At 39.7% G+C, this 72,089-nt stretch overlaps 1 protein-coding gene across 2 annotated transcripts; it reads left to right on the top strand.

Annotated features, from left to right (window-relative positions):
- Nucleotides 1-829: 829 nt before the first annotated feature.
- SDHAF3 (succinate dehydrogenase complex assembly factor 3) lies at nucleotides 830-29,963 on the top strand. Of its 2 annotated transcripts, none has more exons than XM_058831858.1 (2): nucleotides 830-1,030; nucleotides 29,590-29,963. In XM_058831858.1, exons 1-2 carry the CDS (start codon nucleotides 869-871, stop codon nucleotides 29,788-29,790), a joined length of 363 nt encoding a protein of 120 aa, XP_058687841.1. In that variant the 5' UTR covers nucleotides 830-868; the 3' UTR covers nucleotides 29,791-29,963. The 2 variants fall into 2 exon arrangements, with proteins under 2 accessions (XP_058687841.1, XP_058687843.1); XM_058831860.1 differs by lacking the exon at nucleotides 830-1,030 and adding an exon at nucleotides 1,180-1,314.
- Nucleotides 29,964-72,089: the final 42,126 nt, after the last annotated feature.

Genomic DNA, 72,089 nt, shown 5'->3' on the forward strand with positions numbered 1-72,089 from the left:
TGAAGTGCTTAGGACAATAAATAAACATAAAGAAATATCAGACAGTAAAATAGCCTCTACTTTGCTCCTTACTCTGTTGCTCTCATATAATAACTTGGGCCTTCAATGAGGCAGTACATTTTTATGTAATTTCCTAGTATTTAAGTAAAGCTTAATGCTCTCCAGCCCTGTGGAAATATTTCCTTTTTGTTTTGAATCATGAGTAATTTCACTGGCTGGAAGGAGCTTAACACTCACCCCTAATGAGGCAGGACTTTTGCCACTGCTGCCACTGCCCGACTGCTTTTTCCATAATATCTGTGACTGTTGACATTTGAAGGTTTTTCCACATGGGCGAGCTGGATGTGATATTAAGCTGCTGAAAAAGCTTTATGGAGAGCTAGGGAGCTGGAGTTTGAGCTGTAAGTAGGAGGTGGGAGAAAGCAGGAGCTCGGTAGTGACAACGTGGTGGCAACAGAGTCCCAAGCAGCCCCACGGAGGCACTAAGTTTCTCGCTACGACTAATCTCAGTGAAAATGCAAGTAAATTAAATTTAAGCGTACGAAACTTGGCCTTAGTGGCCTAATTATTGTGCCACATTCTACTCTGGTATAAAGTGCACATTTCGTTCTTCTGGTGGTGAACCTGGAGGCAAAAATGAACTGTCTTCTTTGTCCATCTAGATATCTGCCACCCGCACCCGTCTTTGTGAAACAGCATCCTCCATGCATTTTTACAAGCGCTATTTGCAACCGCACGGCTCGGTACGGCTGTAATCGCTCCCGGCCGCCCGGGGCGCCGGGCGCTGTGTGGGCCCGGGGAGCCGGGCGCTGTGTGGGCCGGCGGAGCAGGCGCGGCCCGGCCCTCGGCCCGGCCCACGGCCGCCGCCATGGCGGGCGGAGCGCGGCGCCTGTACCGCCGCCTCCTGCAGCTGCACCGCGCGCTGCCGCCCGCCCTGCGCGCCCTGGGCGACCGCTACGTCAAGGAGGAGTTCCGGAGGCACAAGGCGGCCGGGCCCGCCGAGTCCCAGCGCTTCCTGCGGGAATGGGAGGCAAGTGCCCGGCGTGGGGGGCGGCGGGGCCCGGCGGGGCGCGGGGCGGGCCCCGCAAGGTCAGGGACGCCGGGCGGTCGCAGCTGTTCGGAGGTTGGCCTCGGAGATCTCAGAGGGGCTTTTCCAGCCCAGCTGATTCTCTCTCCTCGGGCATGCTCCCGTGAGGGCGAGTTCCTTACAAGAGCTGCAGAATGCCTTGTAACTCCATGTCTCTAGGCAGGTTATCTTTTACGGTTCTCATTGCCGTGCATCGGATGTGTGTGATCATACTTATGCACGCCCAGGTATATGTAACAGAGTGACATCAGTTATATAATTAGCTATGTATAAATATATAAATAAAAATATACGCACCATTATCTGTATGATCTATAATAATGCATTATATAAGTCTGTATAAATATTTATAACTACATACATAACTAATTGTATAATTATAATTAACAAAGTACATCGGTGTAAATAGCTTCCCGGTGAACTTGCATTTCATTTTTGAGTAATGTTTTTATAGTGTGGCCTAAGGAAACAAGTCTTAATGTGAACATTGCTTCTCTGCTTTACACCCCTTCGCCTGAACTTTGATGCTTGAACTTTGGTGCTTGATTTTACCAAGGAGAGAAAAACAGATCATTCCCAAGTGATGAGGCTGTAACAAGTTTCACAAGCAGCAGAGCAGGGAGACCCATAAGGTGCTTTCCCCACATGCCTGCACCCCAGTAGATACCAGCATATTAATAGGTCCCAAGAAGTCCACAGGGCAGAAGAAAAGAGTTTCTCTTCACACAAGAGAAACTTCAGTTAAAGCATAAACACAGCTGCAAGAGACAGATGTATAGACAATCTTCCCATAATTTTTCATGCTCCTTGGTACCAAGCCATACTGGGTTGGTAGTACTTTGGAATCTCAAAACTGTTTTCCTTTCTGTGGAAGGAAATTCTGCTCTGCTTTGCAGTGGAAGTTGGTTAGCAAAGGTAGCATCCGTTGCCTCCCAGTTTAACAGTGGAAGGGTGATGTGGGAGAAGTGCCCCATCCCTTCTACCTGCAGTAGCTGAGATCTTGTGGGTTAAAGTAACTTGGGCTGGGGCATCAGGAATAAGCAGGAGGAAGACTGCCTGGTATTCTCTACAGAGGAAAGAAATAAGTGTATTTTAATTGCCTCTTGTGCCATCTGATAGATCCTCGAATCAGAGAAATTTGTACCTACCTCTCAAATGCCTGATGCTATTGTGATTCTCAATTGCCTTTTACTTGGTACTGCTGAAATGTTTCCGCATCACTGCTTTCAATTTTAACGTGAGCTGAAGAGACAAGTTACAGGTTACTATTTTCAGTGCTAAAATCTTCCTTAAAATAGTTTCAGAAAAGGAAGGAAATATTTACATTGAAATGTTTACATTGAAATATCTTTAGCCATTTTTAAAGTGAAGTAAACAAATAGTGAAAATATTTCTCAGTTTTGAAACATTTTAAGAGTAGATTACAGGGAAAATGGTGACAAAAATTAGACTACAAGTAACAGAAGTTTAATTTTGAAACCTGACATTTAGTGCTATTAGCTATGATATGTTCATGGAAAGGAAACTAATTTAATAACTGTTTTGAGTGTGTGAGTATAAAGAACTTTGCAAATATGTCTGTCTTCTAACAAGATGCTAGGAGATATTAGCACATAGTTAGCATGTCTCCTCTCATCTTTAATTTTTGTTTTGTTCTGGGGTCTTTTTCTCACCCAAATAATAGTCTATTTCAAGTGTGATATTTAAATCAGACTTTCACATTTTTGGTCTGTGAGACTTGCTTTGCATCTTATGTTATCCTGTGGTTCCCAGTCCCAGGAAGACTTGAACTAGGTAATTTAGGATAGTGGACTGGGGACAAACTGGGATTAGGTAACTCAGGGCTCTAATTACATGCTAATTAATTTATGTCGGAGTCAGTCCTCTGTCTCGGTTTTGGCTAAGACAGAGTTAATTTTCTTTGTAGTAGCTTGTTCAGTGCTGTGTTTTGGATATAGTATGGGAATAATGTTGGCAATGCACTGTTTTAGCTGTTCCTAAATGTGCTTACTCTAAATCAAGTTTTTTTTAGATGCCCTTGCTGTGCCAGTGAGGGGATGCACAAGAAGGTGGGAGGGAGGATGGCCAGGACAGCTGACCCAAACTGGCCGAGCAGATGTTCCATACCATACAACCTGTAGAATGTTCAGTATATAAACTGGGGGAAGTTGGCCATGGGGGGTTGATCACTGCTCAGGCATCGGCAGGGCATCAGTCAGCAGGTGGTGAGCAGTTGGATTGTTTCTGTTGTGTTTTATTCTTTGCACTCTTCCTGGGCAGCAGGACACTGTTTTGACCAGAGATAGGCTGGAAGCTCCAGGACAGTTCTTGCAGGATATAACCAACATAGCTGTGAAGTGCCTGGTTCTTGCCTAAGAGTCGCACAGTTAGCCACGAGTGAAGCCAAGATACTGCTGCTGCATCATGTACATGAACCATAACTGTACCTCTTGCCTCTAATTTTATTAAACAAAACAAAAAACAATAAAACCAAACAAAAAATAAACCTAAACAAATCACTAAACATTGATACAAACTGGTTGTTTAAATTTCCTGTTAAGTTTCTTTTTTTTGGAAAATGTGTACTTACAGCTCTGATAATGGTATTTTGGCATATTGCATTTCTAGCATTTTTCTTCCCAATTTTCTTTTTCGTTAGGCTAAGCATATACCTTGCTATATGCACTTTAATGTTGTCAATATTCAGCTTACATCTGGAAATGTTCTTTCTTCATGCCTTCTGTTGCATTAAGGGTATCTGGTACAGAGTGGCATGATGTCTCATGTTACAGAAAATTAGTATTCTTAATTTATGTTAAAGTAATATATCTTGATGTATATTCATCAGAGGGTAAAGATTATGGATATGATGATTGCAGTGATGTTTCTTGACTTTGAATGAGGATTTCAATATGAAGTGTAATCTTAATAAGTCATCTGAAATGCTTTTTGCATGAAAATTTCCAAGGATGTCTTATTTTAACATGAAACTACTTAACTATTGCTAAAACTCTTCAGGCCCTCTTTGGGTAGTCAGGCCTTCTGGGTGTGCTTGAATATACTACTAGTTCATAGCCTGTGGTGTGCTTTCTTGTCCTCCAATTTGATTCATATTAGCTAAATGCTTAGAAAACAGGCCTGGCATTTCAATCACATTATGGTTGCCTCAAATGATGGCCCTGCTTCCCTTGCTATTTAAATTATGTTGATTCAGGGGAGCTAGGGGTATTAATTCGAGCTTGTAGCCAGGTGGGAGTCAGCCTCTTGTCTCAGGCAGCTAGGGACAGGGTGAGATAACATAGCCTCGGGTTGTGCCATGGGGAGGTTCAGGTTGGAGGTCAGAAGGAATTTCTTCACAAAAATGGTTGTCAAGAGCAGACTGCCCAGGGAGGTGGTGGAGTCACTATCCCTAGAGGTGTTCAGGAGATGACTGGACTTAGTGCCATGTTTTGGTTTACAAGCTGCGTTTGATCAAAGGTTGGACTCCATGAATTTAGAAATCTTTTTCAGTCTGAATGATTCTGTGATTGTGTCTCACAAATGGAACAAATTGCCTTTATTTTTTGTGAAACATGGTGGAAAATCTGTAGGGAGGTTTCTAAGATCAGCTTTAAAAATAAAGAGGGGAAAAAAGTAGTAAAAAGCTCTGAAATTATATTGCTGTAGTAGGTGAGTGGTTCATGTTGTTTTCCTGTAAAGGAGATGAGAAGGGATCTCATCTTGTTCAGAATGCACAGGAATTGAGGGATTTGATGTTAGAGCCAACCATGTAGATGACTAATGAAGTTTTGTAGGAAACCTAAGCTGACCTATTTACATTTATAAAATAGGGAATCTATCAATTGAATATTCTTGGAAGAGTTTTTAAGTGGGTACAACCAATAATAGACTGCAAGTCCATATATGTTTATATAAAAGTAGAATATAGATATTGTGGTTTTCCTATCATTGGTATTGGATTGCTACTTTGTGTCTGGAAACCTGCTGGGAAATATTAAAGGGAGATACAAAGCAAGTAAGCTTTGTTGTTCAGGAATTATGCTTGTTCAGGTAGATTCAAATTAAACATATGAATTATTAATATATGTTCCTATCTATTTTCTAAATATTTAATATTTTAATTAAAATAATTGGTACTCGTTTACAGGAGACTACTGATATAATTAGATTGATACTGATTATTACCTTGGAATGCTATTGAATTAATGTTGACAGGTATGATAAGTCAATTAGTTCAGCAGTCTCCTAAATCATGGTAGCTGATGAGAATGCTTACATAAGATAAGTAATATTAAGATAGTATTGATTACTTCCATTTTAGATTGCAGTAGGTACAATATTCAGTTAAATAATTTCAATAACAATTTGTTTCACATTTTAGCTTTAATTTTGAAAATGACCATTTTGCACTTTGCTTTTTTAAAAAGCCCAATCCTCTAGATGAGCGAGCCTGGACTGTCTTTATGACAAGCAGAATCATTCTGCAGAATTATACAACATTTTCTCAATCTAATAAATTTAATAAATTGCCTGTGAAATTCTTTGGCCACTCTTGACCCTGAAAACCTTTTTACAAGCTTTCAAATGAACTGTCACAGCCTCTCAGGAATGACTAAATTGTTGAATCAGTGTATTTGATGCAATACAAATAATTGTCATCCATCAAATATATTTTCAGTTGCCTGCGTCACTTGCAGTATTTACTTTGCTGGGATGATTGTGGGATGCTGTCATATCTCAGAGTATATAGTTGTTCTGATATGTCTTTTTCTGCTCACTTACAGAACTTTTTCGCTTCTTAATTTTCTGGGCGAGTATGATTTTCCCTCCCCTTCTTGATTTATTTTTAAACTACTGGCACTTGAAAATATGTTGAAATGTTGAATGGAGAATTTGAAGAGCAAATAGTCAAAGAGGGTGGAAGAGGAAATTGTGGCCGGTACTGGAGTCTGACTAAAATGGGAATGGGATGTGTGGGTTGCCTTTGGTGCTGTCTTTCAGCAAATAATGTAGGTAGTATAAGTATAAAATGGCTGCTGGCATTCTGAGTTCTGCTCTCAGTTTCAGTGAAGTACATTATATAAGAGATGTTTACTTTTCCTGACAAAGAAATATAATTTTTTGGAAGTAAAATATGTCTTTAGGTTTTTTGCCATTTTATTACTTTTATTAAAGTCGTGAAATAGGATTTTAGAGTAGTATTTCATTTTAACATTCCTGTATACGTTGGAATTTGCTTTTAGTGATTTTTATGGCTATCTGGATGAAAACCTCCTTATTAAGAGTAAATTCCTACTGAGCCCCATGTTTTTATCCCCCACTTAGGGTGTTCACTAGTTGTTAATTTGTAAGAGCTAAATTTGAGTCAGTTTCCTCTATTTTCTTTTATATTTCTCAAAAGGTAGGAAGGAATTTTGCGCTTTCCTGAGAGCCAGGGAGTTGTGGCTGGTAAACTGAAGAGCATGTGGGATTTGGGCATGAATGGCCGCAGGAAATCAGGCTGCTGCTCTGTCCTGGCATTCCTGGTGGCCTGCTTGGTTGTAGGATTTGAAGTCTACCTCTGATGAAGTTTTGCCTGGGTATACCCATGATTTGTGAGGGTTCTGAATTAGTATTTATGTGCAATTGCAAAGGTTGACCTTTTGTTGTGAATCCCTGTTGTGAAGTTTCATGCAAATGACATATTTTTCATATTATGCCATCACTTCCATCCTTCAGTGCTCTTTCAGATTTGGATTTAAAAGCAGGAGCTGGTGTCTGCTTCTCTTCCCTAGAGAATCCAGGTAGTCTGGGAGCTTTCCGAGGTGGTGAGACTTTGGATAGCCTGGTGGATACCCACTGCCTTGTGCATGATGCACACCTGTTGCAGGAAGGGGAATTTGTTGCTTCTCACCTGGAAAGCAGTATCATACTCTTTCAGGTTCACCTGGCAGCTGTTGAGGCCAGTGATTTCTTGCTGGTTTTTTTTTTTTAAAATTTTTTTGTTCTCTGTACATGCTGGTTTTAGACCTTTACTGTATTTTTAAAATTTAAAATTTTATAAATTGTGGCATCAGTATTCTCAATGCTCTTGTCATGTTACCATGCCAATTATCTGTATGCTATCATATCTATGATTGCATGTAGTTAGTCAGATGGTTGTTTTGATAACTGCTGATCTGCTAGTTGAAGTTTTTATTTTGAAATTTATTTTATTTTATTTTATTTTGAACTGTTTTGACACAGCAGGAAATGATATCCAGGTCCTAGGGGTGACATCCAACAGTAATGTCAGTCACTTGCATGTGCCAGTCACCTGAGGTACATTGCAAGTATAAATACATGATGTGCAAATAGGTTTATAAATTGCAGATGGTTTTGTAGCATGCTTTGGGTATTTAAAATGTGGCATGAATGGAATCCCTGAACTGAAATTTCTTGGCAGAGTATAGGAATTTTTTTAGCTGTAGTTTAGATTGAAAAGTTTAAGTTGCTGTAGAAGTGGGATGCATCTCTAATGAGTGTTAACAGTTGATTCCTTACATTGAATAGCATTGGAAGGGCATGTTTCTCAGGGTTAATGCTCTCAGGGTTGAAGATACTGTACAAGTTCTGTGGATGTCTGCTCCACGAGCAGAGACCTGTACCTTCCTAATGAGTACAGGTGCAGTACTCAGGTACCTTCCTAATGAGTACAGGTCAGCCAGTGTGAGAATAGATCTCTAAATAAGAAAATAGCCAGGCACAGTAGAAGCAGAACCAGTAATGGAGCATTTACAGAATTGTCAGTTTAAAAGGTAATTCAGGCTTCCATCTAGTGGTGGTATAAAATTCTGTCCAAGCCATATGAGACAGGATGTGCGTAGCCATGTTCCTAGCATTCCATCGTACTTGTGCATGTGGTGTGTGTGTGAAACTTAGGGAATCAAAAGCCTTTTTTATGTATAAATTATATCTGTAATAGCACACAAATTTCAGGGCCTCCAGATTTTTTTAAGTTAAAGCTGCAATGACCAGCAATCTGTTATTTTGTGCATTCAGATATCCAAATACTCTTTGAATGTAAGTTTATTTTATTTGCTGTGAATTAGTCTGATTCTTATTTTTCAGTATTCCTTGGCAGCCATTTCAAAATGTTTAACTTGACACAGGTTACTGAAAGCTAATGGGTGTCTTAAAAGGTTTTCTCCAAGTTGTATGTGCTCAAGTATGAGTGTTGTTAGATTTCTTGCTTTCTCTTACATGTAGACAAAACAGAAAAACAGGAAAAGGAACAGATGTGTATTCTGATTCTTTTGCCCTGGTTATTACATTTTGCATTATTTTGCCCTATTGCATTACATTTTGCTCTCGTGTTATAGCCCTGTTTTTAGTATTTAAAGTATTTTGCAGTAGAAAACCTTACCAGGTTAGGTTTTCAGATGAAAGTTAACAGCGACTGAAAGATGGACCAAGAAGTGTGATGCTGCAAGGACATTTATTGACAAAAGGCACAGATATTTATGTTGTTTTAGCTTCTGCATAACAATTTCCAATTGTTCTGTCTACGTGCAATTTAGTACAGACCAGTCCATAATGTATATTTTTTCTTTTACACAGTTACCACTGCAGGCTGTTCTGTTCTTTGGAAGGGGGACACAGTTTCTGCAGTTCCTTCTTTATGTATCTTTCTCAGTTTCTGCAGATCTTTCTCACAGCTTTTTCTCACAGTTCTTGCTTTACAATCTTCAGGAATTCAAGTGTATTCATGTTTTTTAACTCATTCTGCTCTGCAGCACAAGGTATCGAGGTCTGAACATTGCTGCATTTTAAGACAATGTAGTGGGTCAAACGAACAAACAGAGTATGAATTGCAGTTGCAAAGTTATATGGATTTCTGCTTGTTTGTATTTTATTGACACCTTCCTTCTAGCATTTGTTTGGTACTTGTGTGAATATTGTCAGCATGTAGTGTTTTGTAAGCATGGTAGGTTTTACCGCCTTGTCAGTGCATTTCCACTATCAACACTGTAAACACTGCCAACTTTCTACAAGTGCTGTCAAGTACCATATTTTGTAATTACTGCAATAACGAGTGCTGTAATTGCATGTACTGTATAGATGTGCCTTTCTGTCCTGTGTAGACAGAAAATTGATATTTTCTGTAAGTTAAAATGGCATCTGGAGCACATTGGAATAATTGTTTAGAAATATGGGGGTTTTTTGGTGTTTTTTTGTTTTTCTTCTTTCACTGTAATGTCAGGTTGCACAAATAGAGTTATGCATAATGGAGGATTTTAAAGCTCCAGATTTTTTATGTGTAGAGCTATACTTAGGACATACTGATGTGTACCCACTGAAGAATGAAAAGGGTTTTTTACACAGCTTGCTGATATTAAAGTAATTTAATTGTATATTGGTTTTTGCAAGAAGTTGAACCTTAAATGTTGACCTCATAATCTTGGTATTAGTGGCATCTTTATCAGCATTCATGTTGCTTTAACTGTCTTTTGTAATGCCAAGAGCTTTGGCTGTTTTGAGGCTGAAGCTGACTGTACTTAGAACCGTATGTCTTTTAAGTGATACCCTGCTTTTTGTGCAGCTCACTCCTGGGAATCCATTGAGCAGAAAAATTCTGCTAAAATATATTTTATTTCTGTGTCTCAAAGCTGCTAATTTCCAACTGTATTTTTGAAGGATATAATTTAGAAAATATATTTAATCATAGTGTCTGATAAAATGCTTGAACTTATAGCTTTTAAAGGTCATTTCCAGAAGTAGTGTATAGGTATTTCTGATGAATAAGTTAGAAGTCCTACTAGAAGCAGAGTTACTGGGTGTTGGATTTTAGGCTTATTGGTAAGTGGGAGGGTTGAGTCTGTTAATGTGCTGTTTTTTACTGTTTCAGAGATATTAGTGAGAGACAGAGCAGTCTAAGATGAAAGAGAGCATGATGCACTTTTTTCCTCACTTTAGTAACTAGGTAAATCTGTAAAATACCTTCTAAATTGACCTTGCTCCCATATTTCAAGACTGGCTGACAACAGACATGAGGTAGATGCATCTTCCCTTTCTCTGTGGGAATTACTGAATGATGTAAACTTGACAAACTAGTTTTATGCAACTTTATAGTACTTTTTTCCTTCTTGCTGTACTGTTCTATTCTGTAATTTAGAGGAAGTGAGCATTAGGTCACTGCAACATTCTTTTTTACTTTTCTTTTTTTTTTCCTTCCTGAACCAGAAGAAATGTGGTGGAAGGGTTTAAGTCCCCATAACCATTGCTTCTTTGGGGAGGTCATGGCTGAAGGTAATGGGTGGAGTTGGAAGTACTGATATTTGTGTGGAATAAGCCAGAGCAACTGGTTTATTTTTTTGTGGGCCATCAAATACCATTTACTTATAATCAGTTTCTTGCTTCTTACGATTGCATAGTGAAAGCATGTGGTCTTTGCAGTAGAATTTGGATTGAAGGCCTGTATTGAGGTAAGAATTCATATTACATTAGCAATCCTTGAAACTTAGTCACCTTCTGACTGAAGTCTGTAATGCCCTTATGTGTATTTTCATGGCTGATTTTTGACCTGTGAATGAAAAGTATTGTTCATAAGTTTGCAGTTTTTAAAGCGTACACATGATGGCAGCAAATACTTAGCTAGAGAAGCCTTGTTCGTATGCTGAGAAAAAAAAAAGCTGTTGAATTTTTTAATACAAACTAAAATTTGTAGAGATTCAATTATTGTTAAATTATTTATTGAAATATATATTGAGAATTGTTAACTTCCTGCTGCAGATTTTGAGAAGGCTTTTCAATTAGAAAACTTTACTGGACTTTCCACCTGGGTTAGTCATAATATTGTCATAATGTGCTTTCTGGTTTGGATTTACAATGGTAAACAATACTCTTGGGCACAGGGTGTGACTCTTGTGGATGATGCTAAGCAGGGCCAGGAGTTGTTCTGATCCTTGTGGGTCCCTTCCAACTTGGCATATTCTGCAATTATAAAATTCAGATCAGCCGTGGTAGTCTCCAGGAGTGTATGCCCAGAGCAGATGGGGCCTCAGTATGTCGATACAAAACTCTTTTAAAAAATTTTATGTATTTATTTTTTTCATAATGGATCTATTGAGTTTTAAAACAATTGTATTCTTGGAAGTGTATAGTAATAGTCTAAATGCAAATGTTTTTTTTCACCAAATGAAAAGCCTCATTGTTAGTAATGTCACATTTTAGATGCTGTTACAAAATGTGTATTGCAGAGCACTGTTTAGAGTAGGAAGTTTTCTTTAAAAATGAAAATATAGTATAAAATATTCCTGATTTTATTTATGGATGCCAGTGAAACTTTTAAACTGGATCGCTTTCTCGTTTTTCTGCCCCTTTCAAAATGAGTATGGTATATGTCAGTCGTCCACCATGATATTTTAAGCCAAAATTTTACAGCTTGCCACAGTTCCAATAGTAAAACCTTGTGGAAGGTGTAGGTCAGCTTTTGGCTGTGGTACAAGCAGGCTGCTCTAAAATTATGGATATTTTGGTTCATGTTCAATTATTTGTTCTGTCTATGTACTTTTTTTGCAGTAGTTCAAACTTGATTTTATGCTTAGAATTAATTTTAAGGTATTCAACAAATCATGATATTCACTTGTTTTCTGGGCCTCTTAAATTCAGTTTATTGTTCACAGTGAAGTACCCTGGTGAGCTATTTAACATCCATTACAGTGAGTCATTTTAAGAATTTATTTAAGACATCCGCGATGTGGAGGGTTTTAATTAAATAGCAAACATGTCTTTTGTTCTTCAGTTCAGCTGCTGACTGAGAAGTGAAAAGAAATCTCATTGGTAGCACTAGCAATGTTGTTCTGGTTCACGGGCAATTCAGTAACAGAAAGGAGTTACACTGTTGAGAAAAACATCATCATCCTATCAATCAAGAAGGAAGTGAGCTTTTCTTTGTGAATAATGTGAATTCTGATTTGTCTTTTAAATTTTTTAAATTATTTGTTCTATTGGTGAATCTGATTTTTGTGGAGTACTTGTCTGCCAGCAGATGCCACTCCTCAGCAGCAGACTAGTTTCCCAGACTTAACCAAATAGAAGAAAATAGTTGTGGTAGACCCTTGTTTTTAGAAATGATGGCAGTTTGCCTAGGATTGCCTAGGATTGTCTTTGTTTTCCTCAATAAGAACAACCTATGCTATAAACAATTAAATATTTATATTTTACAATGGAGATGTTTAAAGGTTTGTTTCCTGCTGATGCATTAAACTCCAGGGCTGCAAAAATGGTAGCGGGTGGGGTAAGATGCCTTTGTTCTTCAAAGTATTTTAGTTGAACAGAGGATGACCCAGAAATCCTATAGGACTCGGGGAGCTTCATTACAGAAGGTGTAAAGGTGTCTCTGTTGGAATTGCTGAAAAGATGTAATGAGAAAGACTTGGGAGCTGAAGTCTCAATGGCTTGCAGTAGGCCCAGTCCTTGTAAAACCTTGAAGTATATGGAAAAACAGATGGCCCAGTTTTAAGTGTAAGAAGGAACTAAGAAGCTGTGCAGTGAAAATAGACAAGGAAATCCTGGTAAGAATATTCTGTTTGTCATTTCTAAATTTTGAATATACATTCTCCTGTGATTATGTGTCCCAGGACATGAATAATGACATACTGCTATCTCTAAACTTCAACAGCCATCTTTTTAACAGCTGGTGTTTTGGATATGGGCAAGGCCTGTCTTGGCCTCTGTAGGCATCTGCAATAGAAGACTATTTTGATAATTGGTAAATATGGCCTCAACCCCTTCCATCTGTCTGCCAGTAACAGAAATACTCCTGATTTAGCTAACAAGTTTTTGATTTTTCACACAGAACCACCTGTGTGTGTTGTTTCATTCTAAAGGGTTTAGTTTTATATTCCTGGTGAGAGAAGATCTGTTATAAATACATACATACACATATTACGCCTCCTCAGCTTCAAAAATAATGCAGACTGGTGGGAAACCTGTCAAGATCTGGGGATGCCATTTGAGCCCTGGAGAATTAACTGTGAAAAAAAGCCATCAGTGCCAGTTTTATTGCATTCCTGCATGCTTCCTGGGAAAGTTCTCCTTCAACTTGTAGTTTGTGTTCTATAGTTTGGGTTTCATCAGCTCTTCCTTGGAAATTGTATATTATGCATTTTGTTTTATTCCCATCACTCTCAGGAAAAAGTATTTCTGACTTCATCTGACATTACAACAAACTTTTTTCTCCTAAGGATGTCTTTTGGAGCATTAATTAGTGTCCGTGTTCCAGTGTTAACAAACTTAAGTGTTTCATAGACCTATTTTTCTAGATTTTAATTATTTCCAACCTTTTGGAATTGTTTTTTTTTTTTTTCTGTATTCATGTATCTATAGCTGTGCAGTTTACATGCATGGTGTATTTCAGGGCTTTGGCACCATCTGCTTCATTGAGTATTTAATGGCTTTGAAGCAAAGCATATTGAAATCACAGGGTGATTTCAGTGGCTTCTGAAATTGCAAGTGTGGTGGACAGTGTCCTCTGCACAGTAGCTCTGGGTGAAGTTGAAATTCCTTTCAACTCTTTTACTGAAGTATGAAGTAAAGCTGTTCATGTATCAGAGTGTTTGGTTAAGAGAAAAGAGTTGTAATTTTGTAGTTGGAGAATTTAAACATTTCTTGTTTGCATGCAAGCAAACCTTTGTATTAATTCTGCTTGACAACATTCCAAATGTACTCTGCCATGCAGAGCCTTAGGAGCCTTCACAGCAGTGGGGTTTTGGAAAGAGTTATCTCAATACAAAAACTACACACCACAGAGGAGATACTAGGAAAAAGCAAGCAGTATATAAGGTAAGATTTTGGCTTGGGAATAGGAATACACTTCTTGCAGAGTGTGCTGGGGACTGTTTGGCTACAGCATTGCGGAGCTAAAGGTGGGTCAGTACTGCTGAACTGATGTGCTTAGGCTGCTTTGCAACTGGCAGTGGAACAGCCCATTTCCATGCTGTTAAACTTTTGCTCCAGAGCAGGGTGGCCACATCCAAACTGCCTGCTGGGAACAGTCGCTGGTCTGTGCCAGCTCACTGGCTGAACTTGGAAGTTGTTTCACGTAAAGATGGTTATCCTTGATTAAAACCTGTGCCAGGGACTGTGGCATCAAGCTCCCAGGGTGGGTGGTTGAGTACTGGTACCTTCTCAAAGCACTCCCTGGCATTGCTCTAAGTTGTTGCTGCAGACTGTCAGACTGCTCTGACGCCTCTGCTGTCAAGTGCAGGTGCTGCTTTTGTTCTGAGTTCTCTCTGTCACATATTAACAGATTCTCAACAACTGTTGGATGTATCTACCTTTCTCCAAATCAAGAGCTGTCATATCTGAAATCCATGTGGAGATTGTGCTGTCTGAGAAACAAGCTCTGAGCTCTCTGGTGCTGTTCTGCTGCTGGTCTGGTGAAACAAGAGGAGACTCCCTAGGCCATAATGAAATTGCATGTCAAAGCTGGGCACTGTGTCTGCACAGTAGCATTTTGTGAATGTTCAGCTCTGGGCAGGTGGAAAGTATTTTCCTGGAACGAAAAGAAAGTGAAAAAAGCCACCTTTGCTGTCTTTCTAACCAAGAGGGATTGCCAGTAATGTGTCTCATTATTTTGCATCCTAGATCTGTAAAATATTATTTGAATACTAACATTTTAAAAGAAATTAGTTTCTGATTCAATTAGGAGAGAGCATTCACTGCTATTTCAGAGGCCTCTGGAGAACATAGTCCAGCTGCTGTTCGTAGTTGTGCTTTGTGTTGATAAGACAAGTAAGCATGCACTTTTTCATTATTCCTTTTTACTGGCCTGCTTCTGAAATACAATGGGCCAGGGTTCTACTTTCTTGGCCACAGAGATGAGACTTTGGGAAGATTGTTTTGTGTGGTGCCTCTGAGAGGGTGTTTATGGGTGAAGGAAAAGCTGCTTGAAGAAGCCCTGTTTGCTTGTTTGGGTGATGATGGGTATAGAGGAACTCCTGAGATCCCTGGAAAAAATAGAGCTACTGTCATCTTACACAATACCTCAAGGGCAAGCAGGCAGGAAAGAAACCTTCAGGAAATGCCCATTTGTATATTAGAGCATTTCTAATTATTCTTTGTTGTCAATGAGCCTAAATTGGTGAACTGTTAAGATGTGCTGTTTATAAATTTTGATCAGATTTTGAGTGCTGTTGCATAGTGTATGCATTGTTTCCAGTGAAAAGGAGTTTTTGTTCTTCTTTTCACTTGCATTTTGTACAAGTAAAGCTTTAGTGACTTTAGTATAGTGGCGAAAATTATAAATAAGGTATGTTTCTTTTCTGACAAACAGCTGCTTATAAAGTTTTGTGTTGGTTATGAAAGAATAGGGTGGAAACTACCTTGTCTGTGTGTTAGTAAAAGCTTGTATACTAAAAGAGTTTGAATAAATCAGCTGATTGTTGAATACTGTCAATATTCTATTACTGATCTTTTGAGTATGTAAACTTGTCTTAGTGAACTTTGTAGTTTTAGTTATTTTTAAACAATTGCCTTGGGGAAAGAAGAGAACTGTTTGATATTGTATATTTTCAGTGCTGAAACATTTGAAAAAAATTTGAAATCTGATAGTCCTCAAAACAAAATGTCAGAATTTAACAATAACCTGAGATTTGTATTTTAAAAATTTTTAACTTGGGGGTAGTCATTAAAATATAACTTGGACTAATCCTGGGTTTTTAATGAATGGAGTAATAAAGCAGAGGTAGCCTGGAAGACCTTGGCTAGAAGGGCCATTTTAAGATCAGTTTGGTTGTGGCCTCATCCAGTCCTTTACACAAACCCTTTTGGATTTTGCTGGTAGAGGACATGTGGATGATGCGTAGAAAAGATTTTACTTAAAGTGTACCTTTCAATTGTTAGCTGAGAAGGTTCCCAAAGTTTCTTAGTTCAAGTTTATTCAAGCAAAACTAACTACAATTCTAAAAGTCCGTTGTAACCTGTCGTATTCACAGATGGTTGGCACTGCAGGACAAGTGCTGACTCAGCACTCTGAAGGTACATCATCACTGGCACTGTTGATATCCTTTGTGGCACATTTAATCACTTGGTTTCAATCCAAGAGTAATGTAACCTGAAAAATTTCAAATCGCACTGTTGGGTTTTGCCTACTAATTAGTTAAGTTTATATAGAAAAGTAATTGTGTAGGTGTGATGTTAGCAGTGTGTTTATGCTTCAACAATATGTTTAGTGTTCTTTAGTTTATGTGTTTTTATACAGAGACACAAGTCAGCCATATAAATTGCATATGTCATGGCAACGAGGATTAACATGCTAGACAGTGTGGAATGTAACTGTGATGGAGCAACTTTCATGGTAATTAACAAGAGCTTGGAAACCTGTATTATATTGATGTGAATGCTGTCTACATCATTATTAATTTTTATTGTATTGTTTTTGATGGATTGTTTGTGGACTTACTTGCACAAATACACACTTCTAATGTGTAGTAACAACTATAAGAATAAAGTGTATGAGTTTGTGCATCTTTTTCTTTTGGAAATCAATGACATGGTATCTAAAATACTTAGTTCCAGTCTTTCATGGCATTAGATTGATATCTAACAGTTTCACTTGAATTTATTTAGAGTAGCAGAAAGCATGCAGCAATGTGCAGTGGATTTAATTACAGTGTGAATGAGTGCTTTGAATTTGTTTTTATTTGGCTTTTTCTTTTCTTTCTTCACCTTCAGATGTTCAGTTCTGTTGTGTGAGATGAAATTCTCATGATCCCTTGTACTATTTAGCATACCCCACTTGTGATTAAAGCTTTTGGTACAGTGGTGCACCTATCACTGAGTACTTTACCAAGTTTCTTGCCAAAGGTTTCCTTTTTCCTGAGTAATGGAACTTTTTTGTTTTCGCTTGTGATTAGGTAGCTTGTAGGAGCATTGTTGAGGGAAGATAGATTCTGAAAAACATTTCAAATAGGTATGATAATTTTGACAGCAGCTGTAGCAGAACTTTCCTAGGGAAATTCTCTACCTACCCGATGAAATAAAGCATTACCAAGTTAGGTTCTGCACCAGGAATATGTTTTACAAAGTTGTTATTTGTAAATTTACTGCTGTAGTGGATATAGCAGAGTTCAGTGAAGATGAGGACATCTGCTTTATTTTTCTCATAAATATAGTAGAATACAAATGATCCCGTCATTTTTCCCCAATGCTGTATAGTCTTGTTTCAGTGTTTTCGTCTCTTGAGACATTAAAAATTCATGTTAAAACATTATGCTTTGACACAGAGATGTTGTATTTTGTTCCAGTTTTCTAGGGCAACAGCCACTAGTCAAGGCTAGTCCTTCACCACAGCAGCAGGTGGACTTCAGGCTGACTTTACTGTAGTGCACATGCCTGTGGGTCAGAGATCCATGGGGAGCTTTCAGTGTCTAGCCCATAGGGACATTTCACAAGCAGCCCAAAAGTGGGTTTGGAAAGAAGTGTTTATTCTGGATTTTCCCTGTCTTCTATGATAGAAATTATACACGTGCTGGGATGGCAGAGGAACCCTGGCAACTCAATGCCTTCCTGTGCATGGCCAGTGCTTGGAGCTGTGACCTGATGCAATGTGTGCTGTGCTCACCTGCTGCATCTCATGATGCAGGTGAAGGGGAGGGCTTTCCCCTACATCACTAAACAGATGTAGTGGGACTGGTCTAGGCTCCCCTCTCAGATGGTGCCTTCACAAATTACCTTTTTTCAAAGATACACGAAACATTCTGCAGAACAGCAAATCATGCTAATAGTCATCCCCCCCTTTAAGACTGAAATAAACCCCTGCTCACAAAGACCTCATGAATTGCCATTCACTGTGATCCATTAGGTTCTGCTCTGCTTGTGGGCAGATGTACACAAGACTTTCTTTTCCATATTTGTATTGGCTAGCAAGCAAAATCCATTAAGACATATAAACAACTAAAAAATAATTCAAGTTTTTATTGCTCAAATTGCATTGCATTGTTTTAAATGAGTCCAGAGTAATTTTAAAGCCGTGCAAATATAAGCTGAGATAATTCCTTAGTGTTGAAAAGTCTTGAAACACAAATGAAACCTCTTGAATAGCTTTAGTATTCGCTGACTGGTAGGAGCCGTATTTATTGCATCATCAATGAATGGCAGGCAGAGATTTTTCTAAATTTACTATATAGTCCATTTAAATCTCATCCTGATCATATATAGTAGAGAAAGAACTTGGTTCTTAATTCAGTATAAGCAAACAGTGCAGTGGTTTGACATTGATGCTAATGATAAGGAGTATCATTGTATTAGTGTGCCGAGAGCAGTTGAGCAGATGTGGGTGCGCCATGCCAAAATGATTAAATGGTACCACTTAGAGGACAGGTAGTTTATCATGGCAGTTTTGGACATAAAAATAGAATGTGATACTTCCATTAATGCTATCTTTGCCACAGGCAGGCTGCTTCTGCTCTAAATGTTAATGCTTTCTTTACCTCTAAGTGAAGACTGGCACATGGCTGTGGAAGCACCTGTGAGGGTGCCAGAGCACAGAGCTGAGCTCGCCTGACCAATCTTAATGTAGTGCATCCCCATTTCTGAAGGGTTGCCCTGGTATTTTCATGGCTCTGGTATTTTCACATGCTTTTTAAAGTACGGAGGTAAATTAACTTCTATTCCAGGTCAACCCATACCTGTTTGCCTGGGACTAGACAGCCTGGTTTTGCACAGAGAAAAATGAGAGGTTCTAAGTGGGTGAGAATTTTTAGGAATATGTAGGCAGTCTGGATTTTTGTGGTGAAATTTTAGAGCTTTGTTAATGGAGTTGTAACTTAAAAGTGAAGTACATACAGCTCTAAGCTATTTGACAGACTTGATTTCCATACCTTTATTTTTCCCCTATCCCGTTTTCCCTGTCATTTGCTAATTGAAAGCAAGCCCCCTTTAATAGCTGGAAAAATTCTGGCAATAGCAGGAAAAAAAAAAAAGAAAAAAATTAGAACAAGGTATAGGTGAGATGCTTTTAAAGTATTTGTTGTATAGCAATTACAGGAGAACGTGTTGAGGCTTGAGTTTGATATGTATTTGATCTCCTCAAGAACAGTACAGAATATGTGATGGATTTTTTTCAGAAGTACTTTCAGATTAACTGTCTCTTCAGTACTTTATTGAATTTCAAAACTTGTTTAGCAGATGACTGAATTTTCCTTTTTCATATTCTGCTTAATCCCTCCAGTCTTCTGTGACAGCGTGGCTGTCACTTGCTGTATTGTGGCAGACGCTATAAAAATCCTTTTAAATGTCAGAGCTGTTGGATAAACCGATAGTGACTTGCAGATGATTACAGAAGTTTTTTGATTTCTCAGATTGGAGGGTTCTTATGTAGTCAATAAAGATTCATGCTCCCTTTTAGCAGCTCTTGACACATTTGCTTTCTTCAGTTAACTTCTGTGGCTAGTTCTGAAGTAGTTCAGAAGTTATATAAAAATCTGCAAGTTAAAAACCCTTGGTAAGATACATAGATTTGTAGACTAGAGTTTTTTACCTTAAGAAACTGGTGAAAGAGTAAGCTCAGGTTTGGAATGGGAACTTTTAGTTTCTCTGAGCATCTTTGCAGTTACACCAGAGGACTCTGGCTATATATGTTAAGGAACTTTATGTTGTAATTTTGAGAGCAATAAAACTAAAGATGAAGGAAATGCTGTGATTTAGTCTATTGCTTGGAGGATATGGAAGACTTTTTGAACAATATAAGTTATTAATTTCATTTGACAGACGTATAGGTGTATGTGTATACAAAGCATTTGTCTGGTCTAAAACTTGAATGCCATTTAACAAACTTGGTTGCAGTGACAAGAACTTTAAAAATTTGCACTGGGTCTAGCACAGATAGTAATAAGCTAACTTTTTTTGTCTTTCATTAAGTTAATTGCAGTAGCAAACTTTCTTTCCATAGAGTGAATTTACAAATATTAATCAGTGTGTTGTTTATTGTCATAAGGAAAATACTTGTTACATCAATTTGCATTTATTTTCATAGAGATGTCCTACTGCTGCTATTTAAAAGTAAGAAGGACTGAATTGCAACCAAGTGATTGTGGCCAAACATACTGATTTATTTTTACAGACCAGGACCTTCAGAAATTCCAGACTAAATGTCATACTTAGATAAATAATACCCTTATAAGAATTCACCTGTGTTTCCCACTGGCAGTATTTTTTTAATTTTTTAAATCCTGAGGCTGCCTGTGTGTAGGCTTTCTTTTATTGATGGTCAGTCTCCTAAGTAATGCTCTGTGAAGAGCACACCTCAAAATGTTTGTGTCTTGTTGAAGAAGCCAGTAGATAAACTTCCATGACTCCTTGTTTGTCGTTTTAAATGCCTCCACAAGCGCTGAGGTGGGGCGTGTCTCTGTCCCCTGTTACTGGAGGGACCATGGTAACACTGGCCAAAGAAATCAGCCTCTGATTCAGTGTTTTCTCATGCCAAATTTGCTTTGCTGAATTAGTATCCCACGTATTGTATTGGAACAGATAACTTTGGCTATGTTCATTTAAAACTGGGGAAGTTTCTGTCTGTTTGTCCCTAGGGGTATATGCGACTTCTACGCTAATACCCTTCTTGTATGTTTACTAAATATTGCCCATGACTTTTGACTTAATTCATTCAAACACGTATTTCTTCTACAAGTCCATTAAAGTAAAAAGTTCAGTGTACCCTCAGCAGAAGGGTTATTTGTGGTGTCATGGAAATCAATACAAGATGCCTATTAGTGGATTAATTTTTCATTTATACTTGAGGTTTTCTTCGTTGTTGTATTAGTTTAAGGTTTTGTTTCTAATGAGCATGTAGCAATGCATGCAATGGAAAAATAAAAAAAACAAATCTCTTTTGGATATATATGTACACTTTAAATGCATCATTAGGTATAAATTGAGTAGAAGAACATGTATGGAAGTCTTTGAAATGTTATCATCTGGGATATATAATCTTTTGCATGTTCTTAGTATCTAGCGGTCTGGCAACTAATGTGGTTGTCTTGGAAACTGGCTTTATTTTCCTTTTGTGAATATCTGGATGTGAAATCATCATCTTCCTTGAAAATCTAGAAGTAATACTTCTGAAAGAAATAACTGCAGATTTGAGATGCTTGTCCTCTGTTTAAAGAAGTCTGTAAGTGATGTTTGCATTGTGAGCTTTAATTATAGTTGTGTGCTTATGTTGCTAAAACAGTCTTTAGTGGGTTTTTTTAGGTAAAATGCCTGTACTTAGTGTTGATATTTGTCTGGGAATTATCTGCAGTGAAACACTTTGCCAAGATTTCCTAGCTTAATGTTTAAATAGAAATATTACAGTGTAACTGATGCTTTAGAAGTGAAATTCCTAAAACCAAACTGATACTATGACTTCCAGTCTTTTCCCTTGCCTTGTTTTAAATTAACAGCATGCAATAAATCCTTGGGTATTCTGTGAGATTATAGCATAATATTTACCAGATAAAACATTGCTTTTTTATTAGCCAGAGAGCTGCCATGCATGACATAAAATGTCAAAGTAAAATGGAAACTGAGTCAAGAAATAACCATATTTCAAATTGCTGGGTTTTTATTGGGATTTGTATGAGAAGATGAAATAATGTTCTTGAAATTTAATTTTTCTGGTCCGTAGCTTATTTGTCCATATTTGTCAGCAGTCTGATAGTTTGGTATTAGCAACAATGTATTTTCATCCTGCTTTTTACAGATTAAGATCTGGACTGAATAATTGTCCACATTTTGTTCTTAAATTTTTGAGTTTAATAAGTTTTCTAGTGGAGGTGTTAATATATTTATCTTCCAAGTAATTTTCTGTCCAATAACAATTTAAAAGGCTTTTAAATGCGGGTATGTACATGAAAGAATATTTTTTTAAGTCTCTCACTGTTTTTTTAGTGAAACTCACACTTTGAATGATACAACCAAGGATAGAGAACCGTGGCAAGATCTTGTTTAGCCATTGGAACCCAATTGCACCACCATTTCTTTTGTTCTACCTTCCATGTCTTCCTCCTGCTTCATTTCTTGTGCTGCACCCACATTTCAGATTGATCTCTCTTTCCAGAACTTAATTGGCCATTTTATTTTTGCTTAAATGTCCACGTATGTTCCAAATTTTTTAACTTCCTTATTCCTTAGAAAAAGATCAGGCTTTCTGTGTAAGGATTAAGATGAAGCTTATTGACCTAAGTGGAGAGAAACTTAAAGACTTAGACTATGGTTGTTACCAGATGATGCAAAAAGCTTTATTGACCTGTATTTTGGCCCCAGTGTACAATAGTGGTGTAAGTATTCTGCACCCAGAAAGAAAGAAATAATCACAGTGTGTTTTTCCACAAATGACAGTAGTCACTCTAATTGTACTCTAATGGTGCTGTGTTCCATTTTGGATGCAATAGCATTTACATATGTTTACCTTGATGGCCAGGCCATAAACTTCCCACTTTCACCTCAAATTAGGATCTCATAAATCTTACATGAAAAAAGGATATTAAAATAACATGTTATTTAAGCTACAAACAAAGCTGAGTTAGTCCTTGAGCTTTTTTCACATTCCTCTAAATAAATGTCATTTCTTTGAGTTTAACAATATTAGTTAACTGTGTTCAGAAAAAGCAGTCCATTTTATACCTTCCTGATCAAATAATAATTCTTCATGCTGATTACTAAGTATTACATAATTATATTCCCTGGCTCCATTTCAGCTGAACAATTTTTCATTCTTTGCTCCCAAATTGCAAACAAGCAAGCAGCTGAAAAAAACCCAAAACTCCAAACCCCTTATGGTAAAAATTCTATATTCTATACTGTGCATCATTGTGTTAATCTGATCAGTTCCCTGAAATTGGTTGATAGTCACATACTAATATCCTTCTTGAATATCCTGGGAAAACCTGATATTGTTCAAGTTCTCAAGGCTTTTCTTTTCAGATTAACTGTTAGTAAACTTCGATGTTTTCTTGTTCCTATTCTTTATGATGCATCTATTTTGTCCTGGAGAAATCTGTTTTACCTCTGTGCATTGTAATTGGAAATGGTGACATGCTCTTTCATCCCCAGAAATGAAATTATGTGTAATTCAAAGTTAGTTCTAAAGATAAAGAGGAAGTACAGTTTTTTTCTCTCATGTGTTTCACTTTTGGATGTTGCCACATCTGATATCAGCAGCATTAGAAAAAGATAAAACAAGCTCCAGGGGAGGGATTGTAGAGTCATTCAAAGAGAAATGGTATTTTTGTTGCCTTTGTAATTAAAAAAGTACAAAACAAAATAACTAATGAACATTTTTCTTTTACCATAAGCAAGGAAGTTGATTAAGATAGCTGTTGTCTACAGCTAGAGACACAGATGTATGTAGTAGCTTTCTCAGTGAAGAGACCCACATCTCTGGAGGACAGTGTATCCAGTCATCACATCATGTTTAAGACAGAAGTTTTTCTCTCCAATGGCCAGCACAAAGACAAGCTACATCTCTAGCTTCACTTAGGCACGTGATACTTAGGTGTAGGCAGTCCCACTGCAAGTGTATGACTTGGCTTGAAATGATCTCTGCAAATTTTTCCATCTAATAATGGACTGAAATACAAAATAGCTTATCCAAGCTGCACTTCACACAACTTGTTTTAGAGCTTCTCATGAATTACAATAGCTATTTCTTTCTTGTATATGCTTGGTATGTAGTTACTCATATGGTGTCTGCTGAGGTGATTCAAATGCTGCACGAGAAATTTGCTTTTTCACCTTCTTGCAAGACTTGCAGTGGAGCTGGACATCTTTATTCCCTAGAGGTCCTCTGCTGTGCTAGGTACCTCAGAGTGAAGGTCTTAATTCTTCATTCTGTTGCCCTTTTCCCAGCAATTACTGTTTTAATTATTCACATAAGAAGCTCTTCTAATGCTGCCATAGGTCATTACTTGGTATCATTCAAATACCATTTGATAAGTATTTTCAAAAGCAGGGTGAGGGCTTATGCAGAACTCTTTGTAGTATATTGGTTTTCTTTTTTTACATGTTAATGTAAATGTTAATGTTTTGCTTTACAAAACCAAAAGCGATTTGAAATTAAAATTTGAAATTGATAAAAGATTGCTCCTGTTAGAGGATGTGGGACTTTACAGAGGTGTTTATTCACATCAGTTTATTAAGTTGGCAGTAATTGTATTTTATGCAATTTTAAAAATGTTTAGGGCTATTTTTAATAGCCTTATCTGGTGAAATATAGGTTGTTATGGGTTATTGTGTATGTGAATGCAAGAAAATGTTGACTGAAGTGGTGTATCAAGCTGACCTTAAATGAGGTAGAATTTTCATGGGTTTATTGCTGCATTTCTAACTATACTTACGAATTCAGGTAAAATTTATGAAGATACTCTGGAATTTCATGGGATGTAGTGCCCATTTAAAAAGCACTTCTGTAATATTGTATGTTTTTCTGATTCTCAATTTAACATCAAAACAGTTTCATAGTAAAAAATATAGTAAATAATTTGCAGAATTCTATCTGAATTAATATGAAATAATTGACTCAACATATCTGTGTACAATAATAAAAACAGGGTGCTCCTTGCTGTGCTGTTCATTCACAGCTGTTCATGCTGCCACCTTAGCAGCATGTATTTGATTTTGCTCTGAATAACAGCAGAAACAGTTGAAATGCTGCAATTTGAAATTAACTTCCAAGGGAGCGATGACAGTGGCCTGTCAGGCCATGCTAATTTTTTTATGTCACCCTGAAAGAAATAAATTTAAAATAAACGTATAGCATTTTTCTAGTGCCTGGCTGTGCTTTGTTTAACACATCTCAGAGTAGCATTTTCTGATCTGGCCACAGTAATGTTTTTTATCAGTGCTGTCATTAATTTGCCTACAGGTAGAGATAGTCTTTTTGGAATGAATGAATACTTCAGCTTTATACTTGAACTGCTTAAAGGAGATAAAAATTTTAGACCTTTTTAAAAGAGAAAATCTGATTAGAAAGTGAATTGTATAGGTAGTTACTGTGAACAGACATATCTTACTGAGATTTTTTGGAGCAATTGTCTAAAGTGCATCATTGTACATGTTTAGGAAGATGCTAGAAAAAAATAAAAATTATGATAATAAAAATTATGATTGTTGTTCTTTCCAGTGAAAATGGGATCTTAACCCATTTAATTTTATGATTAAATAATAAATGTCTATCAGCAATTGTTTAGCATATGAGATAAATGTGTGTCAGTGTGGACTGTATCTGGTGGGACTGTATATATCTGGCAGTCAGGAAGTGAGGCTTTTGGTTGTGTATTTTTTGCTTTTATTTTTCTATTTAATCATTTTTCAACTTGGAAAACAAGAAGGCTGATGCTCTTTCTGTAATGTGTGGTATTTTAAACCTCAAATGTCACCCATTCCCTTGCCCTTTTAATGAATTTGTGCATTCTGTGAATGCCTATGAGTCAGAGAGCAGAGGAGAAATCTGTATTTGCTTCACTTAGTAAATTTAAGCAAAACCCCCTAAGGTTATTGATTATAGCAAACACTTTCTGGTTTTTGGTATAAATCATTTAGAGGTGCAAGCATTTACTCATAGGGTTTTAAGAGAGCCTGATGCTTGGGTTCAGCATGCATGCTGTAGATGCCAGTGATCTGAGGTAGAAGCATGACCTCCCCTTTCAGGTGAGGGATTGTCTCTCCGCACTGGCGATACAGAGGGTTTCTGGGTGTCTCTGTGGTTGCACACAGAGACACCCAGCTTAAATATGCACAGCTTAAAATAATTATTGTGCTAAACTCAGTAATAATAATTTATAAGAAATTCATAAAACTACTGAAGTTTCTGCCAAATATGTTTAGCTTATAGTTTCTTCGTCCAACCCTACCTCCCAGTCCCAGTAACACATTTTAAAAGTTTATTAGTAATTGCACCCAGTTTGTTAAAAGAAAAGCAGATGAGGCTTCTTTAACTCTTCTCCTTTAATTCTGTTATGTCCCTCTTTAAAAATATCCAGTTTCCCCTAAGTGTTAAAAATACCACTTTCCTAGTAGTTCAGCTGTTAAGCTTCTTCTATATAGTCTACAACTTCTCTGAAGTAAAAGCTAAAATATCAAAAAAAAACAATAAAAAAATGCGGTGGCGTGTCCAGTCTGCACCTTGGACTGTTACCTTGGGCCTCCTTTAGGGTGAGAAGGGTGTCTGTGATGTGGATGGACAGCAGGCTGGGATTTAATACAAAATAAATATTTTGAATGTAAATGGTCAGGAGAGGTGGTTGTAACTTGAGCTTGATTCTGATCCTCTGTGTTTGTGGTGGCAGTCACATACAAGGGGGAAAGGCTTTTGCCATTCAGGTGGTGATTTGGGTTTTGCTTGCTTTTTTCATGTAAAAGCCCAGAAAGTTTACAGCTGGTGCAGGCAGAGGATCATTGTAGTAAGAGCTACTTCCAAAGAACCAATCAACCAACCTAAAAATCCACCAGGGAGGAGAGCTCCTGTGTCCCTCTGCTATCCTTGTGTATGCTGAGGCTGACTCTGTGAGGGTGCAGGATTACTTGTGTTCCATTTTGTCTCCTGTCTCTGTTTTTGTGTGAGCACAGTGCGATCCATAATTGAAATAAGATGCCCTTGAAAAATCTGCTGAGGATTTGTGTCATGATTGACGACAAAGGAGTTTTGTTATATTTGGAAGATATAGTTAAATATAACATAGAACGAAAGGCAGAAGTGAAGTAATTTTCCTTGTTTGAGGAAGCTAAGCAAGAATTTGTTTCAGTTCTGCTGATAAGGAAGATGACACTAGAAAATAGTTAAATTCTGCATTTATTAAGTTTTAATGAAAACTAGACCATACATGAATATACTGCTTCTTATTACCTGAGAGAGACTGTGATTATTGTATTTTATGATGAAAGTTATATTACTGAAATAATAAATGTTAGCTTCTCCCCCTTTTATTTTTCATTATGTTTTTAAACCTGTTACAAAACGTTCGAGTTCAGCACATTAAATTCATTTGCTGCTAGGAAAATGGCACATTGTCGCTAAAGGACACAAAATGATTCACATGAATGTCTCTCAGTGTTAGAACAGGAAAGAAGGCCACTTTATTCTCTGAATCTAGTATTTATAGATTCTCAACAGTGACCAGGGATTGGATAATTAAGTTACCACCTTCCCAATCACACTGGTCATGCGAAACGTCCATCAAAAGACATTTCTTAGAAGGAATGTGATAAACAACTTATGTTTATAGAACTTTCATGGGAAAGTAACTAAAACTATGAAAACATTATCAGGAGGCTTTAATTTGCAGGGTGACAGCACATTTTTTATATAGGAGCTGAATCTTAAATTACTGTGTACCATCAAATCATGCAGTACCTTTCCTCAAATCACATAATAATAGTATTCGTTTCTGAGGGAACACTAATGTATTAAACAGTTAATGCAGACTTTGTTTTTTCTTCATCTGGTAACACAGGCAGAAAAAATTAGTTACACCATATAGTTCATCTTGCTTTCAGCACTTCTATAAAGGCTGAAACATACTTTCTTTGATGCACCACTGACTTTTGGTAAAATGAGGTGAGAAAGCTCCATTTTCTGTCAGGAGCCAACCAGATCCTAGCATGATTCCGCTGTCCAGTTTTGAATTTCTGTTCACATTGCAGATCGATGTGAAACTTCAACTATTGAGGCTTTCTGGCATGTACAAAACATTTGTTCAGCTAGAAAATGAGTGGGGGGAAAGAGCCAGCAGTGATGTCCGGATGGGAGCCCACTGGACTGGAAGCAGAACACCTGGTGTAAGGAGTAGGGGACGTCCATGACCCTGTGTCTGGGTGCAGGGCACCTATGAGAGTGGGCACTGCAGCTTTTTTGAGGACCACCACTTCCGAGATCTGGATTCTATAATGCTGATGTGCTGTGAGATGAAATACTGTGATGTTAGATGAAAAAAAAAAAAAATAAAAAATTGCAGACTATTTGCCAGTAATTAATTTGATATTTTTGGAAAACAGTCAGCAGTTTGTAGAATTGTAACTGTTTCTTAACTGGACTTATTTCTGGGTACCAGAGCTCATGCCTGCAGCAGTAGCTGCAGGCTGCTCCCAGATGGTTGTTATTAGCAGTGGGGAGGACCTTTTTCCAGCTGTGGAACCTGCACTGATAGGACACTGCATGAAGGGTTCTTGGGGTTTGTATGTTCAGTCAGATCTCTTGATAAGATGGAAAGACTTTTTCATTTCTTGCTGTCAGTATTGTTTCTGAATTATATGCTGTGAATGTTGTTGCTCAGTATAATTAAAGTGGTGTGGGGTTTGTTTGTGTGGGTTTTTTGGTTGTTGATTTGCTTTTGGGTTTTTTTTTTTATGTGGCTTTGTTAGTTTTTGTTTTTTGTTTTTGTTTTTTTTCTAGTCCAGAGTCACTACTGAATGAATTGTTTTGTGCAGAAATGCAAAGATAGAATAAAATAGAATGAGGTGGAATGATTGATGTGTAACTGTCAGTGTGTTACTGGTCTGCTGGGTAGCTTCAGAGATCACATTTGTTCATCTGCCTTGATAAGAAATTATGTAAATTGCGAAGTTGAAGAATTAACCATTATAATTTTTTATCTTATCATTACCATGTGATTGTTCAATCACTGGGAAAAAACCTATTTAGTTTCTTTTAAACCCTACACCAGCTCTACCATGAGGTAATACCACTGAGGTATAAGTTTACCATGGGAATTAACTGGGGTGTCACTGTTTCTGAATGCCTGTTTAATTTAAAAGCAGGAGAGGTGATGTTGGGAAGAACCTTAAAGAATCAGTTTGATTCAGAGTCCGTATGAATAAAATTTATTTTTGTTTGCCTCAGTTTTAGCTACCTATTTTCTTTAAATATACATGAACTAAGGTTTGCAACAGGGTTGGTAAGATTCTGCTGACTTCAGTAAGGCTTGACATGGTCCACTAACAATGTAATGTATTTATGTTAGTGTCATTTTGAAGTTTATCATAAGCTCATGAATATCTTTCTTCTCACCCACTTCTCTGGAACTATTAGACACACAGCTGAAGCAGTGGCTTTAGTTACTTTTGTGGTAATTGGATTAACAGTTCAGTACACAATGTCGAGGTTTCTTTTAGCTGAAAATTGGGAACAATGCTTTTCTGGATGGTTTCAAAGTGTTTACAAAGTGTATCCTATTGATATCCTGCTATATAGGAGAGATTATTTTAATACATATGTTAGATCTATAATTAAATTTTGTTTTGTTTTCAGTAGTAGTATATGATAAGGCATTAAACTATACATATATGCATTTTAAACTAGCTGCATAAAATTGACTGTAGATACTAGAAATGCTTTAATAACTTTTCTTTCTTATCAAAAGTGTAAATTTTTTTAGTCATTTGTTGTCGATTAATAGACTGTAGGAGATTGTGTTAAAGTATGTTGTTACAATAAAATGCTATTAAAAAAAGTTGACCTGAATCTTGCTTTTGTCAGTTTTGTGACCTTAATATTTCTTTCTCATTAGAACTATGCAGCACTGATCGAGCAACAAATTAATGAGGACAAACAAAACTTGAGAGAAAAGGCTGTATATGGAATCCAGCTGACAGAAGAAAAACTTAATGACTTCCGTGATGAACAGATTGGGCAGCTGAAGGAACTGATGGACGAGGCTACCAAACCTAGTAAAAACACCATTTCTAAAGACTCAGAATACAAAACTTAAAAAACTGAAAAAATTATTTTAATGCATATGGAAGTGTTTTGAAACTGCTTTTTCCAGTTGTGCATAAATGTGGTTTCTGTAAGATAATGGATGCTGCTGATGCTACAACTTGTCTGAAATGGATGTGTTTGGCTTTTTGTGCAAGAATAAATGGAAAAATTGAATAATCACAACACTTTTATGTTAATTGCATTATTCTTTTCTTTTTTTTCTTCTAATGGATGTTGAAGACAAAGAATTTGGGAAAAGTAAATTGACATTTTTAAAATACGGAGTTGTTAGTGTTTCTTGTTTTGTAATCTTGGCACCTGTAGAGCAAAACATCTTTCTGTTTGTCTGTCATCCTCTTCCTTAATGGAAAATATGCTATTAGCATTTATTTTCTGTGGAGGCCAAAGAACCAGCCAGCAGAGAGCTTGCTGCACTCCCTTGGAGAACTCATCTGTAATCCACAGGCCCTGTTGTTCTGGAGAGCAAAATTTCTCCCCCAGAGACCTTTGCAACCCTATGTTAATCCCTGGTTCACCATTGGTTCTTCCATTTACTCTCCAGCCCCATGCCTGTATCCCATTGGTTACTGGTTTCTCCCTGTCTCTCACCTTCCCCATATCTAGCCCAGTTTTTCCCCAGTTGAGAGAGCTTCTGTGCTGGCTCCCTCCACAGAGGGCCCTGCTCTAATAAAGGCTAATTTCTCTGTGGAATTGCTAGCCAGAGCTCCAGTCCTTTCCTCCCTGTGTTGCCTGGGAGAAGCTGCTGCCGAGCTGGACACTGCTCGCCAGGCCAGGAGAAGGACGTGCCTGTTGCTCTGGGAGCCATCCTTCTCAGGACACTTCTTCAGGAAGGTCCTGGCACTCCTGCCATCCCGGCTGCTGCGGCAAGTGGCGCCCAACGTGGGGCAGGTGAGGAAGCCCCTGAAGATGCGCTCCACTATGAAGTGAGTTGCTGCTGGGACTGCCACCCCCCAGAGGAGAACCCCCTACGTTTTAGCAGGGGCTATTCAACGGGCAACAACCGGGACCCTCATCTCCACCACCTGGGGAAGAAGAGTCCCCTGAGGACCAGCTGTCAGGCAGCCACCCACCCTCCAGTTTTCCATTGGCTCAGCAGGCATCAGCCTGAAGAAAAACTGTGAGTTTCATATTTTTGGGGCCTTTTATGCTTTTTGTTCTCCTTTTACCGTTGAGCGATGAAAGGGACCAGAATGGGCTATAAGCTCAGTAGGTCTAAGCTTAGCCCTCCTGGGAAGGACTTCTATTCCCAAGTTGTGGGTACCCTTGTCATGGGGAATTTTAAGTTTTCTGAAGGGGAGTTAAAGAGATTTGTTCATTGGGTTTTCAAACATTTTAAAATTAATTCAAATTCTGTTTATTTGGGGGAATTTTGGGATAATGTAGGAAGAGGGTTGTATGCAGTTCAAGCCAGTGGGGATCTTTCTGTTGTGAAGTTTTTTCCTCTGTTTCAAATCATTATTCATTTGGTTGAAAAGGAGGGAGAGAAGAGAAGAAAGAGGGTAAAGGAGAATAACCCTGACGCTGCTCCTTAGCCGCACCGGAGCTCTGGGCTAGCTCTGTGATGCCACTCCGGCACGGGCAGCTGCCAGGAGTGGGGAACTGCAGGGGAATGGCGACCCCACTGCAGAACCTACAGAGCTCCGACCCCTGCCAGGCTCTGCTCATCCAAGCATCGTGGGTTGTAATAAAAGGACGGAGGAGACTCAATCCGCTGTACTTCCCAGGAACAAGTTTATTAGGGCGAAGGGACGGACACAAGGATTTGGGCTGGGACAACAGAACAGGAGAGAGAGCTCAGAGCACCTCTGTGCTCTGGGTTTTATTCAGGGGTGGGCACAATCCAGGGTCCAATCAGGGTTCGTGGAGGGAGGAGTAAGGGGAGGAGGGTACAATATCGGGGACCAATGGGAATACAGGGAAGGCGGGAACATGACATAATAACCAATGACATATCGAGGAAGGGATGAGGTACATACAAGGAACTGGAAGGAGAGGTGGGGTTTACAATGATGGATGGGGAGATGGGGTAGGGCAAAGGCGATTGATAGGGAACATTCAGGAAAAAAGGGAGGGGTTTATATGATAGACAACTGGAGCTAAACCATTAGACTTAACAGGGGGGAAACATACCAACAAACTCTAACATATTCTTAACAAAATTAAATAAACGAACCACAACATGACCCCCCTCCAAAATCAGAGTTAATCTTTTTATATTCTGTTATAGAATATGGGAGGCAGAGCCATCCTTGAGTTCCTGACCTTCTGGATGCTCCTGAAAACATCAACTGTGGAAGCCTGGCTAGTAGCACAACAGCCTCAATAAAATGTATGGATCACCCTCGCCAAGTCCCTTAAGCAAAACCATATGTGCTTGTCCATGGGCAGTGCCACCAACCATCTGTCATCATGCCTCATAGGGGTTCCTTTGAAGCCCCACAAATATCGTTTCATAGGGAAAGAACCCAACCTGGTAGATATTTGGGACGAGTAGACAAGGATCCTGCCCCATGCACCAGAGGAACCCCAAGAATTGGAGCTTTTGGGGTCCTCCAAGGCCATCTATTGTGTACATTTTGACTACCACCCAATAGGCAAGGCAGGACCTGCCTCCGAATATCATAGGGTAATCCACACAAAGAAAAATGTTTCACCCAACAATAAAATTTATGATCAATTTAATTGGTGCAATTACACCAGCAGCACAAGATCTTCCTCCTCTCGCTGTCCCAAAGTACTACCCCGGGGAGTGTTCTTGATCTGTGAGGACAGACTGTGGGCAGGAATCCCTTCCTGACTCCAGAGAGGTCCCTGTACACTTGGCCAGCTTACTATCCTCACTCCAAATTCAACCTTGATTTACGACTGGCAGAAAAAGAATGAATTGGCCCACTGAAAAAGAGAACTCACACAATTAGATGAAAACTGCAATAGCCAAATTGAAGATTGGTCTTACACAAAGAGGGTAGTGATGTTAGCCTTTTTACCTTGGGTAGCTGCTGCTAAAGCCCTCAGTGATCTTTCTCACCTGGAGTGTTGGCTTGGTAAGCAGGCCAATTTGACCTCCTCTGTATTGAGTGACCTCTTGGCAGATGAAGAGACGGTCAAGCATCAAGCATGCAACCCTCCAAAACTGAGCCACCATAGACTTTCTATGCTTAACCCATGGACATGGCTGCGAGGAATTCGATGGACTGTGCTGCTTCAACCTACCCAGCATCCACGCACACATCCAAAAGATCCACAACATGGTTCAGGAACTCAGAACTGAGACAGAGCCCAAATGGTTTGAGGACCTGTCGCTCTATAGGGAACGGTGAGAAGAACGACACAAACTCTCTTGGGAGTTGAACAGGAAAATTTCTCTTGGTTTATTACTCAGATCTTTTTAATAGACCGATACATGAAAGTACAGAAAAGTAAAACTCTTATTGGTTAGTAAACTAACACATTACTATCATTGGTCAGTGGGGTACACCACCCCTCGACCTTCTCTTGCAAGAAAACAAGGAACAGACAAACAGCACCTGCAAGGCTGTTTTCTATCCTGAGGATTGTTTTAATTCCTCCTTATGATTTCCCAGGACACTTTCTCAGGCAAGACTGAGAAAGTTATGTGGCCTGCTATTCCACAGGCACTGTGCTCCCTACTTCATAGTTAGCATCCATAAGGACCTTTTTAGAAGTTGGGAATTCAAGGGATGGGTTGTCTCCCTCTTGAAAAACATTTTTTGGATTCTTTTAGTTATCATTATTTTCTTGTGTATATTCAGCTGTTGTAGAAAGTTACTTGCAAAGTCTCTGGGGGAAGTCTTTTTGATAAATAAAGAAGGGGGAATTGTGGAAGCCAAAGAACCGGCTAAGATGGAGGTTGCTGAGGGATCTCATCCATAATCCACAGACCCTGTTGTTCTGAAGAGCAAAATTTCTCCCCCAGAGACCTTTGCAGCCCTATGTTAATCCCTGGTTCACCATTGGTTCTTCCCTTTACACTCTGCCTTCATGCCTGTATCCCATTGGTTACTGGTTTCTCCCCATCCTTTGCCTTCCCTATATCAAGGCTGGTTTTTCCCCAGTTGAGAGAGCTTCTGTGCTGGCTCCCTCCGCAGAGGGTCCTGCTCTAATAAAGGCTAATTTCTCTGTGGAATTGCTAGCCAAAGCTCCAGTCCTTTCTTCCCTGCGTTGCCTGGGTGAAGCTGCTGCTGAGTTGGACATTGGTTGCTGGGCCAGGAGAGGGATGTGCCTGTTGCTCTGGGAGCCATCCTTCTCAGGACACTTCTTCAGGAAGGTCCTGGCACTCCTGCCATCCCAGCCACTGCGGCAATTTTCTGGTAAGGATTCAGTAGACAAAGGAAAGGTACTAGAGTGGGTTTGTTTTCATGGAAAGAAATGAGCAGTATTAGAAGAGCATACTACTGGTGAAATTGGAAGTTGGCTTTCTTCTTGAGCTAATTGTGAAAAGTACTTTAAAATAAAAGATGTAGCTCGTTATTAAATTAACCTTGAATCTTATGCAGAAAATTCTGCAATTTTTCAAAGCTAAATTCAGATTGTTGGTTAGTATGTAAAATTTTTAAAAACCTTTCATGAGTGGGTTGTGCTGTAGTTTGAATTGTTTGAATTAAAAGGTTCTTTAAAAACTTGGCATCCTAGATTATGCAGTATTTTGTACAGATCAGGATTTGTAAATGACTTGATCACAGAAATTCTGTTGATGTTTTGATATATTGATAATGGTGAACATTAGTAATTTATTTCTAATAGGTTAAATCTTCAGTAAAACAATGTGTGTTTGTTGTAACATATACCATTGCAACTAAAAAAAAATGGGGGTTTTATCTGTTAAGAAAAACACACCCCTTTCTGTGCAAAAGACAGCTTTAATTTCATCTACCAAACCTAGTTTTATATTATTAGTTCTGTTCTATTTCTGGACCTTTCTCTGTCTGTTACCCTCAACACATTCAAGGCAACAGAATTTCTTTGCTTTTGGGGAATAACAGCTTTGACAAGGAAGCACATTTCCATCTGTCTCAATTTGTAACAACATGCTGTTTGCCAGAGCTGCGCTCCTGGATCATAACAGAGTGGGGAGTAATTTCAGGAGCAGCCTCTTTTTTTCTCCTTTACCTCTTTTCCCAATTCTTTGATGGGATTGTAGGCTGCAAGTTGCTTATTTCTACTAAAAGTTCACTTGTAGGATTGCTATGTGAGAGACGTGTGGTTGCTTTGCTGCATCTTCCTCTGGCACCCACCGCCTTGTTTGTGCAGTAGGAACATGCTGTAACCTCAAACACCCAATGCAAACAGGATGGAAGGGCAGACATGACATCCAGGCTGCAGGGCTGTTCACAGGTCCTCATTCTTGGTGCTTCAGGGGCATGGTTGGAGAGAATGGCAGCTCCTTCCTGGCCTGCTCCATACCTAGGATTCCCCAGCATCAAAGTGGGAAGCAAATGGCATGTGAATATAGGAAACTTGAAAATTGTCTCTGATACTGCCATTCACACATTCCTAAAGTCTTGTTCTTTTTACAGTTTGAAGTCTGTAAAAATCTAATCCAGCTACAGAATTTGGGGCATAAAGATTTATTCTGTTGCACTTCCATCAGATGTAATCAGCAATTCCATCACTAAATCTATTTGGTTTTCATACCAAAAGTAATTTTTATGTGTTGATAACAGAGTTTGTTTCCAGTACTTGATTGGTAGTAGACCTGCTTTCCAGTCAATATCCAAGTTGCTTCAAATTCATTTCAAATACTGCGATTTAAAGCGTCGTTACTTTTATCAATATATTTAATGGCACTTGTTAGTTCAATTAAACTAGTTAAAATACTTGTTTTGCATCTGTCTACTGTTGTATGCACCGAGATTTTTAGAGGCTAAATTAATTAATAATGAAAAATTGCTATATGGTATGAAAAACTTAAGCTTGTAACGAGACCTAAAAGGAGTTGGAGTCAAGGTAAACAGTTTTACATGCACAACCCCATTTCTAGTAAATCCAACAGTTTTTTCTTTCATTCCTAGCAGTAGTTTGTATTTGGTACAATATTTGTATTCTTATCTAAAACGACTCTCACAAAAGCCAAAATTCCATTATGGGAATGAAGCATCTTTCAAGATTACTGGCTTTAAGACAGGCAGTGCTAATAGTAAGGTGTGCTCTGGTCTGAGCAGGGCTTACGTGAGTGGTGGGGCCCCACAGAAGCTTTGTGATGCCAACACTGCCATGCATTAAAAAAATTCTTTGATTAACAAGTGTGGTTAGTGACAGTTAAGTTGAGGAAAACAGTGCGCTTCTCATCTTGGTCACAGAAAGAGAGTGACACAGATGCTGTTTCCTAAATTTCTGGGGTTTTTTAAGGTACAGGACACTTCTGTGGGTAACTTTACACTTGGTTTGAAGGACAATGAACAGAAGAAAGCATCCATCAGAAATGCTTCAAAACTTCAAGCAATGTGCTATTTCAAATGGCAAGAGTTGCCTAGAAAAAAAAAAGATTCTACTTACCTTATAAGGAAAAATAGCCCTGATCACTTTAGAAAACAGTACAAAGTCTTGAGTTGTGTTTTCTGTGTTATATGCATTGCTGCTGTAAAACTCACCACTGAAAGCCTTCAACCGCCCTTAAAAGACTTCTCTCCATTCAGCTTAACCATTAAGAAAGATCCATTATATTTTGTTGTTCTCTTCTGGAGCTAAAAAAGAGTGATACAATTCACTGGCTGACTTGGCTGAGCCTTATCTGGGGTAACACTTTCTGTGATTGCCTGGCAGCTGGTAGGAGTTGGAGGGAGCTGAAGTTTTAAGTAGCTGGAAAAGACACAAGCTGAAGTCTTTTCACCAAGTAAAAAATTTTCAGAAATCTCTCTCATTAAAAACTACCATTTTTGATACGCAAAGTTATACATCTTAAAAAGAACAAATAAAATGTCCTTCTTTCAGTGTTTTATTATGCCTATGATGTGGGTTTCTGCTTTTTTTAACTGAGTGCCTGGCAAGAGCTATTAGGACATATTTATTCGTTAAAAATAAATTAATAATGTAACATCTTGAAGGTGGGATTTATGAAGAAGTTTTATTCCTTAGCTATTTGGATTTTACTATTTTGGAATTATTAGTGGACATTCTATTTCTTCTTGAATACGTATTTGTGAAACAGTGACAATGCACGGATGAGTCAGTGGCCAAATTTTTGTTGGCTTCTAGGTAAAAATCTTGGACAGTTAATGAAGGAAACAGGCTTTTTTCTGCCTGTCATAATCTATTTTATTTTCTACTTTCTATAGCTAAACTAATAGCAGATAGAGGGCTGAATCTTCCAGCAGACTGATTCATCCAAGTGGGACCACAAAGGATCTATGTACCTTTGATGCAGAGTGAAAGCTGAATCACTGTGAAAAACAGCTCACATTCTGGGGCAAAATCAGTCTCTATGTGCTATCCGGCTTAACTGTTGTCCTGGGGTGACTGGGTGACTATCAGACCTCTTGGAATGAATGTAAAGGTAAATGCTTCTGTTGGATGGTGTAGATGCAGGAGGGTATAGATGCAGCAGCCCAGGTGTTGCTGGGCTTGTTTGATAAACAGGACTGACTGCCTGACCCACCTCCTGCTGCTCCGTGTCCTGGCACTGGACCAGGCGTGGTGTGCCTGCCTCTCAGTGAGCAATGGTTGTGCTAGTTTGAAAATAAAACAGCGAGAGGTTCCAAGGAAGTTTAATAGGAAAATTAAAGGCTGTAAGTGCAGAAACACTGGCTTAAACTGGCAGTCAGAATATAACCTGACATCCTGGTTGGTCAGGGTGGTGGTAACAGTCTGATTAAATAGTAGCTGCAGTCCTGTTGGAATGACCTGTTTGGTTTTGTCAGAAGGGTGATCCTGTAGAACAATCTGGTCTTTCTCTCTCGAGGACCAGTAGTGGGTATCAAGCTCTTGTACTCTGGGAATCCAGTGATAGTGCCTCCATCGTGTTCCAAGCCTCAGATTATATCCAGGTAGGAATGTATGGTTCCTCCCCCTTGGCGGGGCATCTCAGAGCAGTGATGTAATTTTATGGGAGACCTTGATGTCCCATTAGCACAAATAGCCCAGAGGGAGACCAGGGATGAGTCATGGAAAAGATAAGGAACCCTGCCCCACCTATTTTAACAATTTATGAAGATGGTAATAGAATACATAATTTTGGTTATATCTTACATTGTAACCTAATGGTGTATGGAGGAGTCTTCCCCATTGAGCCACATCAGGAAGTTGGCTGCAAAACTGACACAAATTAAATGGTGTTAGAAGTGATAATATTTGCACTTGTGAATTATCTGCTCTTGTTACGCATCTGCTACAAAACCCCTAACTTTGGTAGGAACATTTTCAGCAGTTTCAGTGTCCTCAGCTCTGCTCAGCCTTGACAATGCTGACTCCTTCCAGCTTTTCCAGTGGCTGTGCCCACCAAGGTAGGGTATAATGTAGATCACAGAACCAAATTTTATTTAGATGCAACCTTTACATATGTATATACAAAGTATTCTCTATTCATTTGAGAGTTGAGAGCTGTAAGTTAGTGCATAAATTCAGTGCATAAGAGCTGAATGGTTTTGCTGCTTGTAGCGGTGTGTCATGAGGAAATATCAGGTGTTTCAATGATCCTGCACAACTGTTATGTGTGCCTGGGGAGTTCAGTGTTTCATCTGCTCTGTAACCATTTCAAAGCTAGTACTTGAAGTATAAACAAGAATCCTTTGTTTAATAAAATGAGCTTTAGTTATGGAATATTTGTTAATTTGTTATAAATGCTGAGGAACATGAGTGCTTGTTACCACTGTAAAGCCCTTAACAAGTCATTTGTTGAAACACCACGGCTTAACTTCTATCACTGATGAGCCTTCTGGTTTATGCCATTTACATTCCTTGAGGGTTGAAGTGAAATTTTTGTTAAGCAAATGAGTATTTACCAATTTTTTACCCAAAGGCTCCTATTTCTGGTTTTGACTGGAGAAAACACAAGTACACAATCTGAAACATTGATATGTGTTTACCCTGTGAGATTAACAGAAAAACCAATAAAACATGCAGAGGACTCTTAAGATGGAAATTCCCTGTTGAGGTTGTATCAAAGGCAGGATTTCACTTAGTTTTATTGTGGTGGAATAGTGTACAGAATCTGTAGCACAGAAAGCCTCCCAGAGCAGACTCCTTGAATACATATTAAAAATATCATGCTGTTATCAGTGAAGTCACCTTTGATTATAATCCAGCAAATTATCTTTTAAAAGATGAAAAAAAATCTCTAGTTAATCAAATAGTTAAAACTGACTTGAGAACTCCATTAGATTCAACTTATAATGTAGGCACATACTGCTGGGTAGTGGGAAAATTGTCCTGTCCTAAGTATCATTTTAAGATGGTATTGTACAGTGCCCCCAGAATGTACTCTCAGGTACAGTAAAAAGAAAAACTTGTTTGTGGCTTTTCTTTACAAATTATGTACCTGAACTACTCTGCTTTGTTTTTTCTTCTGAGTTAAATTATACCATTCTTGTCCAGTTCAGCTATTCCAAATTAACACTGTCAATTGAAAGATCAGCTTGGAAAAGAAATTAAGTGCATTTTTACGTGCAATAAGGTTTGTTTACATGCATCTCTATTTCAGCCTGCTTTTGTCCATCTAGTCACAGAATCACAAAATGACCTCAGTTGGAAGTGACTCACGAGGATCATCAAAGTTCAAGTCCTGGCCCCATATAGGACAGTCGCAAAAATCACACCATGTGCCCAAGAGTGTTGTCCAAATGCTTCCTGAACTCTGTTGAGCTTGGTGCTGTGACACTTCCCTGGGGAGCCTGTTCCAGTGCCCAGCCACCCTCTGGGTGAAGAACCTTCTCCTATTATCCAACCTAAATCTCCTCTGGATCAGTTTCATGCAATCCCTTAGATCCTCTCTCTGGTCACCAGAGAGACTGGAGACCAGCAGAGCACCTGTCATGCTGTTGGTTGCTGATCTCATATGGGGGAACTTAGACTCTGAGAGAGGGGGAATCAACACCTCCACAAATAACTCGGATGCCTAATGATGTGTGACAGACATGTTGCTATGGTGTGGATAGGAGTGTGGCACACACATGGAGCTGCACATCTGCAGCCCTTCCTTCTGCTCACTGGCAGCCCCCTGGCAGCCAGGGAAGAAAGGATTTAGGAAGAACAGGCTTTATTAAAACGTAAGTCTTCCAAGCATCTCTTGTTACTTTAAAGTACTTTCCTCTGGAGAGCCACTGCCGAGTGCTGATCCATCACACAGAACTCCAAAGCCACAGCCAAGGTCTTGGTGCTGTCACTATCACACTATCTCAGACTGTGGGATCCAGTCTTCCTCAGGTTCCAAATTCCCAAGTTTGTCCTGGAAAATTCAGTTTATCCACTGCAAGAGAGAGCAGTGACAGATGTCTGTCAGCTCCCTGTGCTCAGGAGTGCAGCACTGCCTGCTTGCCTCCTGCACTCTGCACAGCTGTGGCAGGTTCATGGCAGTAACCTGGGACAATTACTTTGATTTTGGTGCAAATATAGCAATGCAGCCCCATATTTTCTAGGGATTTAGTACAGTGTTGCCTTCCTGATCCCACAGTGGTGGCATGGTCAGAGGAAGACTGGCACTGCTTAGTGTTAACATTTTCCCTTCTCCACTGCTTTATTTGTCTTAGGCAGTTTGTGTTACAGCACTGTGCTTTACTGCATAGAAGTCCTACAGAGGTAAACCCAGTACTTCCTACCTGCCCTTCCCAAGCTCCCGCCTCACACTCCAGATCTCAGGATAGCTTTTGGGTCTAATTTGGCCCATGCTGCTCACCCCAGTAGCCTGCTTTCAAACCTGCAATGAACAAGTAAGCTGGAAAATATTTTAACCTCTTGCCACTCTCCCAAGCCTCAGGTGAGACTGCAGGATTGGAATTGTAGAACTGAGGAAGGGAAAATTTTTCATTGTTGCTATGGAGACTTGAGTTTATGTAGCAATGACTTATTCAGTTTTCTCTCTCCTTGATCTTAGGCCAAAAAAAAAAAAAAAAAAAAAGAAAAGGGACATGAAAATATCACAGACAAAACCTCTGGGACACAAGATTTCAATTTGCATGACCTCTCTGCAGTATCGCACAGAAAAACAAAGACAAAAGGAGTGAGGAAAAGGTCTTTGTGTGTCAAGAGAGTCTCTTTCTGCAGAAAAGGAACTAGGAGGAAGTTAGAAAAGGAACCAGGACCACAGTGAGCATAAGAGCAACCACTGCTTGCAGTTTCTTTGGAGTATCCAGTATTCCCTATCCAGAGCCACTGCTCCAGCCCTGCAGTTCATGCAACCTGGTCATGGTCAGATGCTAAGAGAACAACATAACACTTTTAACTATAAGACCTACCCACATTTTATCTGTAATATGCATCTTTCAACAACAGGGACGTGGAATCTGGGACTTTACCTCCTCCTAAATGGCTGTGGATGTGGTCTGCCCTTGCTAGTCTGTCACCTGAAGGAAAATCTGCTGTAGCAACTGTATGGCAGGGCAGTGAGGAAAAACATGTACCTGTTCCTTATGAGCACACGGTCAGTAAGGGTACGATGGCAGTATATGAAGCCTGTACCAGGCTCTATTGCAGATCAAAACATGAAGTGTGTCTGATCATATTGCTCCAGTAAATCAATTATTTCCAGTATTTGAAAGCAGCTCTGAAGTTTCAAAAAATGACACATCCTAAGCATTATAGATTGCCCTTAAAAAAACCCCAACATACCCATATAAAAAAGTGGGACTCTGACAGACTAAAGGTATTTTCATGTTGCAGGATTTAAGCCCTGGAGTGGAGACAAAAGGCATCCCCAACACTGTGATCAGGTTTCAGAGTACTGTGGAGAAATACCCCTTTTGGTTTATGAGCACTGAAATCCTGTGCTGAAGGAGCAAAGAAGGTGACAGCCATATGGCCCCATCTCTGACTCCTCAGATCCATCAGCAGCCTCTTCTGGTTGTCATGACTCAGGACATAACTGAATCCATGTGCTTTTCCACAGTGATGCATGTGTCTGAAACAGCAGCCCAACAAGTGGAAATGCTGCAGGACCAGTAAATCAGGTGTAATTAGCTTCTCTGTTTTCTCTTCTTTTTTCACTGTTTAGCTCTGCAAAGCTGCAGCTAGTTCCCGGAGCAAGAAGTGTTTCTTCTGGCTGTTCCTAAACATCTGTATTTGCCTCTAATTAAGAGCAGCCAGTTGGAGTGTGTCAGTCTGTGCTGACTGACAGTTATCAAAAGACTGGTTAATGGCTTTCAGTGTGAAAAAACAAAACAGAAATGAGATGACAGGGGACATGTTGCAGGAATTTACTAGTTTGATCCCTCATGTTGAACTGTTGTAGGAATTTTACCAGATTATTTCAAACCAACCATGGATATCAAACCAAAAGCTCACCAAAATCTGTACAGTAAGACGAAACAAGCAAGGAATATCAACCTGAGTGCCAAGGAGGTGATGCCTTAAGAGGCTACCTAGAACAGAGGCTAGACAGTGTAAAAGCAATAAAGTAAACTTATTGAAAAGGCTTTCAAAGGATACACCTTGGGCAGTACAAGAGCCTGGCCGAGGCTGCACCCAAGATGGACCCAAGTCATGAGTTTTCACACTTTTATAAGTTTTGGTCTGTTTACATATTGGGGTTAATTGTCCAATTATAGCTTCAGGTAATGAAGTTCCATCCTCCCAGTTTGCTCTCCTCAGTTTGCTGCTGTTTATACTTTTTGGGTCTGAAGCTGCAATGGTTCTCAGGATGGAAAGGGATTGTTTTGTCTAACTACCCTGTGAGGAGAACTTGCTAACACTTTATATTAAGTTTAGTTATATACTAATGCAGTACAGAATCTGGATAATATGAAAGCTAAAACTTAAGGCATCAGCTACTTGGAGCTAGGGGCAACCCTGTAAAAGCTATTTCAATGTTATTGACATCCTAGAATGCATAAAGTTATTTTGAAACTAATTTTCAGCAAGTTTACTTACTGAAAAGGCCAAGGCCAAAATACGATTCCTCTCTTCTTAAAAGCTGGATAAATTTAAAAGTTCATGTCAAAATCAGCCTCAAATGGTGAGTAAATTAGCTCCTGACAAAATATCTAGAGAACTGGAAAGGAGATCTTGGGGATTGTTTTAACCCAAGAGTGTCTTCAAATGCTAAGTGCAAATTAAGAAACTGATGCTAGTTTGAAGACAGGTTGGACTTGATGATCTTGAGGTCTTTTCCAACCTTAATGATTCTATGATTCAGCTCTTTATTTTGCTCAGTTTAATTAATTTCTTATTACCATAAGAACTACTTGATTTGATTGAGTTGAAAATTGGAGCAATTTCTTTTCTAATAGAATAAATACAAAAACTGATGGCAAGGGTTCTTAAGACCAGTATAAAAAGTCCCTGTAAGCAACTTGAGAAATTTGAAAATGTGTGGGCTATATGCCACACAACAATGAAAAAGGCTTAGAAAATTAATAAAGTTATTAATTACTCCTGAACAAAATATGAGATACTGGTGAAGCTCTTCATATCACATGACCTTATGTATGATTTATAATCACTTCTGGGTCTCATCTTTACCACATAACTCCTTCTGTTATAACTAACTGATCACCACACAATTAGTGATGGAATAGTCATTTATAAGAGCAAAATTTTGTTTCCTGCTCAAAGGTAGGTGGGAAGAACAATAAACATGAAATATCAATGCTTCCTGTGGGATTAAATTGCTGTTTTCCAATAGCTGCAATCCTTAACAGCTTGTTGCTGCAGCATGGATGTTTCAGAAATGTGAGGCGTGATATACAGCCATGATTAAGTGAAATCACACTTTGTCTTTCATTTGGCTACTCCCTAAATTAGGTAACACTGGGTGTCACATCCTCTGGGGTGCAGAGGAGAATGTGTGCTGGTGGGACCCAGGGAATGTCCTCCTATGGAAAGGGGGGACCCATTCCCCACAGTCCCCAGTCCTGCCTCCTCCCGAGGCAGTGTGGCCAGCTTCAGCGGACTCAGACACCTTCATCCTCTGCATGGTGAGGATGGGCCCTTCTGATACAGCTCAGCAAACCTCTGAGGGAAATCCTGACATTGTGTTGCCCATTGCTCTCAGCAGGCTGAGTTTTGGACTGTGAAGAGTTCACTTCTCACCTGTGTAGCACACCAGCAAAGCATCTCTGGACTGTGGTGGTGTGCTCACAGTGAACATTTACCTTCCCTTGTGGAGAAACAAAATGAAAGAAACTGAAAACTGCATCAAACCAAATCTGGTCCCAAATGTGTTTGTTCTTGCTGTGTTTTTTCCAGTCCTGAGGACGCATTTCTTGATCAGAACTGTTTGCTTTTCAGCTGAGAAAATGGAAAGCCTGGCTTGGAAAAAAGACTTTGCAGGTAAGAAAATCTGCTTGAGGTTTGCAAACCTGGCTATGATTATTGAAATTGATGCTATTTTATTGAAACATCAGAAGCTTTGGGAAGCTCAGGACCCACTGGCCTTTGCAACAGAGGTCTCCTCTGTGCAAATGGGTGGGGGCTGCTGTTGTCTCTCCCAGGGATCTGTGTGGATTTTCTGAATTAAATTTAACACACCACAGAGGGGATTAGGAGAGAGCCTTTGTACCATCTGTCGCGGACTGCAAGTGAGCCTTTCTAGAAATTACTCAGATGCTGTGTGGACAGGCTGCTTGGATGTGTTTTTTAGCCTCAGGTCACTGCATAGCCCCTGGAACACCAACATTTTGAAATTCCTTAAAATGCCCCGTCTTTAAATAAAAAATGAACTTTTAAATAAACGTTGGCAATAAGCCCCAAAATAGGCTGCTTGTTTTATATTTTTTTTAGAAATGATACTCACTTCCTGTCAAGTACCAAGTATGCAGCAACATCTGCATAAAAAGCACATCTGCTCAGCAGGGGGAGAGGGGGCAGCCACAGAGGTCACCTTTGGAGGGCACGGTGAGGGGTGGGGATAAGATGTAATGGGCTGTGGAGGGTGTGAGGATGCTCTTGGTGCAGCTGCTCTCTGAGCCTTGTGCTGCACCTACCAGTGCCCTGCCCTGTGCTGTTCCCAGCCAGCCTCATTCAGCGTGGAGAAGAAGGCTTCCCAAGCCCTGGGATTGTTAGACTCAGATTGCATACAGAGAAAATTCCGAGCTGTCATGGAGACTTGACGTGCTGGTGAACACCTTGTCTGAGCAAGATTTTTTAGTGTATCATCTTCCCAACTGATGGGACAGGCAGCTCCTCCTAGACTTTGGACCACAGGCCTTCCTAGGCCTGTGCACCCTGCTTCCATGGTGCTTGGGAGCAGGGTATGAAACATTTTATAGTACTTGGCATGTTTCTATGAAATATTTATAGAGGTACTATATTCCAGTGAATTTTATTGCTGGCTCATGCAATTCAGATGATACAAAATGCCCTTTCTAATCCACAGAAAATAAATCCATCAGCACCGTAGAAATAAGATTTGCAACTGGCAGTGTCACTGACTAACTGGAATCCAGAACAAGGAGAGGCAGCATTCCCCCAGGAAGCCCCAGATACAGGGGAGAAGGTGGCAAGGTTCACCTGTGTCCATGGAGCCAGGCTCCTGATGCTTGTGTTAGAGAAGGAGATTTGTCAGCATCTTGGCCTGAGAACCAGCCTGAGTTTCCAGTCAGAGCAGCACAGGTTGTGGTTGAGGAGTAGCATTGCTCATTGTTCACCCTCACACAGTTGGCATAGAAAAATCCCAAACCTGCAGACAACTTCACAGTCTCAGGTCCTCTGCTGGAAGACAGAAATTGCAATGATCCATAATGTCTGTCTAGAAGCAAGAACAGTATTTCATTTGGTTAAGGGGAACCTTCCCATTCCCTGAGCACATGAATAAATGCTGGTGCAGAATAAAACCCACCATAAATGAGTTTTCATAAAAAGCAGAAGTGAGTTATGAAATTGTGTTCAATATAGTGGTGTTTTTCTTTTTCCACTGCAGGATGGACTCCAAGGGATGCAAGACAGAAAAGCTTGAAATTAAAGTCTTCCTTTTCCATGGAGTTTTATTATAGTTCTTCCTTTGTCTTCCCTTATTTTTGTCTTGAAAGTAACTTGTCTCACCAGAGTGTCTGGCTCTGGCAGCCCCATCCCACAAGAAAAGTAGGTGGTGGCAGGTCAGTTCTCCTTGCTGCTCAGCCTTGCCCTGCTCCCAGGACACAGCTCTGGGCCACAGCTGACTTTGGGGGAGATATTGGAGTAAAAGAGACATGAGCCAAGAGTGGCAAGAATTGGTTTAATTTGTTTTATATTTTCTGCTTTTTTTCCCTGAGGTTTTTATTTCAGGGTAAAAGTGGACTAAGGGATTAGATACAGAAGAACTGAATGAAGGGGGCTTGGATCAGTGGCGATGAAGGAAAAAAGAGCTGGAAAAATAAAACACATACTTTGTCACAGGAGTTCCACAACCACTTTGAGTGCAGCAGTCTGCTGGATCCACCAGAGACCACAATACTCCAGGCCACTGGGTTATCCAGGAGCAAAGCTGTCTTTTTGCAGGAAAACCACCTTCTGTGTTGCCATTGTCCTGCTTTGGAGTGTAAGTTCAGCCTTGGTGAAACCAAACACTCAGTGGCTGAACTGGTTTTCTGCATCTCAAACTTGCAGACTGGGAAACATCACTGTTTTCGCCTCTCCATGCTCAACTGAGTTTTCTCAGCTGTTAGCAGGACAAACTCCTAAGTGGTATTTCTGTTAAGAAGGCTACTTAGAAACAGACATGCAATAATTTCAGGAGCATCCTTATTTTGATGTAGCCTTATATGAATTTGTCTTCAAATCCTTTGGATGGCTAATTCCTCATTGCACATGATGATTCATCATTAAAATAATAATCACCTTACTGGCTGCATAGCGTTTAATCTTTCAGCAAATAAAGAAGTGATTGAAACTTGTTCCTATCACACCAGAACAAGTTTGTTCAGAATAAGAAAATAATTATGTTATTTTTGTACAAATTGGCATAATGAGCTGTCTCTGTGCTATTATCTCTGAGCATTAACTGGCTCTATTATGCAGGATAATACTCAGAATAATTATTACTTATCTGCGTGTACATACACTGAATAATAAAATAATTAGACCTTTTAAAACAGAGGATAGAAAAGGTTCCATTTACCATAATTCTGACTTTCTGATTATAAGGTTGGAATAAAAAATGTGATATTTCATCACTGTGTCAAGCCACTAAATGCTGGATTTCTAGAAATCAGTGCAGGCTTTTGCATAAGGTATGTATTTTGTCAGTCTAGACTGAGCAGAGATTTACATAAGGATGTGAAGGATCTGGGCTGTTGAAATTCAGAGATGGATAAGCCTGCTGTGCTCAGCAAGTGCTTTGTAAGAGTGGTGCTACTGCTGTGTGCAACTGTGCTTTGGTGCAGGGGCTTGCGGTGCCTGTCCCATGGGAGCCTGCACATTTGGAGCCCAGGGACAGGGAGCTGGGCTCTTGCAGCTGTGGAAGCTCATCTCTGCTCCTGGTGGAGGCTGCTTCTTTCCCTCCCAGCTGGCCGAATTCCTCATGAGCTGGAGTGAGCACAGTCTGCCTGGCAGCTCAGGCTGGTCTTGTGCAGAGCTGACCCAGCCATTGCACCTCAGAAAAGTTGTCTGGGCTCTTGGGCAGTATGAGAACCCTGGATTCCCCTGAAAGAATGCACGGCTATGGCAGGTTACCTGGGAGCCAGCACGTGCTCAGACTGACAGAGTCTCCCATCTGTCTGATGGGGCAGCTTCTGCTTCGTGTGCTGGGAAGGCAAAAGTGATTATAATGGTAAATGTGGTGATGTTTTACTGTACAAAAAGGTAAAATGCTCCAGCCCTGGTATTTTTTTGGGCATATCTGAAAGACACATGTCCTTCAGAAATGGAATCATAGAATCATAAAATAGTTTAGGTTGGAAAAGACCTTAAAGACCATGTCTGTAAGTACCACATCTGTACATCCTTTAAATACTCACAGGATGGCAACTGCACCACTTCCTTGGTCAGGCTGCTCCAGTGTTTAACACTTTCCAGGAAGAATTTTTTTCATAATATCTCATCTAAACATCCCTTGGTGGAACCTGATGCCATTTCCTCTCATCCTGTTGCTTGGTACTTGAGAGAACAGATTGACCTCCAGCTCACTACAACCTCCTTTAGTTGTAGAGAGCAACAAGGTGTCCCCAGGGACATCCCTGCTCTCCCCAGGAGAGGAGTGGGGAGCCTGGGATGCAACCCCCGATGGCTGCCAGCAGGGAGCAGGATCTTTAGGGTGGTGTAAGGCAGACCTCTCCTGCCCCAAAAGGCTCTTCAGAACCAGGAGACAATCAAACATACACTTAGGGATCAGCTTTGAATGTGATCGCAAAGCAGACAGATCCCAGGGATCATCAAAATCTTATTGTACTGGTCCAAATGAAATGGCATCAATGGGTGATGGCAACTGCAGAGAACAGCATTCAAATGTTATGGTGGGGAGGTGAGCAGTGCTCTGAGCTTCACATTTTTGGATGTTGCTCATTATTTTCAGAAGTTGCATTTCTGTATATCGTGCACCCAGTTCTCTTGCCTTCACTCACAGTTCATGCCAGGCTGGTTGTGCACTCATTCTTGGTCTGGGATTGAATTTACTTCATTTACCATCTCAAGAGCATGACTTTCTGACTTGGACATATGCTACACAGTGGTCCTGAGGAATGGCAGTGGGTGTTTTCCACTTCTTGGTGGATAACTATTTAAGGGGAATTTTCTTGGCTGCTTGTTTTTTTAGGACACCTCAGGAATAACTGAACTGTGTCAGATAATGAAGAGAAACCAATTCATCTCCTACTCTCTTGCAAATCCCAGACACTGAGTTAATCACAAAAATGATTAGGAATTCGAAGCAGACTGGTGGAACATTTTAATTCTGTTTGTTGAGAGCTGTAAACATAATTGATTTACATTTCTCTGCAATAAGTTAATTTGAGAGAGTGCTCCCAATGTGAATAATATCAGATTCAAGGCTGTATGGCTTCCAAATCTCAGTGGCTCCACTGGAGAAAATACAGATCACTCCTTGCTGCAAAGGATAAAAAGGATAAAGACTAATGACTGGTAAATGTTGGCTTCCTGTAAACAGAAAATTACCAAATCTGATAAATGCAATACATTAGCACTGTTACACAAGAAGCAACATGCTCTCCATTATCCCTGATAAGTTAATGGATCAGTGCTGAAATTTAAAAAAATAAATTAAAGAGAATCTTTGGATGCAAAATCTCCACTATCCAGCACCATTCTGGGTTTTAAAACAAATTATTTCCTGGAAATACTACAATTAACTGAAGGTATGATGTATGAAGCATTTTTCCATCACAAAATGTAGATTGCCTGAAGATGAAGATCCCTACAGAAGGGCATCCCTTGAGATAGAATCTTTTGCTTTAATTGTGGTGAGTCAGAGAGAGGGAGGGAGTGGGCTGAACATGGAAATGCAGCAGACCCAGATTCAAACTCCTGCTGATGCTGCAAATGTTAATCTTTACTGACTTGTCTAAAGACAATCTAATGGGTCTTTTTTTTTTTCTTATTAACTTTTCTTTTACCAGGAAAATCTTTGTAATTTTTTTGCATGGAACCAGATCTTACGTGATTTTGGTTTTTGTCTGAGTGAAAGAGAATTCTTATATCCTGGAGAGCTCTGTGGCCCTACCAAGTAGGCAGGACAAACATAGACACCGTGAAAAATTGCGTACTATTGTTACTTCCTGTTTCTACAGCAAAGTGAAGCAATTCAGAAAACAGAAATTCTCAGTATTCAGCTTAATCAAAAAGTCACTAAAAATTCAATAACTAGTAAAAAAAAAACCCCAAGCCCTGCAACAAATGGGGACAAAAGCCCCCTTATCAGCACGATGAAGGCAATCGGGTGAAAAGAGCAAGGGAGGCATTAGTCACAGTGAAATGAAGTTTAATTAAATAATGCCTTAAAGCATTTCAGTAAATATTAGTAACTGCCAATATGGAAAAAGTTTCCTTCTGACACAGCCTAATCACAGTGATAGGCAAAATAATTCCCCTTCTTTATGTGATTAATGCAGGTCAAGGGTTGTTATGTGTTTTTGCAGGCATGGCTTGCACTAATGACATGGATGTTGCAGATGGCTCTGCCCTTGTCAACACTCATTTTCACAGCTCCTTGTTGGCACAGCTCTCCCAGAAGCTGGGCTGGAGCACTGAGCCTTGCTCACCTGTTCAGGTGAACTCCTTCAGTGCAGAATGCTTGAGGTCCCTGGCTGGTCCTGCTAGGGAAGGAACTTTGTTGTCACCTCTTGGTAAAACATATGAGGAATTTTTCTAGCATCAAAATTGAAAATATTTGTAATGTTTGCTAACAGCTTCTTGTAGATACCACTGCAAAAGCTGCTCACCCACATATACATTTTATATATCCCTAGTAATCCTACCCCTTTCAGAGTTGAAATTTACATCCAAATCCCTTTGCTAGCAACTGAACTAAAAAATGAATTTTTAATGAGGTTATTATGGAGGTGCAATTAACTATCACTGTAAACCTGAGTCTTTCTGGTCTGAAATGATGGATCAATGGATCATATTTCAAATGGATCTAAAAATTCTGCTGCATCAGTAGAAAAGACAGGCTGGATATTTTCTGCCCCATCCAGTGAATCCTAGGGATGCCGCTGTGGCTCCTGCTGTGCTGTTAGGATGCAAAGGACAGAAGGTGCTGGGATAGGTGCTTGAGGAGTGGGCAGGTGTCTTACCTCCTTCTCCTCTGCCAAAGCTCGAGTGAGAAGGATGCTAAGATCTCCAAATGTCAGTCTTTCTAGACATGGAAGACACTATTTACTTCTTAGCTCAGGGGTCCTGGTCAAGACACCCAGAAACACCCAACTGTGGGCTGTCATGACAGTGAATGAATATTAGAAGTTTGCTGGAAAGTGCAGTTAACATTAATGAAGTGCTAACATTTTGTTAAGTTACAAAAGAAGAAGAAAACCTTATGCTGTGAAGTTGTACCCAAAGTCAGTAGTGTCTGACTGTTAATCACAGAGTTAGTTGGGGTGCAGGTGTTAGTGTCAAGGATTTGTCCAATATTGTTGTCCTGAGACAGACACAGACCCCATCCTTTCCAATTTCTTAGCGATTTCCTCTGATTTATTTGGAACCCGAGTTTCTCACAGAAATTAGAAAGATTGCCTCAAACTATTATAGATTTACAGGATCCAGTCTGGCTCAAATTAGCAAGAGGAGGTTCTCCATAGGTGCAGGCACGAGTGAGTTATATTTAATGTGTTTTTCTTGCTCTAAGTTTAACAGCACAGGATCTTTATGAAACATTCCCGAGTCTTTAAAAACATGGTGTTTTCCCTGTTTCAATCTCATTTTTCAAATTTGCTTTACTCATGAAATGTATGACAGTGGCACATATGAATAGGCCCCTGGTAGCCTCTGTTTAAGATGAGGAACACAGATCTGACCTAATTTCCATTGTGAAACCTTGTTATGCTCTTGAAAAACATGATTTTGTGAGGATTGGCTCATTTAGAAACAGGTTTACATCCCTTTGCTTTGTTTTACAGCCCCAAGCTCCCCTTGTTTTTTCATATCTGAGCAAGTTTTTGTTGCACCTGATGGCTCTTGGAGCACACTGCACAGGGAGCTGCTGGCTCAGCTCTTCTAAAGCCTTGCCAGCCAGAAGCTGCTGTTCTGCATTCTTGTCTGCACCAAGGTGCTGCAGAAGTGTTCTGGTTCCTGGATGGGCTCGCTAAGCCTCATGTTGCATTCCCTGGAAATAGGCAGATTCATCTTGCTATGGAGATGGATCCAGCATTACCCATTCATCAGTGCTTTCTGACAGGACAGTATTTCATTGACAGAAAAGAAAAACATTTTTAAAATCACAGGATGAGCTGTTGCCCCAGGCTATTCATCACAGTGATTCATTGCAATTTCATTTCCTTTGGGAAGTGTTCTCACTGCTGCTCTGGGCCACTGTGTACCTGTATCTGTCAGCTTGGGTGGACTGACTTGCTCCGTGGGGAGCCTGGTGTTGGTAGGATACTGAGATGTATAAAAATGTGAAATTATTGATTACTTTCCTCCTCAAGTTTCAGATGAATTGCTCAGACGGATGAATGGACATGTTGTGTTTTGTTAATCAGTTTCTTATAAATATTCCAGTTTTTCATGGCTGAAACCACTGTGTTGACCATGCTTGGTTCAAGAGCAGTTCTAAAGGATGCTGGCTGTCATAACACTATGAATTTCAACCTATGCCTCAGAAATTCTGGAAATCTGTTAAGTAGGTGTCACATTTGCGGTTACTATAGCTCTTCAATATCCATCAGCATATGTCCTCTCTAAACCAGCTGTAAATCCAACAAAGAATTTGGAAAAAAAGGCTGAAATACCTGTCCTGTCACCCTCTCCTCCATTCTTTCATCATTAAATTACCCTGTGTAAATTCAGCCTTGAAGATTAGTTTGCACAGAGAAGTGCTGAGGGACAGCCATGTCCCGGGACTGAAGGTGTGCCAGAGAAGCTGCTGGGAGTGAGAGCACCCAGAGCTTGGAGGGATCCTTGGACAGACAGAACATCTCCAAGTTCACCACATCACCGCTTCTGTGGCTCAGCCAGCTCCTGGTGGAGGTCCCACAAAATACAGAATTAATATAGCTTGGGTATATGTGGGAATGCATGAGCACCTCCCCTGTGAGGGGAGAATTTTGCACTGTCTTTATTGTCATAGCTCATGACCATAAAGGTCCTGAGGGGGGTGGGCAGCTCAGGTTCCAGGCACAGGTCTCTCTCCTGGTGGTTTGGCAGAAAGCAGGATCAGAATGACCCACCCATGGTGTCCTCAGAGTCCTTTTGACCCTGCTGGTGTGCTTCTCTTCTTCTCCTTGACCTGACACACTGAGGCTGCAGGCCAGCCTCACTGCGTTTTATAGCTGTGGATATAGGTGGGTGAAAGGGGGAAGTCTACTGAGCATTCAGGCCAATGCAGAGGCAGTGAGGTGAGAGACACTTTGGTGCACCTGGGTCTGGAGAAAAGGGGTATGGTTACTCTAAAATCAGTAGCATGACATAAAGCTGAAAGATAAATGTACACAGTGGAACTTGCTCATAGCAAAGTCTGACGTTGAGGTACCTTGTCTGCCATTGATAGATGACTTCACTAAAGAGTTTTACAGAACAGGTGTTTCAGGAAATTTGTAACTGGTGTAAGAATGAAAAACTTATGCCAGTTAGAAAATTTCCTGTAGCAATTGGAGGCATGTAATGATTCTGGGATAATTGGTGTGCAAAGCCAGGCATTCAACACCAGAACACAGAGGTGTGAGAACTGCCTTGCTGTGATCTAGAGAGATGCATCACTGTCATGGTTTTAAACCAGTAATTAACAAAAGGGGAAAAAAAATTACTTATTTCTTGCTGTGAGATATGGATTAAAACAAGAGCAAAACAGGCATAAAACTTAAAAGGAATAAAGAAAGTTTATTGACAAACTACAATAATAAGAACACCAGAATAAACTTCCAGAAAAAACCTTTTCATTTTTTACTGCCCACCATTCTTTTGTTCACATGACAACAGAGACAAAAACTTTAGAACTTTGATGGTTTAAACAGTCCCAATTCTTTCTACAGTCTTTTCACCAGTCTCTGTAGAGAAACAGAAGTTTCTTTCTGTTAATTTATGGAGTTTCTCACAAGAAAACCATTTTTGTTATAGTTTTCCGTTTCCCTGATATCAGCTGCCCAGAGCTGCTGTTATCAGTTCACTCCTCCCATTCCACATCACTCTGAGGTGTGTTATGGGCCATGAGTCTAGGGATACCATTTTTAAGGATGAGTTATTCAAAAGCAAAAGTCTTCTTCATCTGTTTTCTGTGAGCTTCACCAGAAAACAGTTTTTCTCATTGCCCCCCCAAGGCTTCCAATTTTTGCTTTACTGTTTCTAGCACTTCACTATACCACAATCACTCTACTTTTAACTCAAATTTTACTTTGAACACTCTATTCCTCCCCATACTCCGTCATGAATTAAAGGAGTTCTTTTCAGGACTTCATTGTCCATCTCCATAGTTTTAACAGAAAGATATTTCAGCTTAATTAAAGCATCTTCTTAATTCTCTACCTTTCTTGAAGCTTCTTTTCTTTCTTGTCACTAGTAGTTTATAAAGTCTTTTTTCATGTTGATCACTCTCCTTTTCTCTCTCTGGATAAAAAGATTAATCCACAAGTCTCATCTGGATAAGAAAGAGTTAAAATCTTGCCCAAGCTTTTGTAGATGGTTCGGTGATCTCTGCTGAACAGGAGCTGGAGCCGTCTGTGATGGAAAGTTCTTCATAGCTGCTCTGGAGAGTGTGGTCACTATCTCTGCTTGCTGCAGGCCCAGAGCCCCTCTCCTTCTTCACTCGACAGTTTCTGGTGAATTCCATCATGGCAAAAACTGCAGCCGAGCCAGGGACCGGCCTGGCCCGGCCAGAGCCCGGGGCAAGCCCCGCAGGCCCCATCTCCCGGCCGGGAGAACGGCAGGCCCAGCCCGGCCCCGCCCGGCCGCATGGACAGGCAGAGAGCGAAAGACCGGAGCTCTGCTACCTTTCACAGCCAGAAAACAAAGAGAGCAAGCGAGCTCTGGTTTTACACTTTAAGGTGGGGTTCACAAGTTGATCCCCCTTTTCAATGGCTAAAACTGCTGTCAATTCTCAGCAATGACCGATAATTGGTCATGAGAAAAGACTCCAGGCAGTCCCCAGCAACTTTAACCTTCTTAAAGGTAAAGTAACCCCATGACAATCACTTACCTACAGCCTTAAATATTAACTACTTTAGCAATATCTAGGCAACCTAACTCAATTTTTGCTAAGATTTTCCATTCCTTTTTTGTTTGTTTTTGGTTTTGTGTTTTTGTTTTTGTTTTGTTTGTTGTAGTCTTTTTCATTGTTGTTGTTGTTTTGCTTTTGGGTTTGGGTTTGTTTTGTTTCTTTTTTTTCCTTTTTAATAACATAAGAGTCCAAAAATACCAAAGCCTTTGCAATGTGGCCATTCATGCTCACCTCCCAGAGATGCACTTAGACAGTTCTAGCAACATTTGTCTACTTGCTTAAAGTCAGTAATCAAAGTCAAATCAGTTTATAAGGGGATTACCTCTGGGCAGTTCTGTTTTGAGGAACCTGAGATTACTTCTGTTTTCCAGCACAATGACAATGTCTATATCCTCCAAAAATGGTATGTATCTGTCAATTTATTTTTAAAGATGATTGCATCTCTCACAAATCACAAGATGTAGTAAGTAACCTGCAGGATGCAAACCATGTTCTATATTTAATAAAGTCTGAAGGAATAAATAATAAACCTTTTATGAGAGGTAACTCTTGAGTAAAGAAGTGATATTAAAATAATTTCTTTATCCATTTTCTAAACAAATGTAGCTACCAAAAATGGAACACATCCTTTTAATCTAATGCATTTTGAAACTTCTCGAGTGTTAAGTAGAAACAACTTAAAGACAACGTGAAAAAGGACTTTAATAAAGAAATCTTTGAAATATTGTGGTATTAGTTGCTAAGTATTTTGTTGATGTTTTTGCACCCAGCCTCTTCCACTCAAGTTTTCCATGGCAAATTGTGGTTATGCCATCATGAGAAACAGCTTTATCTTAGTCTTAAATAGAGAGCTAACTTTTAAGTGACTCCAGCCAACATTTGCAGACATGGACAGGGCACTGCTATGTACCAGGATCTTTAATTGCACATACTTAAGCTGATATCATGAGCTTCCATCCAACAAGATATCCACCAATAATGGATATTAATCGCTTGCTAATGCCATTTTCTAACTGCAAGATCTCTTTCAGATAAAAACTCACCTAATTAAGTGTGATTAAAATACCTGCTTCATGTAAAACATGCGTTTACATCTGAATAGGAATGGTTTGCAACCCATCCTTGGCTGCATTCCTTGAGGGTGACTGTGGTATTAATGTGTAGATTTGTTTTTTGCTGGAAGCAGTTGTCCCAACTCTGACACCCTAACTTATATTTATTCTAATGGTAGTTAGTTCATTGGTATGCATTTCTCCAGTTTCCATATTTTTGTTGCTTCTCATATGGAGCAACTAATAGAATTAATATCATGCCTAAATGGGGATAAAGATGATGAGAAAAAGTCAGAGTACTTCCATTTGTGATTAAACAGAGTAAACCCATCATATCCTGAATCTCAGTCATCTGTATGAACCTGCTTTGACCTCCTTCCTCTCCCCCATGCTGGCTTCAGATGAAGATCAGATTTCTCTAGTATCTGTGCCAAAGATTTGGGTTTTCCATACATCCTTTCCTGAGATGTCAGATCTATGTCAGCAAATTCAGTGAAAGTAAAATTAGACAAAACCGCTTAAGCGAGTGGAGAAAAAAAGCATCTTTGTGGGATTTTTAAGAATAAGAAATAAAAAGCAACCCCTTCAATCCAATGTGTTTATATAGGCTGAATATCTGCATAATGGAGTAACCTGGGAGGTCTGTGAGCCCATTTGTACATGTCTTGGGAAGTGGGACAATAAAATGTATTTTACTCCAAAGAAGTCCTAGATGCACTTGGACAGCCTTTCTTTTTGCTATGAACTGGCATCTTGCCTCTCTTCCAGTAGCCCTGCCAAGCATCTGCTTCACCAGTGTGCACAGAGCAATTGGTTCTGAACCAGCAATTTTCCAGATCATTAGGCACTGACCAAGCTCCAGCTTGAGTTTTTCAGAAGATTTATTTTAAAAGATTTTTCAAAGCAGCAAATTCAACTGCATTTAAAATATATAAAAGAAACACTTACATTGAAAGGCCTGATTTACCATCTGTGGGACATGCAAATTTAGAGGTCTGAACAAATTCTGAAGCAGATCTTCATGCACTTTATTTTCTCCTCAGTCTGGGATAGTGAAACTTTTATTCTGGTGAGGCACAAGATTCTCCATGAAAACAGGACTGGCTTCAGTAAGAAAGCCCTTCTAGATTGAAGGAGAAGTTTCTATAATTTTTACCTTGCAAAGTAATAGAGCAGCAGAGAGAAAAAGTAAAGCAGTAACACTAATGGCATGACAGCAGGTGATTAGTTCAACCTTTATATGAAACAGTTCAGTGAAAGCAACAATCTAAAAGTTCAGGGTGAAATATATAGCACTGATAGAACTGGCATCCAAGTGGTATGTGATAAAATAAGATATGCTTCATTATACAGACCAAACTCAGGAGAAAGTCAGGTTGGGAAAGCCTTTCTCCACATAAGACAGTAGCTGAAAAGCAGTGACACTCCTGGTTAAGATCCTTGCCTGGGTTAAGGATCACCCAATGCCCTCACTGAGAGGCCAAAGAATGCCTGAGACAACATCATTTTGAGTCAGAACAGGGGAAAGGGTCTCCAGGCATGGCATCATGTATGGAATTTGATTCCATGTATTGCTTTATTCACCACTGAGATATTTACACCAAGGCAAACACTAAGAGGAGGACCTGATAGCTCCTCATTTCTCCTGCAGCCATGCAGAAGCACCTTGAGGGAAAATATGCACATAAAATCCCTGCATCCAGGGGAAGGGACTGAACAGGAATACTCCGCCAAATACAAAAAAGCTGCATCTTCAGCACATTAGGAACATAGCTCACATAACAAAATTCAGAGCTGAAACTCCTCATGGGCTTGACCTTTAATAAAATGTTTAATAACAACCAAAACGTCAAGAATGGGGAGAAGAATTTGTTATGCTCCTGTTCTGTGCTCCCTATAAACCAGTGCTGGGAAACCTTCAGAATGCAATTTGTTCATATATTTTTATTCACAAAAGCTTAGGAAACTGGTGTGAGATAAATTCTTTGCTTAAGTAGGTCAGCTTTCAGAAAAACTCAAGGCCAGTTTTGTATTTTCAAGAAACAGTGCCAACAAAGTGACACTAAATACTTATTTGCAGGAGTTGACATAAAAATAAATGCTGTCAACAAAGAATGAGAATATAGATATAGAATATGGATAGAAAAGATAATGCATATAGTATTTTTAAGTAGCTGTGGTTACACCTAATAATCATCCTTGTATTGTGTGTGGGTAAATTGATTTGTTTTTCTACAGCCATACACTAAAATATAAAGATACAGCCTAACAAACTCCCAATTAGTGTAGTTTGATTACCTTTAAGTCACTACTGAAGCATATTCATGGAGTTATAGAATGGTTTGGGTTGGAAGGAACCCAAAAATCACCAAGTTCCAACCCCTCTGCCAGAGGTAGGAACACCTTCCACTAAAGCTTTTAGTTACTCAGGTTCCCTTTCAGCCTGGTCTTGAAAACCTCTAGGGATGGGGAGTTCAAACCTCTCTGGGCAACCTGTTCCTGTGCCTCACCACCCTCACAGTAAAGAATTTTTCCCTAATATCTAATGCAAACCATCCTTCTTTCAGTTTGAAGCCATTCCCTTTTGTCCTATGTAAAAAGTCCCTCTCAAACTTTCTTTTAAAAACCCTCTTTAAATACTGGAAGGTTCCCCAAAGCCTTCTCTTCTCCAGGCTGAACAGCTATGAGTCTCCTTCACAGGAGAGGTGCTCCAGTCCTGTGATGAATTTAGTGGCCTCCTCTGCACTGATTCTAACAGGTCCATGTCGTTCTTGTTTGGGCAGCCCCAGATCTGGATGCAGTACTCCAGCTGGGGTCTCGTAAGAGCAGAGCAGAGGGGCAGGCTTGTGAAAAGTACAAGTGCAGAAAAAGGACCCAGGCACTGGTTTGCTGAGGAGAGTCATTCAGGTTATGAACTGGAGGTGTTTATAGCCTTATGGAAATAACTTCCTGCAATCAATGATTGTTTTGTAGGGTTTAACAATGAGGGAGAAAGGAAATGAAAAAGAGCTAAGGAGTCATTAGAAAATTCACACACTGTTTTAAAAGGTAACACAAAACTGTTTAACGTGTTCATGACATAGTCAGGTTTGACATTTCTGATGTGGTGTTCTGATAAGCATGACTGGGCCGAAATGAACCAGTCAGGTCTGCTTTGGACTATGGTGGAACACAATTTAGCTCAGTTTTCCCCATCTCTTTTAATTTGTTCCTGAATTTTGCACTTTAAATGTTTTCTGTTCTGTTATAGAACAGTTTATAAGCATTCTGCTGAAGCATCTGACATTAATTGCAAAAGTTCTGTGTTTCTCTTTTGCAAAAAAAGCATAAAGCTAACTAAACTTCCACAAAATGCCTTCAAGGATGATAATTCCTCTGTTAATGAAGCTCCTACAGAAGTGAAGCTGCAGAAAACAGTAAAGTTCCTGATGGCAGTAGAGATTCTCTGCCATTGTTTGTGGCTTGATATTACTGAAGTTACTGTAATACGGATTTATGGAATTGTATGAGGCTTGCCTATTGGGAACAACTCACTGAGCTACAGGGCAAGTTTGGGTCTCCCGTTATAATCCAGATACACAAGGAATTTGGAAGGAATGCTGTTATTCTGGTAGAATGCTTCCCTTTTTTTAAGCAATAAAAACATAGAAACATTCAGATAGTTTATTTCTGCTCCCTGATTTTCTGACCAGAATTGTTACTTCAGTGCAAACTTTGGTCATCAGGATATAATATATCCATGCAAGCATGCTGTAGCAGGAGGTGTAAAAATCCCAGCCTAGGGAAACAAGGGCAGAAAGAGCCTTGAGGTGATTTTGGTTTCCATACTCATCTCCTGTGACTGGGAAAGTGGGGTCCAGAGAAAGGATACTGGATTTTGGCCATGACATATTTCTCTCAGTCTTCACACAGGGTGGTTCAACCTCTCCCTGGAAGGATACAAGTTGTGGACACTCTGATTTACATTTTTATATTATAGAATATACAACAAAAATATGTGGACCAGTTATGTGATCACTTGGATATGCCAGATTTTATAGTATTTTCCAAATTATCCTCAAACTTATCTGTGTACTTATTTATTTATTTTTCTTTTTTTTAATTTATTTTTTTAAAAAAGGATATTGCTTGTAGAGATTTTTACTGTTACAGTAAGCTTTTACTGCCAGGAGATTATATTTTGGTCAGATGTCCTTGTCATCAAGTGTAGTATGCTAGCAGTTCTATCCAGACGTCCTACACAGCAAGCTACAGCCAGTGGTGAGAGAAAAGAGTATTTCAGTATATTTAGTGTATTTATCTTTTGAGATAGTGTCTTGGGGGGGATGTTGTTAATGAGGTCCACAGTCTTTACAAATATTAATTTCTGTCCTGGATTTCATCTGATTCTGGGGAGGCAGTCACTGTCAGTAAGTATCAGAATTTCATCAGACTTAAAACTACAATTTTTCATATTTTCAAGCTTCCCAAGCAATGTACTTCATCTACTGGACTTCTCACATATGCACATTCAACTTTCTAGTACTTTGTATTTCAGGTGATTTAACAAGATAAATTTCACTTTGACTTATAGAAAAAGTGTTCCTTGTCACATTTGGATATGTTATTTTGGCTATCAAATACCAGAAAAAAGGGGAAGATGTTTTCTGCAGAAGAATATTTACATATCTATCCATGCTATATATTCTAGAGCTTTCACAGCTGCCTAACTTCCAAGGGGAAAAGAGAGACCTCAAATTACCAAATTTAAGATCACATTCATATTCTCCTATGAAATGTGCCACAGTTCCTGTGCGTGCTTTGATAAGACTCAGTTTGTGCTACAGTTACCTATTGTGCCAATTTTCTGTCTTTAAATTTGACAGCTGTTCAGGTAGAGAGAGAGTTTGCCTTATTTTCAACATGAAAGTTATAAAACCCCCTGTAATTCTTAATATGAAATTGACCTTTACAATCCTTTGAAAAATAGAGCTCGACCAAGCACATATTGTTTTTACATATTTTACAATGTGTTAAAAGGAAAATGTCCCTTCCCACTTAAAGAAAAGTCTGACATTTTTCTCCCTACAAGATGACCAGATAATGCACCACATCTATAATCACAAGAAATGTACATTGTAAAGGAGTGAATCTATCTGGAAAAAAACAAGAATTAATGTGAGTCAACAGCCCACCTCACACCTTTGCAGCAAAGGTAGTTCTCTGGATCTGCCTTTGGAGTTTGAAAATATCTGGTATATTATCAGAAAAGTATTTTTGGTACATTTCTTCTATGACATGCTGGGAAAGTCAATTAATCCTACTGGTTGACCAGTGCAGTGCCAGCTCATGTGTTTAATTCACACTGGGTTTAGAGAAGGTTTCGCTACAGCACTTGAAAGATTAATCTGTCTTAAAGTTAAATGCAGTAGAAATATCACCCTGAGAGCACAGACCAGCCAAAGCAAGGTCTGGAAGAGAAGCCAGCTGTGGCCAGGATTGCATCCTCAGAGAATTTCCTGGACCCACAGGCTGAGAGGCCCCCACAGCTGCCATGGTGTCCACAAAGGGGCATGAACTCCTTCCCCTATGGCTGCAGCAACCACAGTGATGCCCAGGGATGGGGCTGTCCCAGTCCTGGACAGAGTGGTGGGATGAGCCCTGGGCTTCCAGAGAGACCCCACAGCTCCTGGTCCCCAGAGAGCCCTGACACCCAAACTCCGATCAGTCTTGTACGTCTCATTTTCTACATTTTTTCCTTGCATTTAAAAAGAAATCGTTGTAGAGCAGTTATGATTCATGAGTAGCTATTAATACACTCATGTGGGTAAATATTTGGTTCTCTTCAGCTCTGTGGAAAACAATTAGACGATGAACAGATTGTGACTAAGTACAATTAATAGTGCCAGAGTGTGCCTTCACAGGGGAATAAATACAACAATTAGTGTCTTATTTTATCAGTTGTGTAGGTTTGTTTCTAATTATAATGGCATTCACAGAGCTTGCTAATACAATACATCAGCTGAATAGAAAACATCAGCTCCTCTCAAATCCCAGGACTGTGTAACTTGGGAAGAATAAAACCATGAAGCCGAAACTTTTTCTGGACTGGTGCAAGCTCAGAGGCCATCTTTGCTTTTTAGAAAACTGAGGATAGTTGATCGAGGAAACTTTGGGCTCCAAGGCTGAGCTCCAACCCAGACACCGATAGCCATGAGCTCAGGTGGCTGGGCTGTGCTGGGAGTCAGGGGCCGCACAACGGAGCACAGCACCCTATGGACACAGCTGCAGGGCTTTCCCACTGCTGCTGGCTGTGCCTTTTCCTGCTGTGCCACTGGATGGAGATCAGCTTCCTCTGGCCTGTGTGTCAGAACAGGTGCTGGGAGTCAGGGACAGCAGGTTAGGATGCAGGGAAGCAAAGCTGCTGCGTTAGCTGCTGCAGCTGCCCAGTGTCCTCAGGTGCCCCCTGCGAGCTGCAGAGCACCAGACACCCAGGTAGAGAGAGCCATACAGCTGCAATTGGCTCCCATTTGGCTATGCACTAAATCTAATTTTAAATTGCAGTGTCACACTTCATATGGCATAACTTCTGTCTGCTGAAGCTGCTTAGCTCTGGTGAACCCGAGCAGGTATTTTTTGGGGTAAGAGAAGAGATATCCTTGCCATTCAGAGTCTCTAGTCAAATCTCATGGGAAAAGTTGTCTCAGTTCTCAGAAGGGCAAACCAGCTGTCAGGAATTGTCACATAGTTTTCATTACAATTTCTGCCCTCCTTCTGCCTGTAAAATCCTTGGAACCTTTTAGTTGAAAATGTCAGCAATGATTCTGATGGCTAATACCAGACTGTTACAATGGAGGGCTGTGGAGGGCTCTGGATAACCTCGAAGGCAGGTTTCCACCTGCTACATCAATTGCTGTGGAGAGGAACTTGGGTGGGTAGTTGGTCATATATTGGTCAGTAAGCCCATATCAGCTCTTGATGTCAGTAAATTTCCTTTTATTATTGGAAATAAGGGCTGTCTTGGTTCTTTTTTATGGAGACAGAAAACATGATAATTTCTCAGTTCTTCATGGCTCTCTGGCACTGTCAGCAGCACACGTTGTTGCATTACTCAGTCTCAAATCGATCCCTACTTTAATTGCTCTTGCACATTCCTGTGCATTGTTATAGCACTCAAGAATTACTTCAAAGGTGCTATTGTTTTTCTAAAACGTATCTTATTGTTAAAAAGATCTGAGGTGTTCTATGCAAATGCTGCCATTCATCTTTTACTTTTAGCTGGATTGTTTTGAGCAAGGATAGTTAGAACTTTAATAACTTAGCTACTGTTCACGTGTAGATAAAACCAAAAATGAAGGGGGCAGAGGGTGATTTCATCTGAAGAGCATAGCAACAAACAGACCACCAGCAGCAAAGGCAGTGTCCCTGCCACATGTCCTGCCAGCTCCAGCTGCCTTGGGATGGTGTTGTGAGGGAGGGATGTGCCATTGGCAAATGAATACAACTCATGTCCCCTGTCTGAACCCACTCAACATATTAATATCTGGAATACAGAAAGGGGTCTAAAGCCCCTCCTGCCCTTGCTCTTGCCCTGAAACCAGCCTCTTGTGGGATATGGGGCAAAAACAAGGCAGAATTATGTGGGCCTGATGTCCTCCATTTGCCTCCCTCTCACACATGATGGTGATTCATCTCTTCTAAGAGACTGAAAGTTGAAGGAGCACAAACTCAGAAAAAATATCAGGTGTGATATGAGACAATAACAGAAAACTCAGTTTAAACAAAGAAAGAAAGTTCCAGAACTTCTGCCAGAAGTAGAAAAAACATATATATACATTTATGTATATTTTTTATATACTGTAATGATTCAATGTGTAGCGTTGATCAGTGTGATTTGAGCTAGTTTTGGACATCACAAAAACCCACCTTGAATTGTATAAAAGTCTATTGTACCAAAAGCGATATTCAGACTCAAAGCTGTTGCTCAACCAGAAAGGACCTTCTGTAATTTAAATTAGTCTCAATATACTTGAGAAAGCATGTAACTTAAAAAGACTGGGTTTAGATTATTTACTTAAAGGCAAACAAAACTTCAGCTGATTTAGTTTAAGAAATACAGATTTTTTTCTGAGGCTAATTTGCATGGAGGCAATCTTCTGTAGCCCTCTTCCCTCTTCCAAATAAGCTTTTACAAATCTTCAGATTGGCTATTTGCATCTATTTTCAGAAGTCATTATTCATGTCTTCCTTATGAAGACTTACAGAGGTTTTAAAGCTGGAACATAGATAGAAGGCTTTAAACTTGAGGTGAAATCTTAATAAGTGGAAAAGTTCTTTTATTTGCTACAATAAAAACATTTTCTGCTGCTTTCTTGAGATTGTTTGCATACTACAAATGCTCTCACCTTAAACTTTTTTGTCTGTATCACCTTGGAAGAGAACTGCTTCAGCTCTCATTTACCAGAATTTTCTTTTAATCTCCTTAAATTATCTTTCCTCTCGTTGATTCTAGTGTGTTGATTAGATTTATAACGACTATAATGAGTGCACAGACTAAGACCAGACTTAATGTTTGCAGAAAGCACAAACCAATCCAGAGGTATGTCACATTTTGGTTTTCTTACATATGTCCTGTTGTTGGCCCCCAGAACAAAACACAAGCAATCCTTTTAAAAGCAAAGCAATTAATCAAGAGACTGCAAGCAGATTCTTTATTAAACTTCATCCACAAAAGGAAACAAGCCCCCACAGTTTTCATTGTCTGGCCTCCTCAAAGATCAATATGGTGGTTGCAGGTGTTGTGCTTTGACATTTCCATTGGCTCACATAGTAATAGAGCTAATTCACACTAGCAGAGACATAAAAGTAAAATAAAATAAAATAAAATAACTATAGATGATTTTTCTTCTGAGCCTTTGTTGGCTCCTATAACCCTCCACCAAACACACTGAGTGCTCTGCCCAAATATGACAGCAATTCCCCATCTGCACCTTTCTTCTTTCTTTCTTCTGCCAGAGGTGATTTTGTGCTGTTGATCCAATGTAGCTAGGCATGAAATTTTTAATTGCAGAAGTATTCTGCCTCTCCAGGGACTATAGAAGTAAGCACTATAATCCCATTGGCTTTTGCTGAACTCTCTTCTCTTGTCAAACAGCCTTGGGCAGCCAAGATCCATTCTACTCCCCCAGGAACCACTATTACACCAACATAAATTCATTCATTCAGTGAAGTTCCTGCCCTTACACGGCAGAGAAAGATCAGACTTGACCAATTGTCTTTAGCAATGTTTTTTTCTGTTGCTGGATAGATAACATGTCCAAACTTTAATTTAATAAAATGAGTGTATCTAGCATAAACCAGATAGACTAAGGTTTGTTGACAAAATGGATAGGTTATTTTCAAGGACAATTATTCACAGCCTTTCAAATAGCATTTAACAGATCTATTGTTGAAAAAGCAGTAGAGAAACTAGGGAAGGTCGATTTACCTAATATTGTTTTTATGTTTTAGAAGTATTTTGCTGGGTATGAGGATGCATTAGGCAAAAAGTGAACCTTTTATTACTTATTTTTAGAATCATGTAGGTTGGATGGGATGCCATCCTCTCTAAGGCCCTGCTCCTAGCAAGGTCAAGGGTCAGGGTGTTCAGGCTGTCCTTGGATGCTCCCAAGGATGAAGATTCCACAACTTCTGGACACCTGTTCCTGTTCTTTACCACCATTGTGGTAAAACCTTTATTCTTGAATGAGGTTGGCCTTTCCCTTTCTTCAGTTTAAACTCGTTTCCACTTTTACTGTGCAAGTGTGAGAGCAGTATGAATTCATCTTCATTCATCATTATGATTTCCCCTTAAACAGATGAAGAGAGCAGCAAAATCTCTATTTAGAATTCCCTTTTAAAACAGACTCAAATCTCTCAGTGTTTATGTGTGTGTCCCAGGACTCTGATGGTTTGGGTGTCCATAATTCTCAGGCACATGGTGTGATTCTTGGTGTGTCCTGTGCAGAGCCAGGAGTTGGATTCAATGGCTCTTCCAACTCAGCATGTTCTGTGATTCTGTGACTTTCTCCAATATGTCAATCTACGGAGCACCAAACTGCTTACTTGTTTCATAAAGTTCTCTCTCTTTTAATGTTATTGCCCCCCAGCCCCTCCACCCCAGCCCACATTTAAAAAATTGTGAATTCAAATAAGTGTTGTATTTCTGAATCTCTTCCAGACACTTGCTAGAGACAGCCACTCCTCTGCTGCAATTGAGATGATTCTTCTGGAGCTTCAGGAGCTCTGAATCTAAGTGTATTGGATTTGTGTGGCAAGGTTCTTGTAGTGAGTAGGCTACAGGGCTGGCTTCTGTGAGAACTTCCCAGAAGCTTCCCCCATGTCCAACAGAGCCAATCCCTGGAGGCGCCAAGATGGACCTGCTGCTGACCAAAGCCAAGCCCAACAATGATGGTAGTAATGCCTGGTGATAACATATTTAAGGAAGAAAAAATTATTGCACGGATGTAATTGTGGTTACAGAAGAATGGAGTGATAACAAGTGAGAGGAACAGTCCTGTTGACACCAAGGTCAGTGGAGAAGGAGGCCAAAGAGGTGTTCCAGGTGCTGGAGCTGAGATTCCTCTGTATCCTGTGGTAAAGACCATGGTGAGACAACTGCACCCCTGCAGCCCATGGAGATCCATGTTGGAGCAGATATCCAGGTATCCCTGGTGCTGGAGCAGGCTCTTTGCAGGGACCTGCAGACCTATGGAGGCAGGAGCCTGCAGACCCATGGACAGAGAAGCCTACCAGTTTTGCTGGTAGGGCTCTCTTCTCCCTCCTTTTTGGGGTGCAGGGAGGTTGTCCCCAGTTCATGAGCCCAGAGGAGATTTTTTTTTGTCTTGCTACTTAGTGGTGCATCCTTTCCAGTGTGCTTGGCCAGGATCTCAGGGGCTGGGATTTGGCTTATTCATGGGATTCCTCTTTAAAGGGTCCTCTTAAGAGTCTCTTCAGCATTACACAGATCTCTGAAGCTGTGCAAGCCCACACAGCTACTTGGGTTTTGGCAGTACAAGCTGGGGCAGACTAGGAGAGGCTGGGATGTCACCCCAGCTTCAGCCCACATCACATCACTTTGGCTTTGCCTTATAAACCTGGCTGTAGCAAAAGCACTTCTGACAATTAGGAAGGCAAAATAGGTCTTCCCACAGCAGCAAGCTTCACAAAGCAGCTGCTGCATGGATGGTATTCTGTTCCTTGCCTATTATATCCATCTTGCTTTTCAAATCTAATATTTATTAAACCTTCGTAGGTAAACAAATGAGATGGCTTCCTTACAGTAAAAGCTTGAGAAAGGCAGGGCATTAGCATCTGTATGCTGTTTTCCTCTGTTTGAATATGATCTCCAAGCACTGGCAACATTATTTGAATCTAATAAACAAGCAATTTTAGAGTCATGATATTCTAATAGTTCCATCTATCTAGAAGACAGGCATTTCGAAGGACTCCATTTGGTGAGTTGGCAAAGCTGCATCTGTACAGAATAAGAAGAATGTAGATATGACATATTGTCTCTTTTTCTCTGTTAAAGTGATTTCATTCCATGCATATGAAAGTTGCATACATGAGCAAAGCCCGAGGCACTAGATGAATAGGAATTATTTCAACCATAGCACTGCCCCTATCAGGGAATTAGCACATTTACACAGGTGTTTTTCATCTCTCATCATTTTGTCTTTTTTTTCTAGCAGAGTGCCAAATCCTGCAGACATTGCTTGGCTTCACAGGCATTCTGCAATAAGAAACTAAAGCAAGACAAGCCAATGCAAAATGAGAGCTGTAATATTCACAACAGGAAAGAACTACAGAATATGTTCAGCTTTCCTCAATATTAGTTCAGCTACAGCAGGTGTGTTTTAGTCCCATGGTCCTGCTTCTTCCTTCTTTATTCTTTCTTATTCAGACAACTTTATTGTTTTTGTGAACTGGAATCTTGACCTCCATCTGCTCTAATCAACAGTAGAGACAGATGAAAGTGAGAGGGTGAAATGCCTGCTGTAGGGGAGCCCTGCATTTTGTGTCAGCTTGATCAAAATCAAACTCCTCCTCTAAAACATTCGATAGCTACTAAAATATATTTTAATTACTTATTAAAGGACTTTAAAGGGCTTTTGTGAAGCAAAAACTGATGGAGGAGTATCAGCTTTTAGAAGCACTTAGAAACCCACGCACTGCATGAGTGCTTTCAACACACATACATACATAAATATATATATATATGTATATATAAATAGAGCTTTGAATATCAGCATCTTTCCCACTCTAGGATCCTCACTATAACAAAATCCAGATTTTGCCCACAATAAATTCGGACATTACAGAGAGAATTCTGTGAAAAGATTTGGGCAGATGCATGAGTTGACACTTCTGTTTCATTGTGCTTCAGTGGCTTGAGTTCTTGTATCCTCTCTGAGGCAGAGCACCACAGTAAGTCCCAAGCCCAGTGGAGCACTATGTCAGGAGGGGTGCAGGCTGCAAGCCAGGGAGCAAGGATGGCTTTTCCACAAAGTGCCATGAGCAGTACACCACAGAGCTGATGGCAGCAGTTTGCAGAAAGTGTTGTGCTTAGGTAACTACAAGTTTTATCATGATGTGTCCAAACGGGTCTGGCTTTAAGGTACTCTGGCATCCTTAGCTGGTATTGTCCGTGTGATTTGCTGTACAAACTGGAATGATAGAGTTCTGTTGGGGTAGATCTTATGGAATTGATCTAAATACATGTTCCAAAGCATCTTCTAGGGATGTTTCAGAAAGCAGAGAGGAAAGCCTGGCTTAAAGTGTTCTGAGCAGGCCACTGTGTGAGCCCCTCCTACACGAGCATTAGCAAGAAGATATGGCTAAATAATCATGTCTATTTCAGTTTAGAAAGAAAATAAAAATAAATAGAAAAGAGACCACAAACAATCCTTTCTGACAGAAGAGGATGATTGTATAATTTTGTTTTGATAGACCAATCTATTAACCAAAAATGGAAATTCAGACAGGTGAAACTGAAAATTCAGCTGGTATTTCTCCTGTTGTGTCATCTTGAAAGAAAGAACTAAAAGTAGGAAAAGGCAGGCAAAGACAAAGTGTTTTGAATTATGTTAACAAGAAAAAAAGGAAGTTGTTTACTTTGTGTTTAAGGAAGAAGTCACAGGGAAAGAAAAAGCTTCTTTGGCTAATGTCTCAGCCGGGATTCTTGTAAGTGGCATTATCCCTCTGGAAACTTGCTGGTTTAGAACTTTTTGATTAAGGAAAAAATGCATCTTTCATAAAGGAAGACAGCATCTCTATGCTGATAATATATTTTGCCATAGGTTGTATAGCATTCCCCTTTAGTTAATAATAAAAATTGGTACAGATTATAAGGTCAAAAATGCATTTCCTTTTCCTGTAAAAGGTAATGGTTTCACCTGGCTGTGGAAGCCTCTTACATGGAGCACTCTGTGGTGGGACACATAGTCTTAGGCACTGTTTGGAACAAATTTAAGTTATATCAAAAGATAAAATACTGGTTTGGCCAGGACTTCTATTATCAGGTATGTTGCAGCTCACAAAGGGGCAAACAGTAATGTTGAAGTGAGAGCAGTGCTTTGGAAAAATGTTTTCTTCAAAGGTCAGTAAAAATTTTAATTTCAGAACTATTTAAGTTTTAAATGTGTTTCTGAATTCATATCAAATTGTACGTTAAAATATAAGCAGAAGTGCTATAAAAGTCAGAATATTTATTTCATCATTGTCAAACAAGGCTGTTTGATTTTTTTTTTCTTCCTAAGATAGCTAAATTAATTATTAAAATTCCACCTTAAAATTGAAAAAAATTATTCAGTTTGAGGTTGAACCGTTTCTTCAATCTAGACATGCATTATAGAGATAGGGAGGAGGCTGCCACTTACAAGACATAAAAATAAATTATTCATGCAGCCTAAATATGATGTATCTATTATTTAATATCACCCTGTTGTTTCAGTTTCACATTACTCGCACAGCAAAAATGCAGAAAAAATCCAAAATCTTTGCAGGATGATAAAGGCCCATCACATTTGATCTCTTAATAAGTATAATTGTCTAATTAATTGGTGTGCCATAGATCTGTAAAGGAGAGTATGATTAATTAGAAGTGCTGTATGGTAAAACAGGAGAGTTCTTCCCTGCAGTCCTGAAGAAGCAGCACTTTAGACTTGGTGAAGCTGTGAGCTGTTCTCACTGATTCTCCTGCTGTCAGTCCAAGACAGTTCTGTTGACAGGTGGCATTGATTTTTCTAAAATGCCAGCAGGCTGACTCCTGACTGCTCTGGTTTTGTTCTCCCACATAACACAACCCACAGAACAGGTCAGAAGAAGGCATTCCAAAACTGAGGAATGTGATGTGTGCTGAGGGGGTTTGGCTCTAGGGAAATTCCTCAGAACTTGCAGAAGAGGCAGTGCTTGTGGGGAGAAGCTCAAAAAGATAATAAACTGTTTCAATTCTGATTTCTGTAGACAGTCAAAAGAAAGAGAAATTTTAAGTAACGGTCTGCTGAGATTTGCTCTCCTCTGACTTACAAATTGGAGAGAACAACCTGTATCCTTCTCAGAACCTGGTTCCCAGTGGAAATACGTACTAATAGAAGAGTAATGGGTTGTCATGTTCCCTGCCAATCTTTGTCTTTAATCCATAGATTTTTATTATCTCACTCTCTTCTCTTTCTACTGTTGCATTCAATCCACTGAAAGTGCTTTCATGCCAGGGAGCCAGGCATACATGGAGCAGAAATGCCTTGACTACATATTTTATGAGGGTCCTTAATCACACACGTGGAAAATGTTTATTTTATAAGTGCAGAATTGTCCCCTGGGGATGTTTTGTTGCACAAATGAGCCTAATGAGCATTAGAAGAGCAGTTTTGTTCTGGAAAGTGGTAGGTTTATTCTTCCTTAATTTTTTAATTACAACCCCTGACCTGAATGGCTAGCACAAAACTGTAAACAGATCAGGATTACAAGCAACATGCCTTTTTAATCAGTGCCACTTAGGGGGATATAGCAATGTGTATCCCCCATGCTGCTCAGGAGTGATGCAGGGTAAACTCTTGCTCTGCTGAGAGTCAGCTCTGACCTTGCTGCTGCTCCCCTGGGAGTCCCTGTCTCCTCTGCTCTTTGCCAAGGCTCCCAGGCATCTCCCTGACACAAATCCTGTGTAATACAGACACTACAATGGGGCATGTGTAAATGGATGGGCTTTGCCTCCCCATGGAAGGGAGCACCGTGCAGACACATATCACACAGCTCACAGTTTTCTCATCAGGTGAAATTTGTGGTCAGTCGTCAGCACAGATTTGCAGAGATAGGAAAAGTTAAAACAGCAAAACGTCTTCTCATGATTGTTCTTAACTAGGAAAACTCGTCTCATCTGAGTGGTGGGCTGTGCCCATTGCCACTGGTCCCTCCTTATCTGTTTTTCTTCATATTAGTCCCTCTGACTGATCACAGAATAGTATCTTATACCACCAAAAAAGACTATACAATGATTTCATCCTGCTCTTTAAGATTATTTGATTATCATGCCTGTAGCGTACTTTAGTTTTTTCTGGGTGATAAAAAAACACTGATCAGCACCCAAAAAATTTGGATTTTTCTCCTCAGACCTGTTAGTAATTTCTGAGCAGATAGATGGGTTGCACCCATGGGTACCATTAGGGTGATTCCCCCTGAAAAATCCCAGAATCCCCTGGCAAGCATCAGCCTGGCAGATTGATTCCTTTGTTCAGGAACCACTGTCCTTTTCAATTGAGATCTCAGAGCAAATGTCAGGCTGCTTTTCACCACTAATCTTTTGAAAAAAATCCACCCTGACAGCTTTATATTGCTGCTCCTGCTCATGCTGAGAGCATGTCAGCAATGGCCATGTCCTCGTATTAGGTATATCTATTATCTGAATATATGTACCTATATCTATTTTCTGTATATCTATTTTCATCAGTCAGAAAAAAATGAAGGAAAAAGATTTTTTTTTTAAAGTTGTTCTTGGCTTTCATGTTAAATTTATTTTACTAGAAATATAGCGAGTAAACCTGAAGCATTAAAAAATGTGAGCCAAAAAAACCTCTGGTTACATATGCTTGTCAATATCTATGTGTATCTCTATTTTGTATGTAGATACATACACAGGGCTAGAATAATCTATCTGGAGCTGTTGTTCTTGTGTATTTTTAATGTTAGGGATTTGGAAATGCTGAGACAAAAGTGAGAAGTGTGTGTGTTCAGATGGAGCCAGAGGCTTGGCTTTCAAAGCAATTGAAGCTCTTCTGTCAGTAAAAGCACAGCAGCAGTCAGAGCCCATGACAGAACACAAGT

The sequence above is a fragment of the Poecile atricapillus genome, chromosome 2, assembly GCF_030490865.1.
Source record: "Poecile atricapillus isolate bPoeAtr1 chromosome 2, bPoeAtr1.hap1, whole genome shotgun sequence".
Taxonomy (NCBI): Eukaryota; Metazoa; Chordata; class Aves; order Passeriformes; family Paridae; genus Poecile; species Poecile atricapillus.

Coding starts and splice junctions, on each gene's coding strand:
- SDHAF3 (XM_058831858.1), top strand. CDS start 869: ATGGCGGGCGGAGCGCGGCGCCTGTACCGCCGCCTCCTGCAGCTGCAC. Junction 1,031..29,589: donor GCTTCCTGCGGGAATGGGAG/GCAAGTGCCCGG, acceptor CTTTCTCATTAG/AACTATGCAGCACTGATCGA.